The sequence below is a fragment of the Carya illinoinensis genome, chromosome 15 (assembly GCF_018687715.1).
Source record: "Carya illinoinensis cultivar Pawnee chromosome 15, C.illinoinensisPawnee_v1, whole genome shotgun sequence".
NCBI lineage: Eukaryota > Viridiplantae > Streptophyta > Magnoliopsida > Fagales > Juglandaceae > Carya > Carya illinoinensis.
The window spans coordinates 16,085,477-16,157,565 of record NC_056766.1 but is presented as its reverse complement, the minus strand read 5'-3'; the positions used below and the strand labels follow the sequence as shown (position 1 = coordinate 16,157,565).

Sequence of the window (72,089 nt, the reverse complement as noted above, 5' to 3'; positions counted from 1 at the left end):
TCATGCACCCATGCATGTTACACTCAGAATAGTTGCTGGAACTCCACGGCCCAGCCTTGCCATGGCACAACAGGGCATCCAATGGCCACCTAGTGACCCGCTGGCATCTTCTGCCTCCACTGGGGTGGTTGGGCAACACATGCATAGGAGTGTAGTGGCTGGAACTACCTACGAACCTTGCAAATGGCCTAGTAGTGTCTGGCGGGAAATGACCCACCAGCCGTCGATGAGCTATTAAGGCCACCGACATGCCGCCTCTTAGTGATAGAGAACGCGTGTGAGACCTTTCCCATCGGCTGTGGACTCCCTGGCCATGTATTTCCATGCATTGCTTGGCCAACATTGTCACCGCCTCCCTGACCATCTTGTGAGCTCCTCAGCCACTGGGCATATCCTCGCTTGCCTTTCCTCCTCGCCCACAAACTCCTAGCCCTTGGTGTGCCCCTTGGCACTAGACTCCTTGGCTGTGGTGTGCTCCTTGCCTATGGTGTGCTCCTTTACCATGCACACTCCTCGGTCATGAGCTTGTCCACCATGGACTCCTTGCCTAGCCACTACACGGCCATGGGCTCGTCGGCCATGGGTTCATAGCTAGCTGCTTGACCTAATGCGAGTTACCTCTGAGGCATGTTGCATGGCCTATGTAATGTGCTCCACCGGCCTCACTTGCTTGGTTGCTACATGCACGACCCCGAACACCCTACGTGTCAAGTGCATGCACCTCGACCACCTTGCATGTCACATGCACATCTCGGATAGTCGTCTTCCGGCCATACAAGCGGGCAACCTGCCCAGCAACCTGCATCCCGGTGACCTTGCATGTCACATGGACACCTTGGACAACCACCGTCTCGGCCAAGTGCAAACAGGCAACTGACACTAGATACTAGCAACTATGCTTGGCCAACATCAAAGTATCCCCATCGATCGATCTCATGCATCACGATGTCCACCATCTTTCCAAACATAGTGCTTCATAGTGCCAAATTGTGTCTCTCTTGAAAAAAAAAAGAATAAAAGAGAGACAGGAAGATAAAGGGAGGTAAAGGAGGAAGAGAAGTCGCAATCAGCAGATAATTTCAATGGAGCAAAAATTGCATGCAATGGCTAAAATGCACCGATTTGTCTCTCTTTAAACTTATGTGAATTTGATTTTTACTAATAAAATTGATGCTCATAGCTCGAAACATCAGCTACATAGCCCCACTTAGGTATTGCTTGGATGTCCTAGTGTATCTTAATCATAAATGAATTTGGTATTAATGTGCATGCGGGTAACCCGGACCTCCGTTACCACCAAAACATGGCCACTCACGGGCCCAGCCAAGATGCCTTAAACCATTGTCATGCTCTGATGGGACAATTTCAGATATGCAAACCTCACACTTGTGATTGAGAATTGTCTACGCTAACCAGTTTGACTTTCATAACTCAGTCAAGTGCCCTAGTTGTCTACACTGACTCTTGAACTTCCAGTGATAAGAAGACAAGGAGAGCCAAGTATCGTATCTCCACGGGCTTGCCTCATCCCTTCCCTTAGTCTACAAGGTCAACAAAAAGACCAGGGGAGCTAAGCATCATGTCTCTATAGGCTCATCTCATCCATTTCCTCAGTCTACAAGGTGGTTGAGAAGACCAAGAGAGCCAAGTATCGTGTCTCCATAGGCTTGCCTCATTCATTCCCTCCATCTATGAGGTCAACGAGAAGACTAGGGGAGCCAAGCATCGTGTGTCCACGGGCTCGCCTTATCCCTTCTCTTAGTATACGAGGTCGATGAGCAAATCAGGAGAGCCAAGCACCATGTCTCCACGGGCTCACCTCATCCATTCCCTCAATCTACTCGGTCAATGAGAAGATCAGGGGAGCCAAGTACCGTGTCTCCATAGGCTTGCCTCATTCTTTTCCTCAATCTACGAGAAGACTAGGGGAGCCAAGCAAAGTGTCTACATGGGCTTGCTTCATCCCTTCCATTAGTCTATGAATTCGACAAAAAGACCAGGGGAACTAAACACAGTGTGTCCAAGAGCTTGCCTCATCCATTTCCTCAGTTTACGAGGTCGACCAGAAGACCAGGCCAAGCACCGTGTGACCACGAGTTTACCTCATCTCTTTCCTTAGTCTACGAGGTCGATGAGAAGATTAGGAAAGCCAAGCATCGTGTCTCCATTAGCTTGTCTCATCCCTTTCCTCAATCTAAAAGGTCAACAAGAAGACTAAGGGAGCCAAGCCCTGTGTCTCCATGAGCTTGCCTCATCCATTCCCTCAATGACTCAGTCTACGAGGTTGATGAGAAGACCAGGGAAGCCAAGCACCGTGTCTCCATGGGCTTGTCTCATCCATTCCCTTAGTGTACAAGGTCGACGAGAAGAACCAAGGGACGGCATCTCCACCAGCGAATGCTTGGTGTGTGCACTTGTGCCATAATCTCCGCCAGCAAGTTTCCTTTGGGAACGTGCCTTCGGTGTTAACGTTCCCCCGAACTCCACAACTACCTTGCATGGGTTACCTTCAAGAACGAGTCGAATGTGCTCGACGATTGCCTAAGATGGATCCAGAGGATCAACGGGCTCCCTAAACACTTTGTGCGGTTTACCACATACAGACTCCAACAATAATAGCAAATTAGAAAAGTTAATAGCAGCACGCATTGGGAAGGAAAAATATCATCAACACCATTGAAAACAAAATGTTGGATGATGATAAATTTTTCGACAACAATGGGTAAGTCCAGTCTTACAAACTGCTCGACCTCCATCACGCCAAAGGGGTGGCGAATCCAGTCTTTCAGCTGCTTTGCTTACCACCATTTTCATAACAAGTAAACAGGCGGGAAAGGTCAGAACTACTCAGTCTCCTAGGAGTTCGAGTAGGCAGGCAAGTCACTTGATCGTCGGACCACCCTCGTGCACATCTTATGCAGTCGAGTATACTTCCTGCCAAGTGCGAGTTCCATGCTTGCATCTTACTCGATCAAGTATATCTCTTGCCACATAGAGCTTTGCACTCATGTCTTGTGTGATCGAGTATACCTCTTGCCACACCAAGTTCGCACTCACATCTTATGAAGTCAAGTATACCTCTTGCCACACTAACCTTCATGCTCAAGTCTTACGTGGTCGAGTACATCTCTTGCCACGTCTGAGCTTCGTGCTCGCATCTTACACATTCGAGTATATCTCCTGCCATACTGAGCTTAGGAACCCACTCCCGGGGTTTATTTCTGTATAGACCTCCATGTATCATTTCAACTACATCTTTTATATTTAAACATTCTCAAGGCATTTTTTGGCACAAATGACCCTTAAAAATTGCAAGCAACTGGAATAAGTAAAATATACCAAGCTCAGAAGAGTCCAGCCCAAGGGAGAGGTCTCATCACTAGAAGATAAAAGAAGAGAGATGAATGAGAGGCAAGGAGGGGACAAGGAAAATGGGGGTATTAGGAGAAAAGGACGGGAAGAAAAAAAGAAAAAATGTAGAGAAGAGAGGATGTCAGACAAGTAAAGGAAAGTGAGCTAATCCTCACCACTCACTAGGGGCATGCGAAAAGAGGGGGGAGATAAAATGAAACAGCTAGATGACTTTGAGGGGGACTTAGACTTCTTTAATCTCTTCTTCAACTTCCTCAACCTTTGAAAATGGGCTTCAGCGAGAATAACTTCTTCAGCAAATATATTCAAAATCGCTATTGTACAGTAAAAAATGAGAGACGATGAGGGACTATAGATAATCTGTGAATATTCCCTCCCCTAAAAATCCCGTGGACGTAGACTTTATGTTGAATCACGTAAATCTGTATTTCTCTCTATTTTACATTATCAATATTTATTTCTATTCACTGCCCTAGACGTACACACAGCCACACGGAATCATGTCAGAGGCTTAAGATTACACCAACTAAAACCCAGATCGTCATAGAGGGCCAGGAATAGCTCTTTCTCCTCTTCTAGCCTATTGTGTAATTTTTTGCATTAATAGTACAAATGGCGAAAAATATAGATGCTACTCACTCGATCATTGAACAGTGCGAACAATCCCACTTTTTTTTTTGTCTTCCTCTTTTTTTTCTTTTTTTATGGTTACCTAGATATCTAATCCACGAAGAGGCAAATTAGATTTGTTTTTAAAACATTAACAATTATATACTAAATACACAATATAAAATATAAATATAATACTAATTAGCAGTAAGTTTAAAGAGCAAGGGTAATAGATATACAAACTCAGTCTTTTAATGACATTCAACTTTACAACATATGTCCTCGTCTCAATATATCTTTTGAGTATTCTCAAATTCACTATTTAACTTTTTTAATGTGGAGATAGAACCTTATTTCACCTTTGAGCAATACTGCTTCAAATGATTCATGTAGACCACCTTCTACAATGCAATCACCTTATGAGTGATGATTAAGTTATTCCCTATGTAGAATTTAGCTATACTCACAAGGCTTATAAACATCATTTTAATGTTTATACAAGAACTAATAGTGGGTCGGTTATTAGAGCACACTCCTAAATGAGTTAAATAAATTAATACAACTCAAATTATATAACTCTCAAAATGAATAAGTATTAAGGCTCAATATTTTAAAAGAGGTATTGAGAGCTTTTGATGAATAAATGTTGTAAAGCTTATAGTTGTTGTGTAATTCTAAAGATCTTGGATGCGCTATTTATATATTTTCAAGTTTTGAAAAGATTCAAATGTGAAAAAGGAGCATTATTCATTTTTTTCAAAATTTTCAAACAAAAATTACTTCTTTTTGTAATTGTAAAAAATATCATTCACTTTTTAAGTTTTTCAAACAAAACCTTCTACTTTTTGCATATGTCAAAAAGAATATCATTCACTTCTCAGAATTTTAACATATTACACACATGTGAAAAGGATTATCAATCATCTTCAAGATTTTAAATTCTAAACTTTCAAATATATAATACACATGTGAAAAATGCAAATTTATTTTCATTAGGGTATTTTTTTTATAAATACACATGAGGGTATTTTGTAATAAATATTTCTTTAGCTTTATACCTTTTTTGAATTTGAAAGAGATGTACAAAAATACTCTTAGAGTTTACTTTGTAAACTTGTTCCTTCCATACTCATGCTTGATTTGTTGATGTCCTTGATCTTCAAATCTCTATTATGTGGACAACTTAAGACTCCTTTATGCTTGAACTAGTTTTTATCATCAAAATCTATAAGCAGTTATAGGCAAAGAATTAGTAAAACATTGATATAAGTAGTAATGCTAAGAATGTGCCGTAGTTTTTCAAACAATAGGTATAGATAAAGTTAACTCCAAGTGTGTGTATGTGTGTGTGTGTATATATATATATAACACTAGCTTATCATTCAAAGGACATTTAATCAAATCAAGTATTAAAAAATATTTCAGATATAAAAAATATAAATAGCATTAATGTTCTCTTCTAAACTTCTCGTCTTTTTAGCATTATAAGGAAAATTACAATGACCTATGCATAGAGAAAATAGGCCTTTGTAGACACTATAGAGAGCTGAATAATTGGAGCTGCTCTATTCCAGACAAGTGTTACAGAGTTATGAAGCTAGCTCTGTCGAGTTAGTACAAAAAGAGTTTCAAATCTATTTGATATTTTTGACAAACGAGATTTTGTAAATATTTGAAAGCTCTAAATTTATCCATAGGATTCTCATAGAAAACATTTTCTCACCTTTGTTCCTTGACCTAATTTTTGTTTATCCTCTTCTTCTTCTTTTTTTTTTTTTTTTTTTTTTTTTTTTTTTTTTTTTTTGTATCTGAGCATTTATGTTATAATAATATTTCTAATTTGAATCAAGAACCCTTTACTCTTCAACCATTTTTTTTCTCCACTGAGGCTATTAACACCATGATAGGAGTAAAAAAAACGTTTAAGTTATAGGACTGATTATAAGGTCATTATAGAATCACGGACTCTTAGTGCTCAATATGCTGCCTCTATTACAACCATGTCTCAGAGATTACAAGTGAGAGTCAGTAAGGTTGATTACCTTAACATTTAAATTTTTGAATTACATCTAATAATTGTTGATAAAGACAGAAAAAATAACAGGTTAAAATAGGAAAACATGATATTGAAAAAGTTGATAAACTAGTATGCTCTTGACCTTCAACCACGAGTGGAGGAGCTAAAACGAGAGAGATCTTGTGTGATTCCCCCAAATTCTGCTTGGGATTTGATGGAGCTTGAAACAGTGGGACATGCAAGATAAGATTACATACTCCTATTCATAATGGTTAAGAATGCAATGCTCCTAGCATGCTTATAATGATATAAAATAATTGCAGTGGATAATTCTTTTTAAGTAATACATAATGTACCAAAATGCTAATCCTAAAATAAAAGAATATTTGCATAAATATTCACATATCAAAAGTTACAACATTTGTCCAACAATTATGTAATCAAAATGATGTGATACTAGAAACATGTCTCAAAAGTTATATACATAATATAAAACTAAATTAAATACCAAGCCGCTCGTGCAACTTGGCTATCAGTCCCAACATGATATCCAAAAGCTAAAGGATCATCTTATCTCCATGAGCTCCCCGAGGCTCCTCTTCAGCCTATTTGATGCCGTCAAACTGGAGGTGTGCAAGTTCTCTAATCCCTAACACAATGTCTATCATTCGCAGGGAATAGTAGTTGGAATTACCAAAGTGAGATTTAAATATCTCAACAAGTAAGACTCTTAAGTTATGAACTTGCTTATGCATAACATGATTTAGAACATTATAACTTGACATGAACATGGCATAACTTAGAAACATAATAACTTGACATAGATATGGCATACTTGCTTGCATGAACATGAGACATCGATACATATACATGTTTGATTACTTTGAAAATTGATGCTCCACAGCTCCTCATAGACCGTGTGCTTCTACCAGTACTACATCACATCACAAATCCTTACACCAGCTGTAAATACGTCATTCATGAAGGCTTTATTCATAGGTAAATCCATAACTTGTACTTGTAGCATGTTTAGCACACACTTGTGTTTGGTGCTTGACTTTGCTCCGGGAACTAGTTATTTAAGCCACATTCAAAATCTGTTGACGGTAACAAGTATTTATGATAACATGGCATGAAATAAATAATTCAATTAAATAAGGATATGTTTTTGTGTTCGAACGTATATAAATTATGTTCAAATGATGATATAAAAATTATCACATTCAGACAGTTAGTGATTCGATCGAACGGTATAACCAAAAATAGTTTTTCATTATTTTAATTAGTATATAATTTTGTGAATATTTATGGATTATATTTTATAACTAATGTTGCATATATATATATATATATATATATATATTCTTTTTTAAATTTCAGGTTGATAATGTCTTATAGGGGATGTAAGTGTGGTAGACTTGGACAACCTTCCATTGAAACTATTCGAGAGAAGACTATTTTATTAGAGCGTCAGGTGAAGATTTCTGACTCTTATCTGGGAGGGTCATTCCTTGACATCAGTCTTCATCGATTGTGGTTGGGTACCAATCCTAGATCAGAAGGATGAAGTATGGGACTTCGTGTCTTATATTAACATCGTCTCCGAGTTCTATAAAGAGCGAGGTGGTGCCAGCCTAGATGAAGAAGGGGCATACACGATCTCTATTCGAAGAGCTTCAGTTATATTTGCAGCGGACAGACTTGTTGATTTTATTGGTATTCCTAAACTACACAATGCATATCCGAACGTGGTACCTAAAGAGTCTCTAGCTTTGGGTTATGGGAAGACGTATGAAGATGATGGATCAGTTTATATAGATGAACTCGATACCCTCGGTAATCATGAGGTGAGGGACTTGGTCGTTGGTCTAAATGCTCCTTTGTATGATGGGACAAAGTGCAACAAGTAGGCAGATCTATCTGCTCTCTTCAAGATCATGAACTTGATCATCGGCAACAATGTTGACACTTGGCAGTAGAAGACAGAGGTTGGTATGGATCGGGTGAAGTTTATCACATGCATTGCTTGTGGTGTTCCTATCGACCTAGTAGGTTATATATTCGATAAGAGGCTCAGGACATTATGATGGATATATTGCCATTCGGAATTTTGATCACTTGATTTCTGCTACATGTCGGTGTCCTACCAGATATTGTCAAGCATGTCCGGGAGCTGATGAGATCGATCAACAACTCCATCCTATCATAAAGGACGGGACACTCGAGACATCGTCTTCGTGGACCTATTCCAAACTCGGTGGATACTTAGAGGTGCACACCCGGCAGATCTTGGAGTATTGGCCAGTGAGACATCCACCCACACTGAGGCATCACACATAGCTACTCATGAGGAGATGACTAATATAGTGCCTGCCAAGATCAGGGAACAGACATAAGCGATGATTGATTGAGTGCGTACGGAGGTTCGTACTGCTATGTCTAAGTTACGTATAGAAATTAATGCTAGTATCTCTGACTTACGTATAGAGATTAATGCTAGCATCTTTGACTTACATATAAAGATTAATGTCATGTATGCGACTCATCTCACAATTAGTACTCAACCGATATAGCTAAAGACACACCTAGTTGTAGTCAAAGATGTGTGTAGAGAGTTAAGATCTTAATACTTTCTATTTTTTATTTACATTTTTTTTGTTTTTGGTATGGACAATATTTGGTGTTTTGTAAATTTGATTTAATTATGAGTTAAATCGTTTTTGTCTTTTCTAAATAAATTATTGATTTGTATTATTCATATTATTTAATTGATATCTTTTATATAAATTAAATATTTATCTATAATTATAAAAATTTTGTAACTATTTGAACAGAATACATCAAGTTTGAACGTTTCAATTCACCGTTTGAACACTTTATTTTATGTTTAAACATTGATTAACGTATTAGTTCGAATGATATAGTAGTATATTTGACGGTAAGTCAATGTCTTGCTAAATTTATTGACTTAACCTACCAATTTTCTGTTCGATCATATATAATATCTATTAAAATATTGTTTAACCTTGACGCACGAATGGTAAGTCAATGTCTTGCTAAATTCTAGTACTTAACATGCTAAATTGTCATTCGACCATATATAATTTCTGTTTGAATGTTTATTTTATTTTGTTTGAATGTTTTTTTATAGATGTTTGAACGGTTTATTAAGAACAAAATTTTTTATTCCTACATCTCATTTTTTTGGGATGATTTTCATTTCATCCCAAACAAAAATGTCCCAAAAACAAATTTTTATTATAGTTACATCCAATTCTACATGACACATGTCAGGCTTGATTGCCATCCGAGGGCTGCTGCAGGGTGAACTCCAAGTGGCGTTAAGGGAAAATAATCAAAGAATAAAATCATGGAAGCTCGGCAACGCTTAGCTCATTCTTGCCACCTATGTGACTTATAGACAAGCGCTTATACTCATCTGCCTCGTTCTCCACATACACCACACCAAGAGTGATGTGGCTTTTCTTTTTTTTTTTTTTTTTTTTTTTTTTTTCTTTTTATTTTAGTTAAACGTGCATTTAGAGAGATCCAAGCCAGCGGCCTCTTCACGTCCATCACCGTCTGGAATCGCCGAAGAGATCTAAGCCACGACCAACCCACCGCATTCTACACGTGAATCTTCACCTCCACGTTCAACTTCACAGGTTCCTTTTTTTTTTTTTTTCCTGTTTTATAATCTTTGAGCCATTTCCATTTTTCTTATTTGTTATGTCCTGAAATCTCTTTGTTATGCCCTGTTTTTGTGTTTTTCTTTCAACTCACACAGGTATTCAGCTTGCGTCCATGGTTGAAGACAAATGATGGTTATAGGATACCAAACTTATGTCGACTCCCTAAAAGACATAAAACTAAATCAAATATATCAAGGGTACCAAACTGAGGGGCACTGTGAGTATTCAATAACTGAGGGACATAATGTTTTCTTTGAGTCTTTTTTACAAACACTTGCTATTCATTTCTCAAAGTGGTGTTATCAACCCATATGCCTACATATTTCCATCGCCCAATTACAATCACCATAACAATGAGATTACAATCACTTGGTACTTTACACGCATTTGAAAAAATGAGTGTTACTCGCCTTTGTGAAGAACACTAGCAGGAAGCTCTCTCTCTTGATGTCGAGATCTGCTCTTTTCTGGGAATCGAGCTTAGTCTGTCGCGACTTTAGGGGTTGGGCTTCGTCCTACACGTGGTTCAAGGGGTCGAGTTACCGTCGTGGTAGTCAAGAGTCTTGAGAGGGGGATTTCTGAAGGGAGGTCAATTTATGAAGGTCCAAATTCAGGGAGGGAGAGGAGAGAGAGGGAGTGGTTGAGATTCAGGAGACGAGAGATGGAAATTTATTTTGGGGAGGGAGAGTCGAGATTTATGAGTTGGGCCGAAGTTGTTCTTGGACCGGTTTGCCACGTGAGTTTCGTGTGGTGTGTGATCAGATAGACCGGACTATAAATAGATTTTATCTATAGACAAATGGATGCTGAGGATTCAGGCGTGTCATGTCCTACTACTGCAGCATACCTTCTAGCTGTTAAAATGGTGTTACAATTGAAAGCATTTTTCAATGGCTAACTAAATGTTAATGTAAGTCTAAATTTTAGTTAGATGTGAGAAAAAATCTTCACATTGAACTTACCAATAGTCCAAAACTCAACACTTGAGTTACAGTAATTCTTGGGTGTTCTCCAAACTTAGAAAGTTATTGCTCACATGCCAAAAGATTATTTTATAAACTTCAACATTGTACTATTTTTTGATTAATTGCTTCTGTCAATTTCATTTTATCACTTGTCCAATATATATGTTTTATGCATCCACTTGACATGATCATTTTTTTTGGTTCATGTTATTAGTTAGTTTCATGAAATTGATTTTTTAAACAATAATAAAAGTACTACAAATCATTAATTAATATTTCTTTTAATAAGTAAAATAAATATTTTATTTATTAATTATTAATTAATATATGAAGCGTATTTGTAAATTATAAAAAAAATTGTTAAATATTATTAAAATATATAATATTATATTATTATTTTATCTTTAAAATGACTAATTTAATATAGATTTATTTAGCTAAAACTTGATTCTATAGCCAAAAAATGAGATTTTAGCTCAACTTTAGGCTTGAGAATGACTCGGTCGCCGATGCTTTTATGGATTCAACTGGCATGGCTAAGATGGCTTGGCACTTGACACATGGCACACTCTCATTGGGCCACTTGCTATCTAAAAATCACTAAAAAAAATTTATTACACCATAAATTTGTAAAAGTTCTAACAAGAATAATAGAGCATTTCTTTTCTCTCAAATTATGATACTAAATACCTCTCTTAAATCCAAAAGATCATAAGTAAACTTTGCTCATGAAATAAATTCCTAACTAGTTTAAATCATTGGATTTCCTATATTTCCATACTAGATCAACATATCTAATATTAAAGAAAATACTTTTAGTTTTGTTTTGTTTTATTTCCGATACTACAATTGGGTTTTGGAAAAAGAAAAAAGAAAAATTTGAATAAAATAAAGTTAAAAAATTGTTTGAATATAATTTTTTAATATATTTTTATTTTAAAATTTGAAAATTTTGTATATATATATTTTGTTTTGTTACTTTTGTATAGAAATTTAGAAAATTTGTAATAATTAGGTAATGATTAAATAAAAATTAAAAAATAATTTATATTTAAATGATATTTGAAAATAAAATTATGAGAAGTTTTGAAATGAAATCTCATCTCATTCTACTTTCCAAACATGGTCTATATCTTGGTATAATGCCAAGAAATATAATATTGATTTCTTGTAGCCATGTCCAATTTTTTCTTTTTTTTGAGAAATATTCTAATTATAAAAGAATTATAAAAAAATAATATTATAAAATTATATGATTTGATACGATTCATCAAATTATAAAATTATTTTTATTATAAAATAGATATTATGGATCATAATAAATCACGAGGATTAATTCTTTGTGCCTATAGCATTGATATTTTCTTTTAGTTATAGTTTGGATAATGAGATAAGATAATTTTAAATGAAAATTAAAAATTAAATAAAATTTTATTAAAATATTATTTTTTAATATTATTATTATTTTAAATTTTAAAAAAATTGATTTGCGGGAGTTTTTCTCTCCCTGTCTGTTTTATTTGAGTTGAAAAATTAATAATCGAAAGACCGAACAAGCCGGTAAACTTTGGCGCTTCAACAGCACACTACAAAAAATTTCAAAGCTTTTGCCGCCTAAAATTGGAAGGTATTTTAGCTGCTGAACTAAACCGAAGTTTGTTCTTCGTCGATTTCGGTTCGATATCACGGACAAAGATGGAGAGCGACGACGATTATCAGCTACTCTCACCCACGGAGGAAACCTCTCCTGCGGTTCGTAATAGAAAGCTGAAGCGCTTAAAGAAAGCAATTACGGATCCGGGCGATCCTACCCTCAATCCGTCGCAGGTGGGGGCCACTTCTTCGTCTCGGGTGGATTTTTCAAAATCCCAAGCCCCGGATTTGGGTGAATCCGATGGCCAGGATTTGAACGAGCCGTCCCGGTCTAGGACGGGATTCGAGGATTTTTATGGAGGAGAAAGGTTGGATCCTGGTGGTTTCGGTGGTTTGGGTGATGAAGAAGATGGCCCGGGGGCGAAGAGAGCTTTGGAGGGTACTCCGTCGCCTCCGGTTGATTTCTCCGGATCCGAGGCCCCGGGTTTTGATGGATCGAATGAACCGGAACTGAACGAGCCTTCACGGTGTAGGGTGGGATTGGAGGGTTTTGATGACGGCGATGGATTGAATACTGGTGGTTTTGATGGTTTCGGTGGTGACGAAGATGGTTCGGGGGCGAAGAGGTCCTTGGAGTTTGATACTGTTGCTGACGACTTTGATGAAAACGTTGAATATCGGAGCGCTAAGATGGGAGAGGATACTGGGGATCTGAGTCTGGAGAAACCGGAGAAGAAGCGACGCAGTTCACTTGAAACTGAAGAAAAGAAAGAAAGCAAGAAGAGAAGGAAGAGCGTCGAGACTGCCACAGCCAAGAGAATGACGCAGAAGGTAACATACTCTCTTCAAGAACTCCACTAGTGAAATACTTCTTTTCTTTTCTTATAGTTCATAGCTGTTTCTATTTTACAGGAAAGAAGAGATCATCTAAAGCAACTCCGTGCTGAGTCTCAGAGACTCTTGCGAGGTATAATATCCATTAATAGTTAATGCCCTTTGTTCTATTCAACTCATTTATGAAGTGTGATTATGTTTTTGATTAGTTCTACACTGCATCTTCATTCCTTTTAGAAACAAGAGATGTATCGTTTAAACCTGTACCGCTTGTTCAAAAACCAATATCTTCAGTTTTGGAGAAGATTCGTAAAAGAAAGATGGAAGTTTCAAAAAAGTGAGTAGTTTGATTTTGTTTTGCTTCTTTTCATGGACTTAGCCTTGGTGTATGTAGTTTTTAATATATTTATGTATTCTTTGAGTGTTGCAGATTTGCTGCTATAAACAGAACGTCTTTTATTAATGAGAATGAGGATGATTATGCAAGGGAGGTTGGGGTGGATTGTATTTCAGGCGGCCCCATTGATGACGAGAGAGGAAATGACGGGTTTGCAAACGTGCCAAGTGAAGAGGAAATTGAACTTCCTGCTAACATGAAGAGTAATTTGGATGTGTCAAATACAGATGCATCTAATGAAAATGTGGACGAATCTAATAATCTTAAAGATTGCTCCAGCCATGAAAGTAGACCTTCCCAAATGGTGAGTCAAAATACACAAGCAAATCCCTCATGAATTTGATTTTTGCAAAATAAAATGGCATAGGCGCATTAGTTTAAACAATAAGAATTTGTATTCAACTATTAAAGGGCGTATATTTCTTAACAAGTAGAACATTTTATGAATTCTTGAGTTTGGTTTATTAGGGTGTTTTTGGATATTGAATTGCAGTTCTGGATGAGAACTACTTATGCATAAACTTTTATTAGTAGAGACGAATGGGAAATTGTTGGATGTTTGTCAATAATGTTTGTGTGGTTTTATATTAAGGAATATACAATTTGGTACAATCTTGTAAGTATTATGGGCATTGGGATCATCTTAGATCTTGATAAAATAGACCAGTCAAAGATTCTGGCTCAAAATCAAGCAGCCAGGTCAGCATTCAATAGAAATCTTAGTTTTGTTAGCAGGCAGTCAATTAGTTTTGTTTTCCCGCCATTTTCCTCTTTCCCTGCTTTTGAATATAAAGATAGACTACACTGTAACTAATTTAATTCAGATGGGAATTAGTTTTCTGTTTCTTTACATGGCATCAAAGCCTAAAATCCAGTGTTTTCTCACGTACAATGCCCCTGAGTTTCTTACAAAATATTTTATGGCATCTAGAGGTATTATTCATCAATTTAGTTTTGTTCAAACACCTCAACAAAATTCTGTTGTTGAGAGAACCATCTTATCAACATCTTATTGTTTTTTGTTGATTATGTTTTACTTCCACATTACAACATAACTTAATCTAATTTTTTATTTATTTCAAAATTCTTATATCATTTCATCTTATCACATGATTCACATCTCCTTCCCAAATATAATTTAAATACAAAATTTTCAAACTAATCATTACAACTTTCTTGAACTTTCAAACAAAAATTATAAAACAATTTAACATTTTCAAATTCCTAAACAAAAGTAATATTATAAAATAATATTTTAACAATATTTTAACTTTATAATATTTTTTATTCAATTTTCTCTCTCCTTTCCCAAAACCCAAAAAATACTCAACCAAAATTATCTCACTACTATTCAAAAACTATCTTATTACTATTTACAAAATTCTCATCTCATCTCATTCCCTAAACGAGCCTTAAGGTTCGAAGGTGTGTATTTCCATGTTACCCTTTTGGTGTTAAAGGATATAAATTGTTTGATATTGATTCCAAAATCATTTTTTTAAGAGTACAGCTACATCCACAGAGGAATTACACAAAATAATTCCACAAATTGACATGGTTTCATCTGATCTATTAGATTTATTTTACAATAAAAGTAACTTTATAATCTGACGAATCACATTAAGCCACATTAGTTTGTGTGATCGTTTGTGTAATCACTTTATGGTTAGAGTATTTCTCTTTTTTTAAATGTCAAAATATCTCTTCTCTGCACTCCCTCGACAATTCTATTGTTTTACCTACACCACTTCGATGTTGTTTGTTGGGACACTTCTCAACATACTTCTCCATTGTCTATTTTCCCTTCAGCTGCAGTTCCTTTCTCATTTCCAGCTCAGATATTGTTGCTTTAAGAAAATCTGATTGCATTAGAATTTAGGAGGCAATATGATTATCTGTAGGAATAGTACTTTCAATTGGCATCATCTTTACCTTTTATCTGATCTAATGCAATCAATTCTGGTTCTTATCTTTAAATAAGCCACATGATATTTTTTTTCATTTTATCTTATGCCAATTGTCTTTTTTACATCAAGCATTTACTTTATCCTCTTCATCACATTTGAAGACTCAAATTTTCACCAACCCGTAAAATTTTCTCATTCAAGAGATGCTATGGCTGTTTAAATAAAGGCCCTTGTGGGTAACCATGCTTGGACACTTACTTCACTTCCATTAAACAAGCAACCTAGCGGTTGCAAGTAGATTTATGAGATTAAAGTCAGATGGCAGCATTGAGAGATATAAGGCTAGATTAGTAGCTAAGAATTATACTCAACAAGAAAGTTTTGATTACCATGACGCCTTTTCTCTTGTTTCAAATCTGGTCACAGTAAGAGTTTGACCTGCTATTGCAGCTGTAAAGAATTGGCATTAGTTTCAACTTGATGTAAACAATGCTTTCTTGAAGTAGACTATAATGAAGAGGTCTATATATCTCATCATTCTGGGTTTGGTAAAAAATGGGATTCTTGGGTTTGTAAACTTAAATAAATCTCTTTATGGTTTGAAACAAGTCCCATAAGAGTGGTTTTCTAAGTTCTCGTCCACTCTCCTTGACCATGGTTTTTAAGCAGGCCAGCTCAGATAATTCTTTTCACTCAGATTGTAAGTGTTGTTTTCATTGCACTACTTGTTTATGCTGATGATATGTCGATTTCTAGCAATGATTTGGATGTTGTCACTACTTTATAAGTCTAATTGGATAGAAAATTAAGCCCCAAGATCTGGGCCGCCTAAAATACTTTCTCGGTCTTGGAGTGGCTAGATGGAGCAAAGGTATTTCCTTATTTCAACATAAGTATGCTCTGGAAATTCTCTCTGATAGTGGATTTCTGGGCTGTTAACTAGTTAAATTTCTTACAGAAAATAGATTTAACTCCATAGAACCATCGCTCTTTTATTTGAAGATCGTACAGTTTATAGAATAGTCAGTGGTAGACTCATCGTGAGGGAAAAGATTCAAGTTCAAATATATAGAACTCTTCATGTCAGTTGTTCTCATCAACTTGCTGATATTTTGACCAAGGCTCTTGTACACTCCATCTTGAGGGGGCGGGTTGTGTTTGGCTACAAGAAATTTTTATCTCAAACATAAAATTCTTATCTCATCATTACAACTTTCTCAAATTTTCATATAAAATATAATAAACAATTTAACTTTTTCAAATCCCAATACAATAATAATATTAAAATATAATATTTTAATATTTAATCTTAAAACTTAAAATTCTCATCTAAAAAATCTCAGTGGCCAAGCAGAACCGAAGAGCTCATCTTAGATCCTGGTCAAATATATTAGTCAAAGACTCCAGCATTAAGCAAAGTTCAGTCAGCATTCAATTAAAAGCTTAATTTTTTTAGTAGTCAGTTTTGTTCTCCCCTCATTTGCTCTCTTTCCCTGTTTTTGTATATAAAGACAGAATACATTGTATCTAATATAGTAGAAATGAGAGTCAGTTTTCAGTTACTTCATAGTAGGGAATCAAGTAATGCCTGCTTTTTGTGTGATACTGAATGTGCAATTCTGCAGCATTTTGATTATCACCTGCAACCCTACAAGGGGACACCTGAACTAGGCCTTGTTATTTAATTAACATCAGAGTGAGTTTTTCAAATATTTTGCTAGGGATCAGACCAGGTTAGAAAAAAAAGGAAACAATTCTTGGGATGAATGTTGAAAACGGATTCCTTTTGCTGAAAACTGGCACCAATTAGTTGGAACGATTACTTTCTTGAGTTTTAGTATCATAGTCTATAACTATGTTCATGACGGTGCCTTTACTGATTAGTGCCTTATGATGGACTTGCTATATGATATATTGCCTTCACATTGTAGGGTGTGGATGATAACTCCAATCAAGCCTTTCAAATTCCCATTGATGATACTCAGGTACTTTTCTTTTTCTGTTTTTCAGAAGGCATCATTACTGACTACTGTATTGTGGATTGTATATAAAGAAACAATTACTTGTCCATTGTTATGTTGTAGGAGCTATTTTCTAATTCCCTAACAAATGACTCGAAGGATGAACTATCTAGTGAGACACCCAACAGTCCCATGGAAGTTTTGGCTCCATCCATTCTTGCAATGAATTTAAAGCTTGATTCCGCTCCTCCTGATAGTGTGTAAGAGTTTGAAGATTCTTCTTTCCTTAGCTGTTTCTTGAGGCACTATCAGTAATCTTTGTGACCTTAGTAATTATGCATCCACTACATCTCATGATCCATAATTGGGATATCTGTCTGCAAAGTAAGCTTTTACCATGTAAAAAAAAAAGGAAGCTTTTACCATGTTCTTGTATATGTATAACAATTGATTCCTGTTATCACCATGTTTGATTCATCTTCACTTTCTCTAAGAGTCAAGGCCTACCATACTGGGGTCTAACTTGTCTTCACCGTCTCTACGTTCTACGGTGTAAAATTGACTACTGTTTCACTTTTGTAGTTCTGATGAAGAGGAGGATAATGACAAGGAGAACATTGATCCCCATCCTCTTGGAGTGACTGACCTATCTTTATCTCCTCACGGAGATCCTGTTAAAGGTTTCATTGATGATGAAGCTGAGGAAGAAGATGACAGTGACAACGACCCATTACATTTCCAAGAAATTGAAGAGGAGGGAAATGATGAAGACTATGAGGAACTTAATGACATGATAGCAACCGGATATGAAGAAAAAACAATTGATAATGAAAAGCGTAATCAACTTCATCAGACGTGGCTTGAGCAACAGGATGCAGCTGGAACAGAAAATCTTTTGCAGAAACTGAAGTGTGGTTCAAAATTGAAAGAAACATCTTTGCTTGAAGCCGAGGAAGGTGAGGAGGCTGAAGGAGAAATGGAAGATTTTGGTGATGAAGCTGCGGAAGATGTACTACCAACAAATGTTGCACGAATAAATTTAAAAAAAGTAAAGCAAATGATTCCTCAAATGTTCACAGAGAAGGATGATGTGTACTTATCATCTGACGATGAGGACATGGACATGAGGCTATCTAAGCGGCGTCTCTTTGAGAAGTCTGTAAGTTTGTAGATGAAAGTTGGATATATGGTTTATTTTTCTATGCTTTGTCAGAAATGTTAGGCTAAGTCATCTAACTGTAGTGCTCTTCCATGGCCTTTGTGTGGATCTGATATTTGTCGTATTTGTTTTGAATATTGCATAGTTCAATTCTCAAGATGGTAGCTAAAGTTTATGATGCTAAACAGGTGGCACAAGCTAAACTATTGTCACCGGCGGAGGATGAGAGCTCCAGAGAAGTTTTTGGACGTATAAAGAAGCTGAATATTGTCCCTGAGACTAGGAAAATTGAGACACCTGGTAAGATCTTTATTTTACTCCTTGAGGTAAAAGAAATGATTTATAACGTATTTCATTGAATTTTTTACCAGTCTGCTGAATCTGTTTGTTATGCTATCATCTTAATGTAATTGCTATGTTTATTTTCTGCAGCCTTTTCTAATAAGCCACACATTGTAGTAAAGAACATATCTTCCAAGGTAAACTATTTTACTCCAACTGATTGTCTAGTTAGGTCAAAAAAGAGTATCCAAACGTTAGTTCCACTATTTTGAAGTGAAATTTCAAATAAAATTTTGTGCTAGATCTCTTGAGGTGCTAGATAGTCTGCATATTAGATCCTTTACATGATGGTGGTGGCTGATTATTGTCTCCCATCAATGTTTAAATGTGCACCCTCACTTGAATAATTCTTGACCATCTTCTGCAGACTGAATCCAGTCCCCATTTGCTCTTTTTTTCCATTTAATTTTTTTTGTACACATACACGTACTGATAGAAGATATTGGTGACGGGGAACAAAGTGGATTAACTATATCTGTGACATTATTAAATGTTGTGTAGTCTTCTTTCCTTGGTCGGGCTTCAACTCATACACTAGCCTCATCCCAAAAGCACGGATCAAGCACAGTTCGTTCTTTCATCTTTGGTCGAGATGACAGCAATAGCAGGGGTGCAAGCTCAATCTCAGAGGATTCTTCAGATATGGTAAGCTCTAAGAAGGCGCATATGGCTGGATTGTATATAATGTTTTATTTTTTATTTTTATTTTTAAATTCTTGCTATATCGGTTTTATAAGATGCCTGGACACAATCAGATAACGTTTTTCTGGAAGTTGATTAAGCATTCAGTCTCTTGGATGGTTTAGGGGCAATGAGAGCAACTACTTCTGATTTCTGAGTTGCTTCCAATTGAATAGTGATAACTGCAGCGTGCCTCTGCCACTCTTGATAGCGTTATGATTGTGCAATTGTAGTTGGCTATCACAGCATTAATTGCAGTTTCTTTATTGCGTTGGCATTTGATATCTAGACGCAAGAATGCTAACATGTGTATAATGTATATATGATGTACATATATCCTTCTGGGTACGAAACTCTAATTTGGTTGAACCCACATGCAGATTCAGACAGAAAATCGACCAACAAGGCCGGCTTCGGCTAAGTTCAGTAGCTCACAGGTTAAAACTAGTACTCAGAACACAAAATCTGTAGCTGAAATGAAGCCAGCTACTTCACTTTTTGAGATATTAAGGCGATCTTCTTCCCTGCAATCTGAACATTGCACTCGGGAAAATATGGTGGTTCAAACTGAGACTGTGTTTGCCGCATTCAAACTGGCAAAGAAGCCAATGAAAACAGAAGGAAGAGCCTGATGGGTATGTACATATATATTTATATGTTTCTGCACATCTGTTTGATGTTGCATGGTATAGATGAATGTTCTTCTGTCATACAATCATTTGTTTGGCTAATGAGAATTTCATTTTCTGGTGATGAACGCCAACTTAGATACCCTTAACTAACAATGATGTAAGGTGCTGAACGGCATCGAAATCTATAGGGAACTTTAAAGAGGATCTGATCCCATGGAATTCTGTTCTTTTGCTTATGTTAACGGCAACCAATTGTCAATTTCTGAGGTCAATGTAATTGAATTGTTTGTCCTTTTGATTAAATCGACGGTGGTGATTTTTTTTTTTTTTTTTTTTTTTTCCGTGTGTGCCCATTTAAAGAAATAAAAACGTGAACAAAACAGCATCAATTTTGTTCGTGAATCCAGTTAGCTGCCAAACTCCTTTTTTGTTTTGAAAAAATTTAATTGTAAGTATAACAGTATATTAATGTGTATCAATCTAATAGATTGGTCAAAAAGTAAATTTTATTAAAAATAATATTAATTTAAATTTTAAATATAAAATAATCAATATTGATATGCAGATCAGTATCTGATTTTATTTGTATATAATAAAATTTTTTTATTTTTTCAAATTTTATTTTGTTGAAATGTGCATCACTTTCACATTGGACGATCTAAAAACTTTAACGCACATTTGGGCAATGCGTTTGATTTGCTGTAATTTAATATAATTTTTTTTCTATTACTGAATGTAATAAATTAAATATTAAAGACATTTTTTGTCTACTATATTAATGTGATTGGTTAAAATAATTATTTTATATTAAAAAAAGTGACTCAGTCAATTATATTAATAGAATATATAAAAAGTATATAAAAATAACTGCATATAGAGTTTTTGATTTTAAATTACTTCAAATTTAAATTATCAACTCTATTGAATATTGATACTTTTAACATAAAAATGAATGACTGGTTTTAATATATATTGTAGATTTCAGTACTTTTTCTATTTTAACTATCTATTTTTCACAAAACATAGTACATTTTATTTTGGACTTGGTTTTAAAAGATCAAAATTACTACTTCAAAACGTGGTAAATTTTATTTTGATTTATCTTTAATCATATTTTTAACCTTTTTATTTTTTATTTTTTTAAAATTCAGATGTTCACAACAGACGAGTGAAATCTCATCATTTCTTCAAACTTTATATTCTTGGTTGATATAGTAGGGAGAGTAAGGGGTATTCAGAAACTATATCATCTTATCATTATAATTTTTTTACATTTTCATACAAAATATAATAAATAATTTAATTTTTTTAAATTTTAAAATAATAATAATATTAAAAATAATATTATAATAATATTTTATTTAATTTTAATTTTTCTCTAACAAATACTAATTTGCACTCTAATTTATGGAAAAAATGGGTTTTGAAATTGGCTTCCGAATGATGAGATTTAGGGATTTTTTTAAAAAAATAAATAAAATAAAACTGATCTTCAAGTGACATATAGAATATTGATAGCAACAGTGAGCTCAAAAACGGTAGAAACCGGTGCGTTTTGTTATTGGTAAAAGGGTAAGGTGGGACATGTCAAAAAGTCCAAACCATCCCTGTCAGTTGGTGAAAATGCCAAGTTTCTGCGAACACGCATACACGTGTCATAGTTTTATAGGTCTAAATGGACGGCAAGGTTAGTTTTCCTTCGATTTCACCGGATGATGTTTAGTGGGTTACCTTAAAAAGTAAAGTATTTTGGGCTGGAAAACTCGGGAACATCTTTGCCCTAACGCAGACCGTTCGGACAATGGTCAAAACCTCAAAGCTCAGCTCAGCTCTTGTCTCCCACAGATTCCTTGAATCTAACGTTTAGATTTCTGCCAAGTACTCTTAATTTCCAGATCCATTCCCCCAAACACACATCTGCAATCTCACGCGTGTGCGCAGCTCCTCCTCCTTCCAATGGCGAAAAATCCCCACAAAGGCAAGTGTTTCTATATGCTACTACTCTATTTGCTCTTCACTTTCGGTTCTGTTTCTAGGGTATTGGTTAGCTCTAACTCTGTCTCTATCGGAGATGAACACGAGCACGATAACGATCACGGTCACGGTCACGATCCGCACAGTGAAGCCCAAACAGAACTCAGTCGTAAGTTTGTTCAACAGCAAGTTTTGTTACATAAACTCGAGGAGTTAGTGAGAAACCTTAGTGAAATAGTTACTAGATTAGAATCAAAATTACCGGAGTCTTCTAAGGTGGCGAGTACTTCGGATGACAAGCACAATCATGTAAAGGATAAGATTCGTAAAATAGACCACGAGGCTGAAAGATTGGATAAAGATTTCGAGGATGAAGGCTTTGAGAGTAAAACTCGAGAGAGGGAGAGAGGGAGGGCTGTTTCAGTAACAAAGTATAGTCCCTTTTGGTCAGAGAGATTTCAGTTTGTTTCGGCCGTCAAATTGGATTCGAACGCAACTTGTATGAATGTGTTGCCGTTTCGGGATTTCGAGGGGCTCAGCAAGTATGTGGCGGTTGGGGATGACAGAGGGAGAATTTATGTGTTTTTGAGAAATGGGGATGTCCTGGTTGAGTTCTATACAATGTCCGAGACACCAATAACGGCCATACTTTCGTACATGTCGGTTAATAAGAATGAGAGTGTTGTGGTGACGGGACATCAAAATGGTGCGATCTTGATGCATCGGGTATGGGAGGGGTCAACTGGAGAAGAATGGAGTTCAGTTTTTATGGAAAATGCAGGTAAGTTTGTGTTTGCTGAAAGTGGGGAAGATTTGCCACCGATAAATATCTTGGAAGTGCATTATGTTGGGAGGATGAGGTACATTTTGACTGTTGATGGTAGTGGAAAAATTAGGGTTTTCACAGAAAATGGAACTCTTTATGGTTCAACTATGCCAACGAACAAGCCACTTACATTCTTGAAGCAACGGCTTTTGTTTCTGACAGAGAGTGGTGCAGGGTCGTTGGATTTGAGGAGCATGAAAGTTAAGGAGTCCGATTGTGAAGGATTGAACAATTCTTTAGCTCGAAATTATGTTTTTGATGCCACGGAGCGGTCTAAAGCATACGGGTTTACATCGGAGGGTGATTTAATTCATGTATTGCTTCTGGGGGATGTAATGAACTTCAAATGTAGGGTTAGATCCAAGAGGAAGTTTGACTCGGATGGGCCTCTTGCATTTCAGGCTATTAAGGGGTATTTGCTTGTTGTTAGCAAGGAGAGGGTCTTTGTGTACAATGTTTCCTCTCGGCATTATGCAAGGGTTGGTGCACCTCGGCCTGTTTTCTCTACTAGTCTGGATGAAGTCCGATCATCTTTTCTAACTTATCAGACAGTGGATGTGGATGCCGAAGGAAGAAGGGTGATACCCTTAGTAGCCAGTGACCGTGAAAAGCTTGTTGTTCTCGGCCTTGGAAGTGGGTATGTTGGAATTTATCACTCTAACCTTCCTTTATTTAAAGGGGAATATAATACAATGCTATGGACCAGCCCTGTATTGTTCTTCTTACTCTTCCTGTTTGGGGCTTGGCATTTTTTTGCTAAGAAAAAGGAAGCTCTTACTTCATGGGGTCCAGATGATCCCTTTAGCTCCACGTCAGCTACAACTGGAGCCCCTTTAGGAACTGGTTCTGGAGATAGATCTTTCGTGGACTCTTCTTCCAGAAGTGCTGATATGATGGATCTCAGAGGTGGTGGTCTCAGAGGTCCATCGAGAAGGTATGTCTCTCCCACACGATATCCTGGCGGAGCAAACAGTTCTTTTAGACCAGGTCCTGTAGATCATAACTCTAGACCAGCTTCTGTTGATGCTAATTTCAGAGCATCTTCAGAGTTAAAATTTAGGGGTTCAACTTTAGAATCTTCTGGTTTTCCAAAGAGAAGAGAGAGTTTGTTTATAAGTAATCAAGTTGGAGATGAGAGCAATTGACTTGTTGAATCAATTGCATGAACTTTTACCTTAAAAGTCTGAGAGTTCATTCAGTTTTTGTCCTCAAGATAGTATGTTTGGCTTTATGGAGCTATTTGAATTGGCAATCTCTGTAACTTGTAACTTTGTAATTTTAGTTGCTTGAGAAAATAATGAGGAAAGTTTAAGCATTTTTTAATCACTTAGTTTTTGTATATTATTGAAAGCTATAAAAAATAGATGTGTATGGGGGGACAGATAGAAACAGAGAAGATTCTTCTCAAGTTTTTTTTTTTTTTTTAATCACCAAATGGCAATAGGTGCATGAGTGCATCCATCTCCTAGTTTTATTGTTCATACTGTTTTTTTTACTGACTAACCCGAGTAAATGAGCAAGTTCTTTTACACCCTTGACTTATATATATATATATATAAATAATATGTATATATATATATATATATAGAGAGAGAGAGAGAGAGAGAGAGAGAGAGAGAGAGAGAGAGAGAGAGAGAGAGAGAGAGAGAGGCTCTACAGCCACACATGGGGTCCCAACAGTGCAAAAAGTTTTTTTTTTCATGTATTTTTTTAATGCCTTTAAATATTAAAAAAAAATCACATCATCATTAAAAAATACTTCTTTAATCACTATATTAAAAAAAAAAAAAAAAAAAAAACACAGTCGGGATCCCAATCGGGAAAATCCATGTGTGGCTTTAGCATTTCTATATATGAAAAAATATTCTTTTACACCCATGATTTACATGGATGTGGAAACTTCTAAGAACGGAATACAAGATGGAAATGTAATCCAACTCCTAGGGATTAATGTCCATATGATACTAAAATGGTTAACTTTGATTATGGAAATGAAAATTCACAGTTGAAGTGTGATTACTACACTAATCTTGGTGGGCACCACTTCCAACCCAAAATCCAAATCCACAATTCCCTCCTCGAGTTGTAATTTATATTTGTTCTTACAAATTTATAAATGATTTTGTTTCTCATTTTGGTTATAATTTTTATATTCTAAAATTAAAAAAAAAAAAAAAAAAAAGGAAAATAAGCATGTATAAACGGTTCGCATACAAACAATTAACAAGACCCACAACAAAAGGAATAAATGTTCAATTCGTTGCCTATTAAACTGGATCTCAGTAAAACAAGTGGTATAACGGTTATCACAGTTACAAGATAATCATAGGGCAAAACAATTATCACAATCTCAAAAAAAAAAAAAATAAATAAATAAAAAATAAATAAATTCATCGTTCAAAATCTGAAAGACGTCTTAAAATTCTTCTAAACTATGAAAACTTTCTACTAGCTCCATCTAAATTCTTGACTCTCGAGTGATGAATGTTAGGTACAAATTTCTAATTGACAAATCTTGTATAAATCATTTATAAAAAAATAAATCTCAGTAATAAAGAATAGATATGATAGTTGAATTCGTGAATGCACAAGTGTAGGATAATCAATTTGAAAAAATAAATAAATAAAAGATCCACATAAAAAGAAATGTATTTTTTAATAACGAACTCCTCTTTTTCAAGCGACTATACGACATTTGCAAATTCCATACCTGTAGCATACTCGAATAATTTTTTTACACTTTTTCAAAATGTGATCTACTTTTTTACAAAAACCTGAAACTTGTCTATTTTGAACTTATACAAATCAAAAAATACATCCGCAAATTTTTATATTTGAATATATAAGTTTTTAAAAAACCCAAAATTTTGACTTGCACAAGCATCTATTGATTTCTGAAAAACTAAAAAAGTTGCCCCTTTTTCAAAACTAAAAGGTGTATTTTTAATCCCTTAATATTTGTAATTTTTATATCCTTCCTAGTTATCTTCAATCAATTTTTTCGTCCATAAAAAATACATGAACAGGAAATATGATATGATTTTATTTTATTCAAATTTAAAACTTTAACATGACCAACTATCAAGTTTCATAAAATAAAATTGCTTCACAATAATAATAATAATCAACAAAGCGCATCTAATATATACATATACACACAGATATACAAATGTACACACAAAATCATCATTGAATAAATCCAGCCCCCAGCCACAACACCCCCCCGCCCCGGGGCGCTCCCCCAAAAGTTAAAATTCTTCTTCCGCCACAATCTTCAACTGTTGTGACCCTCGGCTCTCGATCCCCTCCCCGTAAATTGCTACTGTAAAACAATTTCTCATACATACAGGTTGAAGCAGGTTGAGTGGAATGATGATCTCCTGTAATTGAAGGGACATGACAGGGGAGGCCACAAGGACACAACCCATTACCAAAAGAGCAGGAATAACCCATTAACTTCGTTCTAGACAGAAACTCCATATAGTATTACATATAGTATTACATAATAAGTAAACTTCACCCAACTTGAACTAATAATGAACAGCCATCTTTTAAAGCAGATATGCTAGTCAAAAAGGGAAAAAGAAAACTTCCGGTCATTGGAAATATTGATCAGACGGGGATTGCCAAGCCTTTTTTTGCCATACTATCCAAGACATCATTGAGAGCCTGACACAGGCCTACAATCTGCAATCAATGGAAAGAACAAAACTAAGAGCTGCTGAAAGGGAAACTTATGAGAGCTACTTATCAGCCAATATTGTATTTCTGGACCTATAGCTGCTTTATGCTGCCACACCATTGTATAATTTTCACTTTCATTCGGAGGCTTATGAATTCAGGGGAGGGTTAAGGGGTTGCTTACATGTTGAAATAATTTGAGCAGGCAACTTCTAAAATTGAGGTCTGTGTGCATCTTTGTTGCATTACATATTTAGTGATTTTTAGGTCAACTAGTGAGATATATTCAACCAAAGCAGGGGAATCACCTGTTGATCCCACTGTTGCAGCTCTTCAGTGTCATCTTCAAAATGTATGACAGCTTCCACCTGATAAAAAAACTTTTCAGATAGATGCCATCCAACAAGAAATTTAACAAATTTGAATTTAGCCCATGGAACAAATTGGGGAAAAAATGGTATCCTCAAAACTGATGTGACTTGAGTTCAGTAAAATATTCTAGTCCAATTCCGGGTGATTCATTTGAAAAAAAAAAAAAAACTGGTTTGCTGTAAGAACAAGATGGAAAAGGGCCAAAAATAATTCTAGTCCAATTCTACTATTTTCAATTCTTTGGTATAAACATGTTTGCAATCAAACATCCCTATAATTGAAGCACTTAATAGCTGTAAAGATAATTTCTTCCCTCTGAAGCCAGAAGCAATTATTCTACCTGATCAATCGATCCCCTCATCCTATCTTCATAAATCATTCTTGATGCTATCTTCTCAGCCTGCAAGTAAATATTTTGGCTTTCAAGAAAAATGGACCACAATGCACTGTTCAAAGTGTATACAATCAGAGAGAGACAGAGAGAGAGATTATAAAAGGAGTGTTGATATATACATGGGGAGGTTACATGGAATGCGCAGGGACAGGGCAAATTTTTTGCACTGTTCATGCACAGTTGTGTACAAAACATTTCCCTTATAAAGGCACGTATCTAACACCATCGGATTTCAGTGTAATCCTGGAAGCTCTAGAGGAGTAACATTGGAATGTCCCAAAGTAAATAAAATATATCAATGACACAAATGCTCTAAACAAGCAGCACCAGAATAAAGCTCAACTACAAGGGTTTTTAAGAGGCCAAGATACGGTTCTGTTAACTGTATGTAATTTTTTCAATAAGTAAATTCATTTTATTAAAGCACAAAGGAACACAACCCTAGTATACAAGATGTATACAGAGATAACCCCTTTAATGATTACAAGAACAGCAAAAACCCAAAAATTCAAAACAATGAGAGATACTATATGCCTCTATCCATCTATAAAGTGATTTGACCAACATATTCTTTAGCTTTACCGTTCACTATGTCCACTACATACCAGAAACAAGGAATTTGAAAACAGTAACAAAACAGCCTTCATGTTGGTAAACAGGAACGTACCTTGTGAGGAGCAATGCCCAGCAAGGTGCCTAATTCATCAAAACTATGCCAGAAACATGAAAAAGAAAAATTTTATTTAATTGTCTGCAACAACACAGGTAAAGAAAAACTAATAGCAATATTTTTGACCTTATATTCGTGTAAAGTTTGCTTGCACTCAAAAGATTATGCTCAATCATAGCACGATCCAATACAGTAAAATTGTCTGGCAGAAGTGCTTTCTGCGGAAACAAATTATAGAAGACAAATGCATTATGGCTTATGACCATCGTAAATGCTTCAAATGTGACTTGAATAATAAAAAAAGAAAAAAGCAAAATTGGCCATAACTTGATGTGCTTTTAATTCCTCAGCAAAGGCGTCAATTTCAGGCTTTCTCAAAATTCTCTCCAGATACACCTAGTATAAACAGCCTCCAAATTAAATTTGACATCATAATGTTAAATAAGAAATCATGAGAAAAAGGGCAAACATCATGCAATATTCTATAAGTGGGGTGAGTGTAAGGGGGTACCTTTTGCAGTATAGGATAAATTTTCAATTTTGAACACCGTTCATCCTGAACATATCCCAGGATACCAATTAAATAGTGGAAAAGATTTGACAAAATGCAACTAATGCTCATCAATAGGGGGTGTTTACTTTGTACAAAGTTGCAAGAACACGAGAACGTTGAGGACCTGCAGCTGCCAAAATCGTACATGTCACAGCAGCAGAAAGAGCTTGCTCCAATGCTTCCTCATCAATCTCCCTGAATAGAGAACAATAAACCTTTTATGAGCTACAATTCCAGTGCCAAAGAGCAAAAAGGAGTGGGGGAGAGAAAGTACTCCACTGGTCCAAAGACAATCATATATAAGATTTGATTCGAATGTTTTATTCCAGACCAAACCTGTTTAAGAAGTGATCCATATGTAGTAGTATCATATTCTACTTAAAGAAAACTTGATTCTTTCCCCAATCACTCTACAGGGCTTAACCATGCCTTTGCTATCCGAAATTTTTCTCCTTTTGAAGGTATAGTTGGGAGCAGAATGACTTTCACTAATTCAAACAGTTTTTAGTTTTATAAGTAGAAAAAAAAAATTGAGCTAATTGAAGAAGTACCCCTAAATACAAGTAATTGTATCTTAAGATAAGCATCTGAAATATTAAAGTAGAAATTTGCACACAAGTTCAATGCAATAGCAATTATATTAAAAAAATCAATGCAATAGGACCAAGATAATTAAGCAAATGCATATTCAACATTAGCAATATTACTCAACTCTTTTTTTGATCAGTACTCAACTCTTCTTCTTAACATGAAGCTAACCCATGATTTAACATTGTTAACTTATGACCAACATCAGTACTATTGTCAATGCCACAAAATGCATGATTTAACATTGTTAAAATCAGATATATAACATTTGAATTGTGATTAAGTTTGGTCAGTCGTGAAGCTTAACTCATTGAAAAGTGATAATCCTTAGTGTACAAAGGATAAAGAAGAGTTTGACAGGATTATAATACATAGGTAAAATCCAAAAACACGTACTCATCTCCTATTTTCCGCTTTTCAATTTGGGATATGCTATAATATCGCAATGCTGCTTCCAAGAACTTCCTCTTCAAATCTAGAATCCTCGCATGACAGACCTGAAAATGAATAAAAGAAAAAGAAATAAATTTAGCAGAATGCTAAAGAATGCAGCCTTTAACATAATTACCTTCACTGATATACAAATAAAGTCAAACCTTATGCTGCCAATTCAAAACTTCATGTTGACTATTGCTAACCAAAAATGAAGCCTTATTAATAAAAGCTTCCGCATTGACAGCATCATCGTCCTGTGACATAAGCACGCAACAATAGTCAACGACAGTAAGACTCAAATTCCTTATTCAAGCAATCCAACCATGAACAAAGTGCATCACTGGAAGGTAGATGCTGCATAAGAAATGAAAGTCAACAACTGAACAACATCAGCAAGTTCGAGACAAGATTAACCAACCTAAATGCTGATCTAGTACTGACATGAAATTGTGCAGGGGAAATTTCATCCATACCTGGATTTAAGAGGCCACCCATATTGGCATATTTTTTAATAAGTAACTATGCATATAGAGATTTAATCGGTCTATCTTGTGAAAGGGCCATATGTCAACTACTTGTTAAATACACCAATGCCTCTACTCCATACTGATATTTACCAAGATTTCCATATGAGACATCAGTTTAGATTGAATATGAATGGAAGAACAAGCACCCACAAACTTAATTCTAGCGTCTTTCAGCCAGTTATATTATATACAGCTATTTTTGTTTAAGATGAATACCAAAGTAACAGTTATCAATGCTATTCCACCCGACTCCAAGCACCAAGTATGTGAACTCTCTCCTTGGAGCTTCTAAGACACACACACCCACCTCTTAACCCACAACACACACATTTGAAGATCCATTTTTGCAACATTCTTCTCACACTTCAACCCGAATCTCATCTGAGTAGCTCAACTACTTTGCTTTCCGGTCAAGTAATAACTTAAGATTTGAGAGAGACTCATGAGGGTAATGCTCATCTGACACGTTCATTCTAGGCAAAATCATCTTGAATGAATTCCATGTTGAGATCAAGAAGAAAGCTTTGCCAAGTTGTGGAGGAGTTAGCCGCAGTGAGGTTGAGTGAGATAGTGGTTGCCGACAATGAGGTTGAGTAAGATAGAAAGAGAGGAGAAACGGAGTTGAAGTTAGGAGAATGCTGGATCCCGTTTAATGAAGGCCGGGATTTGGGGACGAGGGGTTTGGATTTTGGGAGAGATCGGAATTTAAGGCAGGGAAATGAGATCTAATTTTGATTCTTGCACATTTTGTATATTTTTAATAAAAAATGATCTAGCATCTGCCATGTCAGTTGGAGTGTGGTGTGTAGTTAAAAAGAGGCTTCAGTATAGAAGAGCTCCACACACACACACACCCCTCTCTTAACACACCTACCAACAGCATTGTCAATAGAAAAAACTTCCAGTGAAGCCAATGTGTAAAATTCATTTCAGTATTACCAATTAGTAAAATCTTCTTGATCTAATGATAATGCTGGCAGAATAAAGTTAATACCTCAAGATAAAGACGAGCAATTTGGACACATTTTGACAACCTGAATGTATCATCAATCACTCTGAAGAGGCATCCAAAGCAAAAGGAAGAAATGTTACCAAGACGATTATGTGCAGAAAAGACACCATATATACCCGCCTTGAGCACACTTAGAAAACCAAAAACATATTTTTTTTTTTCCGAAAAAAATTATAAATTAACAATTAACAAAGGATCATACTCTCAGACCTCATTCCAGAATCTAGATCAATGCCACTGAGCATCTGAGCTGCTTTAGACCATTGCTCCTCGGATTCATATAACTCAGCAAGTTTCTCCCTGATAACTAACACCTGTACCTCATACAGACAGATAGCATCAAAACGAACTCAATTCCCAAATAGACTGGAACAGCGTAGCTTGTAGACGATCATGAATGATATTTATACTTTCCAATCACGATACAATAAACTAAGCAGCCAGGGAAACCAGCACAGGACACCACGAGGGAAAGCAAGCACATAAGAGAAACACATTTCAAATAATATTTTTGTACAGGTAACACATTCCAAATAATAAAAAAGAAGTATGGAAGGATTACACGGGCACGTGTATTAAACCCTCAGGAAAAGCTAAGGCAACGCACATAAGGGTCCTTCTATTTTAACATCTGAGAATATGTAATCAACCACTTGGCACCCACATAACCATAAGACCACGAATACAAATTGTAAGATAGTAATCATATTTTCTTCTCGCAAAAGATATTTCCTCACTCATCAAATAAAGGACTTTTTTTAATTTTCTGAAAGTGCTGTATAAGAGTTTCCAGGGCCAAAATTCAAGAATTCTTCCATGGCATAAGGCGAAACGAACCTGTTCTTCGAACGAAACGACCCGTGGCTGAATCTGTGCAAGGGTATAATGCGCAATCTCCTTTTGGGCCTCAGGCTCCAATTTCCCCAATTCCTGTGCAAAACTCTGCAAAAGCTGCCGCGATACGACCAATGGAACGTCGTCGGATAAAACTGTAATACAATAGTGCTTTAGTGCTTGAAATAAAAATAAATTATACAAAAACAAAAAATTTCGATCGAGAAAGAAAGTTAGCTGTGATCGATGAATTTCTTGGCCTGAACAACGTCATTGGAGGAAATCACAGTGGCCAGAATGTGTTTGTACTGCTCGATCTTCCGCCTCTGGTCTGTGATAGCAGAGGCGCTGGCGAAGGCACTCTCCATGGAAGTTCGAGTTCTTCTTCTAGGTTCAGTCTGATTATTCTTTCTCCGTTCAAGGACGGAACCCTAAACCCTGAAATTCCTTGAATGAAATCCTTGGCAGTTAGCTCCACTGCTGCTGCGCAAGTCCCAGAGGCTCTTGCGGATAACCTGCAGCGTCACCTCACAGCGAAACGACGATACACGTCATGCCAACCCTTAACTCGGCCGGTACTTGAGAATCAGAAAGGTAAAAATCGGTCCGATCCGGTTTTCCCTGGGCAGGGCCGGGCAGAACATTTATAAGAACTGGACCGGATCGGTCTTTTCTTTTTCAAATAAATTAATAAAAAGATTTATTAAAATTAAAAAAATATTAATGTAGATTAAGTAACTATCTCATTAAAATACTTTATATGCTCAATAATAATAAATTAGATAAAAATTATATAATTAATTTATATAATTATTATATAAAAATAATATATTAAATTATTAAAAATATTTTTAAAAATTATAGAAGAGTTTGATCCATTCGATCTGATTCTATTTAAAATTTATAGATCTCGAGACCAGATCGAATGATTTCGGTCCACAATTTATTGAACCAAGACCGATCGGTCTACAACTCGATTCGGTTCAGTCCAAAATTTATAGCCCTTGAGACTGGACCGAACGACCTTGGTCTGGACCGAATGGTCGGTGCTTGTGGATTTTTTGGATCCAGACTGACTGGCTTACACAATATACCCATAAATGAAATGAGATAAAAATTAAAAGTTAAATAAAATAATATTATAATATAATTTTTTATTTTAAGATTTGAAAAAATTAAATTATTTATTTTATTTAATGTAAAAGTTTTAAAAAATTGTAATGATTTATGAGCATCTCACCTTAATAACCAAACCGGGCCTTAATTACCTTGTTTCTCCCCCTTTTATCTTCATGTTCTAAAGCTGACAACTAGAAAATTTTTCCTATAAATAAAGAGAGAGATATAAAGAAAAATATTTTAATTATAAAAAATGTTATAAAATTAAATTTACGAATTAACATAATTTGATATGATATTTTAAAATATAAAATTATTGTTATTATAAAATAAATTTAATATATTATATGAAAATACATCAATTTATGAATTTAAATTTTTTTGTAGTCTTTTTATTGCAACACCATAGTTGTTGATATGAAGAAATGGAACATCAATTTATATATATATATATATATATATATATAAACGATGCGTTTCATAGATATTGCGTCCAACACAACCTCATGAAACGGTGCATTTCAATGGAAAAAAAAAAAGCCTACGCCGATTACAGAACCCCAATCCCCCTGATGAATCTTGCGACCCTTTCAATATAAACACAGCTGCTAGTACAACCCGTCTTCTTCAACGTCGAAAACGCTGATTGCTGCAAAAGTAAGCACAGGGAAAACAGAGCTTCCAAAGGTCGCCCTTTGTAACCACTACAGCCTCCACCCATTTTTCTGCTCCCTTTTAACTGCTACGGGCTCTGCAACTTACTCTACCTATATCTCCTCTTAAGGTTGTACACATATGCATAAGTTCTCTCAATATATTTCTACATCTCTATGCATCCAAGCGTGAATTATTTTCGCTTTCATTCTCGCTCGTCATGTTTGTTATTCGCCGAGTATGTACTGGTTTCCAGTTCCTTTTTGTCTAACTTTCACTTCACTTTTTAGATTAGTTTTTCATATTTTTTGGTTTCTAAGATATTCACTTTTGTAGCCGAATTTGGCTTAAACATGCAATCGTTTGAATCAGATGGGAAAAAGTCACCCAAATGGGACAAAAATATTGTGAATTTGAAACCGGCTTTACTTCGTATATGTTTGTTGCTCAAGTTGTGGATGATTTAAATAGATTTCAGACTAAAACAGGATGTGTGCCACAAGTAAACATTCAGATAGTTAGAAATATTATGCACTTGAAAACATTTAGATTTAAATCTTTTTATGTTTATCTTATGCTACCATAGAATTTCATTCAAGTTGTGTCAATTTGAATATTGCATTTTACTCAAAACACCTGATTTTATAAGCTATAAGCTGTCTTTTTCCTTTCTGTGGTGGTCAAAGGATGTTAGTTATTTGCTATTAGCGTACCGATTTACAATGGCTTAATCTTACTTAATGTCTGATCTTGGCCTATGTCACAATCATTTTCCCAGCTTTTTGAAATCATTTCTTTTCCAGTACTAGTGATATTTCTACCCTGAAATTGTTTGCAAGTCCATCATTGCTAATTTTGTTAACCCGTGTGGGCACCTCTTCCACCTCAAGTGTATTGACCCATGGCTGCGTCTGCACGCCACCTGTCTGGTTTGTAGAACATCTCCAATGCCAACACCTGTCTCGACACCTCTGGCCGAGGTGGTTCCATTGGCAAGCAGGAGGGATTGATGGCTGGACTGAGATCAGGACATTCGAAAATTTCTCTCTTTTTCTGACATTTGTATACACTGGAGAGGAATGGATACCAAGAACCTGACTACATTAACAAGGTGGCCGCTTATTAAATCCAAACAAAATCTGCAGATTACTCACCTCAAAGATACGGATCTTTTTACTGTAAGAATTGCATCACATACTCTCACCTTCTCTTCTTCTTCTTCTTCTTTCTATCTATTTATTTGTTTATTTTAAGCATGTGTTTTTTAATGTATGCACTTATGTATAAGCACGTGAGCTTGATTTACTTTTGTGGGTTGGGCGTGATTTGTGTTCCAGGGCAAGAAGGATGCGATCTCATGTTAGTTTTTATCAATTTTAGCTCTCTTAATTATATACTCACTTCCATAAATCTCCATAATCATTTGAACTTTTTGAAAGATATTTGGCAATGGATTCTTGAAGTTATCGTGGGATGGTGATTGAAAGGGAGGAAGCTGCTTGGTGTTCCATTTTACTTTTTATTTTTTCACTATTAAAATTACACCCATTTGCAATTTTTGAGCCCACTAATCAATAAATTTCAAATTTGGGAAGTGTTTTTGGGATGTGGTAATTGTACGAGGATATTGATTGTAGGAGCCGGTGAAAACGGACCCGTAGAAGCTTATTCAGTTTATTTGTCGAATGAATTGAAATGTAACACCCCATTCCTGTAGGATACCTGGTAAAGAGATTCATATCCTGAAATACCTCATTTATTGAAAACATTAACTAAACTGAATATAACTGTTTTTTAAACAAAAAAATGAAAACGTAAAGTAAAAACATAAACTTAACCTACGAGTAACTTTTTATCCAAAAATTGTAAAAGAAAACCAAGTCCTTGCACTGATCTACTCCTGGTCCTCCAGCTTTACGTCCTCACAATCATTATCTGTGATAGTTAAACATAGGAGAAAACAAAGAAACAAACAAAAAATGAGCGAATACTCAGTAAATAGCACATTATACCGTAAAATATAACTTAGCTTAGACTTAATTTTTTTTGAAAGACTCTTTAGACAAACATATATAATTCACAGATTTTCATAGCATGTCTATTCATCATCAACATGAGCGGAAACATACATAATCATGACAAACATATAACGTGAATGCATAAATTACTTGCTTATCTTGTTTTTCACTTATTATATGGTGAACCACGCTTGAGTCTGTGACACCCTATAATTTGTCATAACATGGGGTGAAACACGCTTGAGTCCGTGTTTCACTTAACATAAGGTGAACTGCGCTTGAGTCCGTGACACCGCATAACATAACTTGTGGTGAACATGCTTAGGTCCGTGTCACCCTTAACATAACTTGTGATGAACACTCTTAGATCCGTGTCATCCTTAACATAACTTGTGATGAACATGCTTAGGTCTGTGTCATCGTTAACATATCTTGTGATGAACACACTTAGGTCAGTGTCATCCTTAATATAACTTGTGATGAACACGCTTAAGTCCGTGTCATCCTTAACATAACTTAGAGTGAAACATGTTTAGGTCCGCGTTTCACATAACTTATGGTGAACCATGCTTAGGTCCCGTGGCACTGTCTTAACATAGCTTGTGGTGAACACGCTTAGGTCCGTGTCACCCTTAAACATCTTATCTTTCTTAATGCGTAAGAACTTATTGAATATCATGGCATATACTGGTAGATGGCATAAGGTGGCATATTCTTGTACATGGCATATTCTTATACATGGTATAATATGATCTGAACATAAACATTCCATGGCATACATGATTTGAGTTCTATATGGACTTTGCATAATATACTTGATCTAAATACTTCATGACATTACATAGCATATATGATTTAATCACTACATGAACATGGCATACATAATCTTAAAATCTATCTTAAAACTTATCTCAAAATAATAGTAATAATAATAATAGTAATAGTAATAATAATAATAATAATAATAAAATTACTCTTTTGGTGTCTGGATGTTACATGAAATGATCTCATTAGTGTTGTATAAGGCATGTAAATTGTAATTATTCCGAAGATTTCTTGGAGTGGAGTTGAATGGACGGGTGGCTGCTGGCAGGATCAGAAAGAAAAAGGCAGTCCTAGGATACATGGTGGTTTACCTTTTATTTCCATTGACTAGTTGTTTTGAGTTTTACTGGTTGTAATATCTCTGCCATCTTTAAGATATCCAGGTGCAAAATTTGTTCGCATCTGCTGAATTGAAGGCATTTATTAAAGCTGCAGAGTCTATTGGATTTGTCCACCAAGGGAGTCTTGGTCCAGCAAAAAGTGAGGCTTATAGAGATAATGATCAAATCTCTGTGAATGATCCTGTTCTTGCAGAAACCATATGGATGTCTGGACTACACACTGTTTTCTGACATTAACATTTGAGGAAAGGTTGCTATTGGCTTGAATTCAAATATTAGGTTCTACAGGTTGGTTGAAATATTTATATATGACCATATAAAAATACATAGCTAACTAGTTTATAAGGAGAATCTTATTGTCAGGGTTCATAATTTATTTCAATCTATGAAGACAGTGGGGTGTATGAAGGACTGTTATGGATGCTGAACAGACGATTTATATCACTTACACTTTTTGTTTATTATTCTTCTTCTATGGAAAAGGACTATCCAAAGGCCCAAAATCCTGTTGCCCCATGCACCTTGAAACTTCAGTTTATTGTGTATGCTTTGGTCTTTCAGGTACGAGGTTGGTCAGCGCTTCGGACGACATATTGATGAAAGTGTTGATCTTGGAGAGGGAAAATGCACCCATTATACCTTGTTAATATATTTAAGTGGTGGCTTTAAACTTAAAGCAAAAAATGACTCGAGTAGCACCAAGGATTCTTCTTCAGAGCCTATAGTTGGAGGAGAGACTGTCTTCTATCGTTCAAGGAACGAGGTTGTGGCTGAGGTAAGTTCCTTTTTGGTCCTTAAATTTCTTGGTCACTGAGAACTTACTTATCCCTTTCATTAGTTTTTCAGCTGAAGTTTGTGAATTTTTGTTGCCCATTAATGTAAGTTGAACTTTGAAGGTGGCTCCTACTGAAGCGATGGCTCTCCTACACATTCATGGGGATAAGTGTATGTTGCATGAAGTGCATAATGTAAGGGTGTTAAGTATGTTGTTCGCTCGGATGTAGCCTTTGCCTGATGAGTGTGGTCTCTTAGATTTAGCAGGCTTGGTAAGTTTCTCAGTTGATGGCTATATGTCATTGCTTAGCTTTCTGTTATGCGCCCATTTCTTTTATCCTTGTATTGGCACACAAATTTTGTTTTTGGTTGACTGATGCCATAATCCCTGATAAGTTGCAAAAACCAAAAAAGGAAAAAAAAAAAAAAAAAAAAGGAAAAAGTAAAAAAGAAAAAAAAGAAAAAAAAGTTTTCCTTACCTAAACCACTTGTTACATTTGATTTTATAATGGTCTTAAAAACGACTCTCTTGTCAACTTTATAGTTACAAGCGTCTTGAGCATCAATATAGACTCTGGAGGCTGTTCCCTTATTTTGATTTTAGAGAGAAGCAAAGCATTTGGGACTGCCTTTTCTGATAAGTGAAGACAAATTCCATCCTATCCCCCTCCATGCCACAAGAAGAAAAAACAACACAGGTCACAGGGAGTGCAAGAAGAATAGTTGAGCTTTAAAACTATCTAGGAAGACAGAGAGTCAGGAATGCAGTCTTTCAGACAAAATTTTGGCTGGAATTTAAATTGAAGGTTGAGAATGAAAGAAAACAATGAGTTGCTTCCTCAAGTAGCTTCTCTTTTCCCCATTTCTCGTAAATAAAATATATACAATGTTTATATTGTGTGTACTTGGAGATCTTTGAAGATATATACTCTACTGTGAGGCTGAAGCTGACTTAGAATTTGGTAAACTTTGTACAGAATCTACAGATTCTTATGTTGTGGCCTTTAGCATTTAAAACTTGTGGTTCTAGAGTTCTTTTTTTAATGGTAGGATGGCTGTTTGGATGTGTAGATCGTTTATGAGTTAAATTGGTTGAAAATTTGAGGGCCATCTGGCTGATCTTTCAAAATGTTGGATGCTGATGCCTGCTTCAGAAGATAAAAATTTGATCATAGGTTTTGATGGGTTGGTGATGGCAAAAGTTTAGGGGAAACTTTATTTTTTGGATAGGTTTTTAAAGGTGCAAGAGAAAAGGGTAGGCTTTAGGGAGAACGTGAGAGAAGCAAACCTAAGGGATTGCTGAAGCACCGGCAAACTAAGGGAAAACTTAAGCACACTAGGAGTCCAACTTATAAAAAAAAAAAAAAAAAAAAAAAACCGTACTAGGAGTTCAGGGGAATAGGACTAAGTCACAGTTTAGAAAGTCAAATACGACCCTAATGCATGAACTTATTCACACCTGTAAAGCTTTCACATACTCCTTGGAAACTCTATGCTGGATATTATCACTAAAAGTATAAAGTTAATGCAAGATTAGTACGAATTTTTATTTTTCCCCTGCTCATAAAAATGCAAACGACTCCCAGTTTTGCATCTGCACATAATTTTAGATTTTTATAAATTTAATGCAAGATTTGTATGAAAGGTATAATAGCTGCTCTTTCACTTTTGGGTTCATCTTGGGATTATATCCGGTATTTTTGTACATTTTCGAGGTTTGTTGGTATCGTTGCAAATGAAGGCAAATATGACAATAAAGATGATCACTATATGTGTGGAACCATTTTCTTGGGCAACTTGTTCAAATGATAGGCACAATATGGTTTTATTCTCTCTTTTGATATATAACTTTTCATTATAACAGCTCTTTTATCGTGGTTTCCCCAAAATGAACTTTATTGTATTGCATCATCATCGCTCTAATATTAAAATCATGTTTCTCAGGTGTGGATGCCAAGTTTCTACTGTTGAATTGGCCAACACAGCAAGCTGAAGCTATTAGTGAATATCTGTATGGCTCTTTTAAATCTATGAAGATGGCTCCCAAAGAAATATCTTTATCTGTTGTCCGTTCTGTTTGCTGGCAAATAGTAGCAATGTGAATTCTCCATATGCTCTGCTCGTACATTTCCCATTATTCCTATGCAAAATGAGCATTTTCATAGATCTATCTGTCTCAGGTATATCAAGACCTCCATTACAAATTTATAGTTCTTTGATATTAGGCATTGCTAATATGCTCAGATTCGAAGCAGGTGTTCTCCCAATACAGGTTGTGTATTTGTGTGCAAATCCATGCACATTTGGTCAGGCATTTGGTTGAGAAGGATTCGTAGACCTCTTATGAAGATGGGCGTGATGTAAATGATATGAACAAGATCATGCTTTCTCGGAAATGTCTTTTAGACTTCGTACATAGGTGCAACAATGTGAGGTCCTTCATGCAAATCCATGCACAATTATTAACATCCGGTTTCATTTGTGATCAGTTGGTTGTTAACAGAGTTGCAGAGTTCTTCGGAAAATTTGCAGATTTTGGTGAATATGGTTGTGATCTTTTAAAGCAAATTGATTGGAGCATAAGTTCATTCCCATTTAATTTGATGATATCAGGCTATGCTGGCAGTGACACCCCGAGGGCGGCAGTTCTGGTCTATAGACGGATGATGAGAAATGGATTTATGCCTGACATGTACACTTTTCCTGTGGTTCTGAAATCTTGTGCTAAGTTTTTGGGGATTGGGGAGGGTAGACAGGTTCATGGGGTGGTTGTAAAAATGGGGGTTTTGAGCGATCTAGTTGTGCAAAACTCGCTTGTCCATTTCTACGGTGGCTTTGGTGATTTTCGTGTTGCCAGTATGGTGTTTGATGACATGCATGTGAGAGATGTGGTGTCTTGGAGTTGCTTGATATCTGGGTATGTGAGGGCAGGGTTATTTGATGAGGCCATAGCTTTATTTTTGCGGATGGATGTGAAACCAAATATAGCAACGTTGGTCAGCATGCTTGTGGCTTGTGGCCGAATGAGGCATTTGAGCTTGGGGAAGGAAATTCATGGATTGATAGTTAGATGTGTAAGGGTGGATTTGGTGGTAGGCAATGCCATCATGGATATGTACGTCAAGTGTGAGTGTTTGTGTGAGGCAAAGCAGATCTTTGATGAGCTCCCCGAGATAGATATTGTATCATGGACTACTATGATTAGTGGCTTGGTGCAATGTAAACGTCCCAAAGAATCATTACAAAGGTTTCACAAAATGCTTGCATTGGGCATTGAACCTGATAGGCTTATCTTGACTAGTGTGCTGTCAGCTTGTGCCAGTCTCGGGGCTCTTGATTATGGCAGATGGATCGATGGGTATATTGATTTTAGAGACATCAAATGGGATACTCATATTGGAACAACTATGATCGACATGTATGCAAAGTGTGGCTGTGTAGAGATGGCATTATGGACTTTCAATGAGATGCCTTTTAAAAATGTCTATACGTGGAATGCCTTGCTTGGTGGTTTAGCAATGCATGGACATGGCCGTGAGGCGCTCAAACATTTTGAAGAAATGATTAAATCTGGTATGAGGCCAAATGAGGTGACATTTCTAGCCATTTTGACTGCTTGTTGCCATTCTGGCTTGGTTGATGAAGGTCGCAGGTGCTTTCATCAAATGATAAGTCAACAACATAATCTTTCTCCAAGGTTAGAACACTATGGATGCATGGTTGATATGCTCTGCAGGGCTCAACTCCTGGATGAAGCTCGGGAGCTGATAAAAACTATGCCCATGCCACCTGATGTGCTGATATGGGGAGCTCTTCTTAGTGGTTGCAAGGCCAGTGGGGCTGTTGAACTCTCTCAAGAAATATTAGACAGCCTCCTGGAACTGGAGTCTCAAGATAGTGGGGTATACGTGCTTCTTTCCAACATACATGCTACTGATCAAAGATGGCCTGAAGTATCGAGAATACGGAGGTTGATGAAGGAGAAGGGTATAAAAAAAGCCCCTGGATCAAGTGTTATAGAGGTGGATGGTAAGGTTCATGAATTCTTTGCTGGAGAGGCTAGCCACCCTCAAAATGAGGATCTTCATTATTTTTTAAATATCCTTTCAAGTAATCTCTATCTTGAAGGGCATTTTTCAGACCCATTCTAGGATAAGGTGAGTATACTTTTATTGCAAAGTTGAAGAGTCCCTTTTTTGTTTCATTTTTTGATGGAACATCCTGACAACTTCTGCCATTTTCATGTTCTCAGAAATAGTACTTTGGTGTTCCATTAAGGGACTTGTTTGATACTGCAGCCGTCATCTGATAATTTTGATAATCAATTTGACAGGCATGTATAAAAGAGCAATAGATTCGAGCACGACTTTTAATGCAAACTTTGTGTACTTTATTTAACCTCATTAATCTCTGTTTGGGCGTGTGAGAAGAAATTTGACCTCCAAGACATACATAGGAAGCCTAATGATGCATTCACATTATTGTGAGTCCTAAGTAAAAAGAGAGAAGTGTACTATTATTAAGATATATGCGGAACTATAAATATGGATGCCAATTTTATTCAGTCCTCTGTATATGTTGTGGAAATATGAATGACAATGTAATTAATTCTTGGGATAGATTGTAGCCTGATTGGTTCCAGATGCATCGTTAGCTATGGTTTAACTTTTCAAACAAGAGCCCTTTTTCTCCCTTGTAGTCATTTCATGAAAACGGATTTAGCCATTATGCTGAAGGAGCAGAATCAATATTGTAATCAATTTCTTCCAAGTTTTGCTAAACTTTGCTTTAGTATCTGATAATACAACATCTGAAACAATCAAAATGATCTAAATGTCCTCCATGCAATCTTTTTTATTATAAGTATGCCCTCCAAGCAATCTTGTATGGAAAAGGTCTTCTACTTGAGTCATTATCAGTGTATGAGTTTCCTATCCCATTTTTGGTAAGGGTTAGAATCTGAAAGTGTTGGATTCTGATCATGCAGGTTGAAGTACTAGGTGAAAACTAAATGTTCTTGTAAGTATTAAATCAATTTGTTAATAAGAGATCTGGTGCATACTTGGTCAGCTGAAAAGATATACCATGATTTCCAGAGGCAACTTCCATGCCCATAAAATACAAGAAAGGTACTCGATGGAAGTTCTTGGCCAGAAGTATCTTATCACCTGAAAATCTTCTTCTCATCTCCCATGGTCATAAAGTCATTCCACATACAGGAACAATGGTGGTGATATTATCTATTTGATTGGATATAGCAATGCATCTCTGGAAGACCAAGCAGTGAAAGTAAACTGTATCTGCATTGAGCTAAATTTGTGGAGATTGTTACGATCATCGAAAACATTACATCATTTTTCAAACAATATCCCCAAGTTCTGTACTTAAGGTTGTACCAACATCTTATTGTAGAAGGACCTTGGAGCAACCTGCGCAACTTGAGACAGAACGACCTGTGACTAAGTTTAGTGGCTAAATTCGTTCAGATAGAATTAAGTATTTCATGCTCTCAACCCCTTAGGGGTTGGCTCAAGTGGTAAAGGCCTTGGACTGGTATCTCCTCTTAGGTCTAAAGTTCAAATCCCTTGAGTGCAAACAATTTCTAGGGGCCATTGGACTGAGGAATTTCCTCCTTGAATAACCCGACATGTACTTACAGATAACTCATTGCCGAGGGCCTATGCATCCATGGAATTAGCTGGGACACTGTTCCAGACACCCAGTACCAATAAAAAATAGGTATTTCAAGCTTAGGCTTTTAGGTCGAAGACTCGAAGTCATTCAGCAGTAACTATGAGTTTGGTATATTAATCTTATTTTTGGCAAAGTATGACTGCAAGGTAGCTTTCTGGTAGTGGTTTTTGCCATCCCTGGGCTGGAACTCTTGCTGGGTAATTGGCCATTGCTGATTGAATGGAATGTTATGGTTCAACTTCCATTCCAATAAAATTATGAAGGGTCATGACTATTCAACTAACTTCCATTCCAATAAACGACATTGTCTCCCTTCAACATTAAACGTCCCCGTTTGGAGATGCTACTTCTACTGCACTCCAACACTTCGACACAATCACTTCAGCGGCTTCCTTCAACACTTCCACATTTCAGCCTCTGCTCATCTTGAACTCAACCCAGTTAGGGTTCCTAACATTCTTCCCTCCTTAGAGCACCTTGCCCACAAGGTGCCGTTATTCTTCAACACTTTCTTTGTAGTTGAGGCAAGTTTCTTGTCTAAATTTTCTTGAATATTGAAAATTAATCTTGAAATATAGTAGATTAATTGTAGAGTGTAATGTAGATGATTGGAATGGTGAGAAGGTAGGCTGAAAATGGAAGAAATAGTCATAAGATTCTTAATGACATTGGTACAGAGGAAATTCGAGGTTTCCCACTCCTCCCAGAAGGCAATACAAACAAAACAGAATATTTTTTCTCCCACTCATTACACTTATTTTTCCACCAATTCCATCCCCATGAATCATTCTGATTATTCCCCCATCCATTATCTTCCGTGGCCTCATTACTCTGACCATAATTATGTTCCCAAGGATTAGTGTTGTTATCCACGACGTGGTTCAATTCCCATATCCGGAATGCTCAGCCAAGTCAGTGGTTTCTCTTGAGTCCTCTTCAGCTTCTCCCAATCCAGTGTAAGAAAATGACGAGCAGCGAATCACCCAGAACCACGGCCTCCTCATATCCATCTTCATTGAAAAGAGCCATGGGTTTCTGTACCAAGTCCAAAAACAATTCCGTATCTATGCTGGGGTTCCATTCTACTTCTTCACTATAAATATTCGGATCAGGCAATGATATGTCACAGGGAAGGCTATTAATGATATTACACTTCTTGGTTTCCACGAGTCTTTTCCATGGAACTGAGCCAATTAATGAGCATAATTTCTTTTCCCATGGAGGCAAAGATGACTGCCAAGTATCCCTAAAATTTTCAGCAAGGATAATTTCCACCAGAACAATTTTAAAGACCGTGTCGTGCATCTCTGCAGACGATTGGATATGGTATTAGGCAGGGGAAGCTGTATTACTTGGACCTGGTGTCAACGAGTTCAAGTGAGTTACGACAAGCCTTGACAGTGGATGGCTCTGAGGGTGAGAAAAAGAAATCTGAAATCTGGCTATGGCATTGGCGTCTGGGGCATGCTTCCTTTGGTTATCTGAAAAAATTACTTCCTAGTTTATTTGCTAAATTTGATATTTCTAGTTTCCGGTGTGATGTTTGTGAACTGGCAAAGAGTCATCGTGCTTCATTTCAGTTATGTTTGAATAAAAGTCCACTCCCTTTTATGGTTATACTTCTGATGTCTGTGGTCCATCCAAAGTTACTACTTTGAGTGGATCACGTTGATTTGTTACTTTTATTGATGACTGTACCAGGATGACCTGGTTGTACTTGATGACATCCAAAGGTGAAGTGTATTTGTTATTTCAGAAGTTTCATAAAATGGTTGATACTCAGTATAATGCACAGATTCAGGTTCTATGCAGTGACAATGGTGGAGAATATAAGAATTCTGAACTTCAGCAGTATTTGGAAACACACAGAATTATTCATCAAACTACTTGTTCCAATACACCCCAGCAGAACGGGGTTGCAGAGCGAAAAAATCGACACTTGTTGGAGGTTGTTCATGCATCACTAATAGAAGCTCATATGCCATTATCCTATTGGGGAGAAGCACTTAACTCTGCAGCATATTTAATCAATTGGGTGCCCTCCAGCTCTATTGACTTCCGGACATCATTCCAAGCTCTTAGTGATGCAGTTGTAGCACCAACAGTCCCAAATTGGCCTCCTCATATCTTTGGGTGTGTAGCATTTGTGCACCTTCATAAACATCACTGCAACAAGTTGACTCCTCTAGTGCTGCGATGTGTTTTTCTCGGATATGCTAATCATCAAAAGGGGTATAGATGCTATCATCCTCCAACTCAACAAATGTTTATCACAATGGATGTTGTTTTCCATGTGGACTCAATGTATTTTTCCTCTGAGCCTGAACTTCAGGGAGAGTACCAGAAGGAAATTCAGACTCTAGATTATGATGTTCTAAACTATAATTATCACCCTTCTGAGGAAAGCGAATCCCCTGAATCTGGTAACCAGGATGTGGGCAACTTGGATCTAAGTGGTATAACCTTGGATTCCAGTGGTGACAACTCACAAGCTGGACCAGTCAATCATGAAGATTAGAACGTTATTTATTGCAGGGAATGGGTGCTTGGAAATCAAGAAGATTTGATCAAGGATATTACTGCTGAGTAGCAACCAGAGAATGGTGATAAGTTACTTTCTTGTGAACACTTTTGAAATCTAATTTGTTAGATACAATGTTTTTCCTAAATATTCTTGTTCATTAAAAAAATCCCAGAAAGAGTTGGTTCATTTGTATGGTGAACCATCTTCTCTTCCTAACTCTTAAGGTTGCTATGGTATGACATAATATTGGAGAAAAAGTGCTTGGGATTTCTGAACTATACAATTGAACTTTAAAGGTACACCAGAAGTTACTAAATTCTGCAGATACTGAGAAAAACTCCCATGATTAGACTAGGAAACATGAATGGTGCTTCTGCATGATGTCAGCCGTTCAACTTAATGTGAAATGATTTGGAAGGTATTTTGCCAAGAGCAAATATGAACTTTAGAGCACGATCATCTATGACCCTTCAATGTTGTTTTGTTGCGAGCATGGCTTGAGAACAAGAAGACATGACCTAAATGAAAGAGAAAAATTGACAGTTTAATTTGCCAAAGAAAATAGATTTGGTTTTTCCAGAACTTGATATTTTCTTTAGCTTTATCAGTGACAGACAGAGACTCAACTTCAAACCTATATTTACAGTATCCACTCTTAGGTAAACTAGAAAGCATGGCATGTTCGAGGTATGTTGCCTTTATCACACACTTGACATAAAAGGTTACCTACCACTTTCACTGACAAAAGACCATAATGCAGGACTTTTCCTTTGTCTTGGGCGGGAAAGATTTGAAGCATCATTGAAGGATGTACATGATATTTAGGAGTTATATAATACTTGAAGCATGCTCTTGCCTTTTTTCCCCATCAGTGTCTGTAATTTTTTTTATCAATATAATCTAGCAAGAACTTGTCCTTCTTTGGATCTTACCTTATACTTTGCTCTAAATTCACCTATTGCATCGTCTGCCTCAATGATGGCATTTTTTTTATCTCATCTGTATTCCGATCGAAGGTTAAACTTTCATAAAGCAGGCATTGCTTTCACATAAGAAATGGGCTCAGGCTGCGATACGATAACTAAAACGATTCAGGGGACCTTGTAAGGGTGATATACAGGCAATCAGATCAGTTCGATCTATTTCTTCATCTTCCCATGAATTGTATGCTTGTAAAAAAAGGGGCAGGATTTTCTCAACTCCAATCGACTAGGCTAATTATGTTGATTCTTTTACCATATCTGGAAATACCAATACTCATTGATTCCTTATTAACACCATTTCGAATACATATGGCACATTCTTTGAGTGCCAAGTTTAAGTTTGCGTTTTCCAACCTCAGCAGTTCCATTGTATACATACTAAATTAGCCTGACAAACTCAAGAACCTTTCTGCAAGTAGGTAATCACATGCAAGCAGGGTTTAGTTACAGCAACTGTACTTGTGCATCTGAAAATGATGGCATATTCTGAGTTTCATTGCATGCTGCAGTTTATTGTCTGGCATGGCACTGTCTCGTTATCTGTATTGAGTTCCCTTTGTATGTGATCTGTTCAGTGTGGTTACTGGCATTGGTGCTCTTTCAAAGTGTCATAATTTGAGTTCAGACTGGAATTGTAGCCATGGATAAATCCTGTTTTTGAATGACCGGAAAGGCTTAATACAAGTTTGAACGAAAGAGCTGGTCAATGGATTTTGTCAGCACTAAACTCAGAATTGAATGTTGCTAAATGTATTAGGGAATACTCAATACAGGTCATGGAATGATTTTGTGTATTGACTTTTTATAGGATGTCAAATTGTCTTCAAATTTGTGCCAAGAAAATGTAGAAAAGCAAACCCATTTGACCTTGGAAAGGCCTTTCACACCAATTTATAAGCAATTTATATACTCAATACTTTTCTTCAGGAGTATCTCTGTTCTTTTCTGCAAGGGATCCAGATTTGCTCCTTTTATTTTTACTATTACTGTTAAAGAGAACAACTCAGTAAAGCTTGACTCTCTCTCTCTACAAATGAACGAATTATATTAAATCATACAGTGAGTATAAAGGATGTTTGAATGTAAGATTACTTTCTTTCTTTTTTAACAATATTTACATCGAGATTAAAAGAAAAATTGAGAAACTTTTGAAAAAACTATGGCCTTAAAAATCTATGGTTTTCAAAGATGAAAGCTGACTCAATGGCAAGGTAACTCTTTATAGTCATTGGCACATGCATTAACATATATGAAGGAAACATCAAAACCCCAAAATCTTCTTTTCTTTATATCATCATAGCAAGGATGACTCTTAAAGGCACCCTTTCTCTGTAAAGAAAGAAAAAAAAAAAGAAAGGTGGGGGGAAGTGGGGATTTACCTATCAAGATTCTAGGTGGACCTCATTGCAGCAACTTAATCAAACTGGTGATGATTACTCTCGTGTCCTGTCCGTGTTTTTGTGGCCTTTTTTGACATTGTGCAGCACTAAGCCCATCTTCCAGCTGTATATTTGTGTACTTTGACATCTCAATCAGTGAGCGGAAAATGATTTACAAATTGTATTTTTTTATAATACTTAATATATAAAGTAAGACTACATATGTATAGGATATCGTAAATATTACGTAATTATTATAAAAATCTTATATTTATTTATTTTTTTTTAAATTAAGTAACGTTTATGTTTTAAATAAGTATTTTTATGTGAGCCATTTTTTTAATCTGTCTTTGAATTGAGCTAATTAGTTTCAAATGCAATTCAGATAGTGAGATAAGATAAAATAATTTTAAATAAAAGTTAAAAATTAAATTAAATATTATAATAATATTATGTTTTAATATCATTATTATTTTAAAATTAAAAAAAATTAAATTATTTTATATATTTTATATAAAAATTTAAAAAAATTAAAATAATAAAATAAAATAGAAATACTTTTACTGTTCAAACAAAACAGAACTTTATAACTTAACGTGTTTTAAACTTTTCACATGTTAGTGATAGGTGAGCACTAACAAATATTTAAATATTGATCTATCAATTTTGTAGATCCTTTACCACCCAACACCCCCTCACCTCCCTCCCCCTTCTCTCTCATGCTTTTGTTTCAATCAATGTGATTCAAAAGTTCATCCACCAATTATCTGAAAAACGAAGATTATATATCCCATCCTATCCATAGGTTTTGACTTTTGATCATTTATAAAACAAAATTAGAGTAAAATAAAATCTCTAATCTTTTTTTTTTTTTTTTAAATAAGATAATGCTAGGGATTCCGTTAAAACATCCCGCTTAATTTTTTTACAGAAAGATTAAGAAAATTATGTTTAATTATATTGTAAATTTTATTCATTTTCTCAAAATATTTAAAAGTGTTAAAAAAATGATATGAAAAAAAATAAAAAAAATACTTTTAAATATGTTTTTCAAATATTTTTTTAACACTTTTAAATATTTTAAAAAATTGAATAAAATTCACAATATAATTAAACATAATTTTCTTAATCTTTCTGTAAAAAAAATTTCAAAAAAATTAAAAATTGAGCGGGACAAATGAACAAGATCTCCCAGCGGGATTCCTATCATTTTCCTTTAAAATATATAATGGTTTTAGGTTTTCAAGTTTTATTAAGTGAAAAGTCTTCGTAATTCACTAGGAGCCGTGTAAATGTAATTGAAGTTTAGATAGTAAATTTAGATAAAAGTTGAATAAAATATTATTTTTTAATATTATTATTATTATTAAATTTTAAAAATATTGATTTGTTTATTATATTTTTTATAAAAATTTAAAAAAATTATAATGATAAAATAGAGTAAGTTGAGATCAACTCTGAATTCAAACAGTTTCGTAATAAAAGTGGCACAAGAATCACAACTTTGAAAAAACACCCACATTACCCTACAAGTTTAGCCTAACATTACCTTTTATCTCGTGTAGGTAGATTTGGATGGTGAGATAAGAATTTTTAATTTGAAATGAAAGTTGAAAGTTAAATAAAATATTATTTTTTAATATTATTATTATTTTAAAATTTAAAAAAGTTGAATTGAGATTTGAAAAAATTAAATTGTTTATTATATTTTATATAGAAATTTTAAAAAATTATAATAATGAGATAAAATGAGAATCTTTTCAAACACTCTAAAAAAACAAAAAATACAAAGCCTTGTCCCAAACCAACATGAGCGTTGCTCATTTTGCAAAGCTCCATCACAATTCACAAGTTTCACTGTCACATGTCAAATTTATCATATTCATGAATAAAAGGGAGATTCCATTTTCATGGTATGAAAATATTAGACCTCACCCGTCTTATTCACAACCAACAGTGTGCTACTATGATTATTTAGAAAAACTAATTTCTTAACTATATTTAGCTTATAAGGTTACGTTTAGATGTCGAGATGGTTTTCAATAATCGGTAAATAGTAATAAAAATTAATAAATATCTTATGACTAGTAATAAATTTTCATTTGAAAACCAAATCCAAATACTAAAATTAGATAGTGGAATAAAAAATTAAAGTTAACAGAGAGAGATGGTAACCTTCAAGAACATGATCTTCGGGTCCAATAGAGGAATCAATGTAGATGTCACAGACAACTCATGGATTTCACCAATCCAAGCTCTCATACCAGACAGATACGAACAAGGTAAAAAGAAAAAGGCTCATCACCAGTACAAGAAGACCCCCGAGGCCTTGTATTCTACAAAACATGTCGTGGTTATTGGGAAAAATACATGAATGAAACAGTGCCCTTTTTCCAATCCCAAAAATGACGTCGTTTCAATAAAGAAGTCTGCCACATCAATTGCCATATGTGCTGTTTGTGCGCTGACTACTTCTACCAATTGCAGCTAATATTTTTTATGAAAATATTAGACCTCACCCATCTTATTCACAATCAACAGTTTGCTACTATGATTACTTAGAAAAACCAATTTCTTAACGATATTTAGTTTATAAAGTTATATTTGGCTGTCGAGATGGTTTCTAATAATAGGTGAATAGTAATAAAAAAAAATATATATCTTATGAATAGTAATAAATTTTCATTTCAAACTCCTTCACTTACCAAACACAGCCTAAGATTTATGAGAAATAATATATGTGAATCAATTTTGATGATTAGATAGTGATTGAAAAAGAATATAAAAAATAATAATTTTATATGTAAATTGATGGATCTAATAGTTTGGGTACCAAAAAAGGCAATGGTTTGTGGTCCAAAATATTATTTTCCTTTCATATACGCATGGAGGAAGGATAGAAAAATAATAAAAATAATAATTATAATCGTGATTGTGTAAGTATTGCATAATTAATTTAAAAAAATAAAATAAATATGTGATCTATATAAAAAAAAATTAATTTATTTAATAATAGGTCATACGCTTTTTCAAAATAACTATACAATATTTATATATTTTATAATTATATATAGCATTATTCGAAAAAAAAATCACATTTTGTTTGAATTAATTTCAAAAACCATTCGGTACATTTGGTTTGAGCCTTTTTTTTTTTTTCCCCTTCTTTTTTTCTTTTTTAAAAAAAAAAAAAACAAAAAACAAAATGCTATAATTTGTATAGCAAATAACATTTTCCTGGAAAAAAAAAAAAAAAAAGGACTTTAGATTTATAAGCAGATTACCTGACTACCTGCACAATGTACAGCAGCACATGCACCTTGTAATGGTCAATGACAATAAATTACATTGCAAATAAATAAATCAAAGAAATGTTTTAATTATAAAAAAAATAAGTTTGTAACTTCACTTAATTTAATATAATATATTAAATTATAAAATTATTTTTATTATAAAATATATATAATATATCATATAAAATCATATTAATTTGTATATATATTTTTATAAAGAAAAATTCTATTCACCATATTGTTCGAGTTGAGAGAAAAAAAAAGATGAAAAACACTTAATGGTATAAAGAATTAGCAACAGGCGCTACAAATTGCAACTTATCCAGCATGTGGGCAAGCAAACACCTGGCTAGTAAGTCCCAGAGCGAGGTAGAGATAAGTACATCATTTCACTAAAGATAAGCCCTAACAGGCTATCGAGAGAAGATGAGAATGAGGAGCCGCAGAGGTCAATGACTTTGATAAGATAAAGAGTCACTCGCCAAAAGATCTAACCTGAATTATGCTCCTGGTAGACATTCACTATTATCATATTTTCATTATACTATATAAGATATGATATATTTATCACTATTTAATAATTTTTTATTATTAAATAATAATAAATATGTTATATCTTACATAATAAGATAAAAGTGAAAAGAAAGTATGGTGTAAAGATGTGGGACATTTATACATGTGACGCACAACCATCCCATTTTTAATGATCATTTTATAAAATCTTATTTATAGCTATCACAATTAAATTATGTTAGTACTAAATAATGGTCAGATTATTAGAAGGGTAATGATAGACCAATAACCTATTTATAATTTATAAATAACTTCAAATATAATAATATTTTTTTATTATATTAAAAGATATCAAATCATAAAAAAATTAAAATAATATTAATTTATTACATAATAGTATACAAGTTATTAATCAAAGCTTATCATTTTTCTTATTAGAAAATACTGAAAATAACACTTAGAAAATAATTGTACGATCATAATTTTTTTCGTCCAAATATCATTTTCAAGCAATATACGCCAAAACGCATCCGAGGCGTCAACGTCAGCAGCGGGACCAATCCAGTCGATGAAAGTCAGCTTGCTTCAGATTGATAGGGACTTTCGATCTATCTAGTCTTTATTTTATTTTACTTTTATAAATTTTTACAGTAAATAATTATTTTTTTTAAGTTTAAAAACATAATATTATTAAAAAATAATATTTTTATAATATTTAATTAAAATTTTAATTTTCATCTCAACTCATATTATTTTAACTCACTATCCAAATCTCTTTTTAGAAGCTGAAATACCCGTATTTATTTTTTCTTCGCAAAATAAAAGCGTGAGCAACCAACATAACAACTCTTATTGAGCGTAAGCCATGATCATAAGACCCTCTTCTCGTTACAGAATATTTGATTTGAGTCATAACCATTGCCTAAGAATGAGTTAAAGTGACCAGTTGGTCTAAATATCATCTCATGATAAAAAAGTTAGGTTTTATTACTGTAAGTGATTTTAACTTATATTTTGACTTAAACTCTTAATCTTATAATCATGAAAAACCAATCCGTATAAATTGAGTTATTATTTTAGTGGGGCGTGCTAAAGATACCGCTAGAGGCTCTCGCTAGATTTAAAAATATATTTTAAAAAATAAAAAATTCATAATAATATTAAATAATTTTTTTAATCACTTAAAAAAAAAATACCTCCCAACGGAATCCCCGAAAGCATTATTCTTAGGAAAGTATAGTTATAAATATAATTATGTACTAATCTATATATTAATATAATGTGATTAGTTAAAAAGTAAATTTTATTAAAAATAATATTAATTTAAATTTTAAATATAAATAAATTAATATTAATACATAAATTAATACGCGACTATATTTTTACGTAACAAAAGTCTTATTCTTATTTTAGCGGTGAATATCCGTATCCATCGTTATCGTGCTTTAGCTAGCCTTTCCAAAAATTAAAATTAAAATAATAATAATAATAATAAAAAATACTTTCTGCGTAGCTGTCCATATCCAAAGGTAGGGTTCTGTAAAGAGTTCACCTTTTACCTTTTTCAAGCAAGAAATTATTACGGTGTGATGTGTTGTGTCACAATCCAAATTAGCCTCACAATTATGTATCGAAAACTTACTTTTTATTATTATATCTATGTGCACTATTCCTTTTGGGAAATCATTAGCATACTCATGAAACTCATTTACTGTATTATTAATCAAAAGATGCTTTATGTTTTGGATCAATTTCATGTTTTATTTGTGTTGAATTTGCAAGTTGTGCAAAACTTATTAGATTAGGTATTTGTAAAGCCGTATTTAGATTATATAAGAGACAATTCTATCCACCTTAGCATTAGAAATCATCAATATATATTGATAGGAAAATATTATAACCACAAATGAATTATATAAAAGTAAATTTATAAACTGATATAGTTTGATATGATATATTATAATGTAAAGTTGTTTTTATTATAAAATAGATCTAACAGATTCTAAGATTTATTTTGTGTAATCTTTTTATGTCTGTAGCAGACAATATTAAAAAAGAAACAATTGGTACAAATGATAGGTACACTTTTTCGATGTAATGAGTTCTATCTAGTGAATGCAAAAATTGCATTGCACTACTAATTGGGTTACTTTTGTATAACAAAGGGTGTATTCTAAGGGGTCAAACCAGAGCTTGAATTGAGTTTTGGTGTATTCTAAGGGGTCAAACCAGAGCTTGAATTGAGTTTTGTTTGCTTGATATTGTATTTTACTAGAGAACCAAAATCTTGATGATGGTTGATTAATTTTAGGAAGTTTGTCCTGATCAATCTGTCTAGAAATTTTTTAACAAAGTCAAGAACCAAAATTGAAATCGAGAAAATTCTCATCGAAATCTTGAACCATGAATACCAACATCTTGCCAAAATGTGAATGAGAAAATGAATAACAAATAAAACATATAAATTCAATAAAAATAGTGTAAGGGGATTTTCCCTTCTCGTATAGTGAGCCCATAAGGAACCTTGTGGGGAAATGGGGAAAAAGCCCAATCAGGTCCAACAACCCTCCTCTAAAAAGAGTCACTAGACCTACTGAGTACTCACCCATGAGCAAAACCAACCCGTGAAGCAACCCTCATGTGGGAAAGACAGATGGTAGGGGCAAATGGGACTCATTGCCCTAACAGTCCCCAATGATACCTAATCCTCGGGAACCTATATAAGCAGGTGGGTGAGAGATGTGGGGACCCTCAATCTCTTGACAGTAGGTATGGAGATGCTTGATAATGAACATCGGCATGATAAGGTGAGTCAGAGAGCCATGCTGCATTAATGGCGCTGCTCCACAAACACTATGCCCCATTCATGGGGCCACCCAAGGAGCCACGCCGCATTAAAGAATTTTGACTAAGTAAACAATTAAAGTGACATAAACTCTCTGAGACAATGTATGAGTTGTCCTTACCTAAAAACCTAGTATAAAAGGTTAACTCTCAGGTACAAAGAACTCTATGATTTTTCTAAGCTCGTACATAAACTACTAAGAAGATAAACTGACTTAAACAATGAAAATTTTCTGACCTCCACCAATGCTCTTCACTCTCTGTGTATTTTTATGTGTAGGTACGAAAACCAATACCCAAGTTGTTGGAATCTGGTCTAAAAGTATACGAAATAAGACATTAACAAATAGAAAAAAATTACTAATTGATAAAGAGAAAAGGCCATAGTTCTTGTTGATCAAGAGGAGATGATCTATCCATCAAATCACATTTAGAAGTTGAGAAAATGAGAAAGTCATAGATGTGGTGTTGTAAGAAGGGAATAAGAGATGAGAAAAAAGAAACTAAAAGAGAGTGGTTTGGACACTGAGTTGAGATGAAATTATTTGAGGTGAAAGTTGAATAATATATTATTATAATATTATTTTTTAATATTATTATTATTTTAGAATTTAAAAAGTTGAATTGTTTATTATATTTTGTGTGAAAATTTTAAAAAATTATAATGATTAGATGAAATGAATACGAATACCTTTTGTATCCAAACCAGGCAACTATTGCGTTTGGATTAGAGTGAAGTTTAACATAATTGTTTGGTAGGAACCAATTAAAGTCAAAGTTAAAATAAGCCCCCACTTGATACTTAGGGCTCGTTTGTATATTAAGAATATATCTGAATATCTGTAAATAGTAATAAAATAATGAATAGTTTATAAATAATAATAAAATAGTTTGAAAATATTTAAGAATAATTGTGTTTCCAAACGTGCTTTTAGAATATCCCAGTACATCTATAAATAGTAGTTAAAAATCAACTCCAACACCATTTTTAAGTTAGAAAATGAATTTTCTACATTTAAAAATCTACATCAAGAAATAATAGAAGTTTCATCCTAACTTTTAAAAAAGATGTGTTTGGATCTTCAAAAACGAACCATGCAACCCTGAAACACCAGGTCAGCTCAACCATACATAAATACAAGATCAAAATCATCTAATTTGTTTTATTATTGGAATTTAGTTGAAATGAGTCTCATATTATTTGTAATTTGGTACCCAAAGTTGAAGTTTCATTCGATCGGTGAAATGCAATGCTCCTTAATTTGTTGCCACAAGAGTGGGAAAGAATAAAAATAACTTATTTATTTAATTCTTACAAATCTTCACTTCCAATGGATTTTGCGCATGTATTGTGGTGTTTCACTTTTCTTTTCTTTAGCGTATTTGAGATATTTGAGTAATGTTATATATAAATTTAAAGTTTACATGTATGTGCAAATATTTTGAAAAGAGTAACATCGAGTAAGATTTTTCATGAAGACCATACTCAAAAGGTTTTCATTGAATCTGTATATCTTGTGCTTATACAAATCATTTCTCAAGCTATAGGGACATAGAATTAGAAAATTATTTGTGGGCAAACCTCGCATTGGTCATTGAGAAAAAATGAGACTCATATTAAAGAACGAACTTACTTGAAATGGATTATACTTTTTCCAAAGCGGTGGTGTAAAACTGAGATTTACACCCTTCGATGAAACACAACCACATCAATAATTTGATTTTGTTATCGTGGATGCAATTGCAATGGAGCAAATAGTATGTGTATGAAAATGTTGAAGTCGATAGCTCAAGCTCTCTCCCTCATTACTCACTCTCACTCTCTCTCTCTCTCAAGTCCAGCCCGTCGATCATTGAGAGAGAGAGAGATTCGGGAATTGGGGAGAGAGAGAAATCAATGAAGAATTAGGATTGAGGGGAGAGAGATTGACGAAAAATTGGAGTTTATGAGAGAGAGATGAGGGAGAGAGCGATTAAGGGGAAAATAACATTGGTATTATTTGGCATCTGCGTCTACAGTAAGCTTATGAAATTGCCGACATGTCTCTCTCTCATTGGACGGTGTAAATCTTAATTTTACACCACGTTTAGGTTTAAAGTTTCTTTTTTTCGTAAGGTGGATAGTCTACACGCATATATTATTAATAGAAAATAATATTATATATGAAAATATTAGACTTCACCCATCTTATTTACAACCAACAGTATGCTACTATGATTACTTAGAAAAACTGATTTCTTAACGATATTTAGTTTATAAGGCTACGTTTGGATGTCAGATGGTTTCTAATAATCGGTGAATAATAATAAAGAAAATAATAAATATCTTATGAATAGTAATAAATTTTCATTTCAAACTCCTTCATTTACCAAACACAGCTTAAGATTTATGAGAAATAATATATGTGAAGCAATTTTGATGATTAGATAGTGATGGAGAAAGAATATAAAAAATAATAATTTTATATGTAAATTGATGGATCTAATAGTTTGGGTAGCAATGGTTTGTGGTCCAAAATATTCTTTTCCTTTCATACACGCATGGAGGAAGGATAGGAAAATAATAAAAATGATAATTATAATCGTAATTGTGTAAGTACTGCATAATTAATTTAAAAATAAATAAATAACTATGTGATCTATATGAAAAATAATAATTTCTTTAATAATAGGTCATACTCTTTTTCAGAATGATTATACAATACTTATATATTTCATGATTATATGTAGTATTACTCGACAAAATATATATATATCACATTTTGTTTGAAATAATTTCATAAACCGTTTGGTACATTTTTCAACTCCTTAGAACATTGGTAATGAGTTATTTATCTTCATTTTTATATTTGAATTTAAAGAATATGTCCTTAAAATGGTCTGTATTGGTTTATTCATATGTATAATTATAAATAATTATGTACAGTTCTTATTCAAAGATTAAGACTTCATTTTTTTTCTTCAAACTATATTTTTATTATTTTTTCTTTTTCCTCCCAGCTTTCTTTTTTCTCTTCTCTCTCTTTATTATTTTATTATTTAATCAAAAAATATATAATCTAACGTAGAAAATTTTTTTCATATTCAAAAATAATATTTAAAAGATATAATTTTATATATAAAGATAAAGAATCTATTATTAATGCTCTTAATAGCTAGCATTTTCGAGAGCTTGCGCTGAGTTTGGTTTGAGAATTTTTTTTCTCTTTTTCTTTTTTTTTTCTTTTAAAAAAAACAAAATGCGATAATTTGTAAAGCAAATTAAATTTCCTTGAAATATAAAAATAAAAAAGGACTTTGGAGTTATAAGTAGATTACCAGACTACCCGCACAATGTACAGCAGCACATGCACCTCTGTAATGACAATCAATTACATGGAAACTAAATAAATCATAGAAATGTTTTAATTATAAAAAAAAAAATAAGTTTATAACTTCACTTAATTTAATATAATATATTAAATTATAAAATTATTTTTATTATAAAACATATATAATATATCATATAAAATTATATTAATTTGTAGATATATTTTTATAAAAAAAAAATTCTATTCATCATATTGTTCGAGTTGAGAGAAAAAAAAAAGAGATGAAAAACACTCAGTGGTCTAAAGAATTAGCAACAGGTGCTACAAATTGCAACTTATCCAGCATGTGGGCAAGCAAACACCTGGCTAGTAAGTCCCAGAGCGAGGTAGAGATAAGTACATCATTTCACTAAAGATAAGCCCTAACAGGCTATCAAGAGAAGATGAGAATGAGAAGCCGCAGAGGTCAATGACTTTGACAACATAAAGAGTCACTCGCCAAAAGATCTAACTTGAATCATGCTCCCGGTAGAGTGTAGACATTCACTGCTATCATATTTTCATTACGTTATATAAGATATGATATATTTATTATTATTTAATAATTTTTTATTATTAAATAATAATAAATATGTTATATCTTACCTAATATGATAAAAGTGAAAAGAAAATATGGTGTAAAGATGTGGGACATTTATACGTGTGACGCACAACCATCCAATTTTTAATGATCATTTTATAAAATCTTATTTATAGTTATCACAATTAAATTATGTTAGTACTAAATAATGGTCAGATTATTAGAAGGGTAATGATAGACCAACAACTTATTCATAATTTATAAATAACTTCAAATATAATAATTTTTTTATTATATTAAAAGATATCAAATCATAAAAAAATTAAAATAATATTAATTTATTACATAATAGTATACAAGTTATTAATCAAAGCCTATCATTTTTCTTATTAGAAAATGCTCAAAATAACACTTAGAAAATAATTGTACGATCATAATTTTTTTCTTCCAAATATCATTTTCAAGCAATAACGCCAAAACGCATCCGAGGCGTCAACGTCAGCAGCGGGACCAATCCAGTCGATGAAAGTCAGCTTGCTTCAGATTGATAGGGACTTTCGATCTATCTAGTCTTTATTTCATTTTACTTTTATAAATTTTTACAGTAAATAATTTTTTTTTTAAGTTTAATATTTTTATAATATTTAATTAAAATTTTAATTTTTATCTCAACTTATATTATTTTAACTCACTGTCCAAATCTCTTTTTAGAAACTGAAATATCCGTATTTATTTTTTCTTTACAAAATAAGAGCGTTAGCAACCAATATAACAATTCTTATTGAGCGTAAGCAATGATCATAGGATCCTCTTCTGAATCATAGCCATTGCCTAAGAATGAGTTAAAGTGACTAGCTAGTCTAAATAGGGCTTTGTTACATACAGTCAGCAAATACAGTCGGCGTGCAGTCGGCTATACAGAATGAATAAAAAAAATTATAATTTTTTTTTATATTCAGGGAGACCTACATGAATAAAAAAAGTTATAAAAATAATTTTTTTTATATAGGTTCCGTATTAATTTACTTTTTTACAACCGACTGTATGTACCGACTGCAAAAAATATTTCTCGTCTAAATATCATCTCATGATACAAAAGTCAAATTTTATCACTGTAAGTGATTTTAATTTATATTTGACTTAAAGTCTTAACCCTATAATCATAAAATACCAATTCGTATAAATTGAGTTATTATTTTAGGGGTGTGCTAGAGACATCGTTGGAGACTCTTGTTAGACTTAAGAAAATATTTTAAAAAATAAAAAATTTATAATAATATTAAATAATTTTTTCTTAATCACTTAAAAAAAATACCTCCCAACGGAATCCCCCACGAAAGATGTAGCATTATTCTTATGGAAAATGATAGGGCCACCGCTGGTGGCTCCCGCTGGGGCCATCGCTGGTCCTATTTTTTTTTTAATTTTTTTTTCTTAATGATTAAGTAATTTTTTTATAATATTATTATAATTTTTTTATATTTTTTTAAAATGTTTAAAAGTATTAAAAAATAATTTAAAAAAAAAAACAAAAAGACAAAAAATTTTTTGAGTGACTCCGGGAGCCACCAACGGTGCTGTAGCACCGTCCTATTCTTATTTTAGCGGGGAATATCCGCATCCATCGTTATCGTGCTTTTGCTAGCCCTTGCAAAAATTAAAATAAAAATAAAAATAATAATAATAATAATAAAATACTTTCTGCGTAGCTGTCAATATCCAAAGGTAGGGTTCTGCAAAGAGTTTACCTTTTACCTTTTTCAAGCAAGAAATTATTACAGTGTGATGTGTTGTGTCACAGTCCAAATTAGTCTCACAATTATGCATCGGAAAACTTACTTTTTATTATCATATCTATGTGCACTATTCCTTTTGGGAAATCATTAGTGTACTCATGAAACTCATTTACTGTATTATTAATCAAAAGATGCTTTATGTTTTGGATCAATTTCATGTTTTATTTTTGTTGAATTTGCAAGTTGTGCAAAAATTATTATATTAGGTATTTGTAAAGCCGTATTTAGATTATATAAGAGACAATTCTATCCACCTTAGCATTAGAAATCATCAATATATATTGATAGGAAAATATTATAACTACAAATAAATTATATAAAAGCAAATTTATAAACTGATATAGTTTGATGTGATATATTAAAATGTAAAGTTGTTTTTATTATAAAGTAGATCTAACAGATTCTAAGATTTATTTTATGTAATTTTTTTGTATTTGTAACAGTTCTCTATTTTTTTTCATTTTTTAAAAAATATTTTATATGTATGCTATTCTAAAAGAAAAAACAAAAAATAAAACACACAATATTAAAAAAGAAGCAATTGGTACAAGTGATAGGTACACTTTTTGGATGTAATGAGTTCTATCTAGTGAATGCACAAATTGCATTGCACTACTAATTGGGTTACTTTTGTATAACAAAGGGTGTATTCTAAGGGGTCAAACCAGAGCTTGAATTGAGTTTTGGTGTATTCTAAGGGGTCAAACCAGAGCTTGAATTAAGTTTTGTTTGCTTGATATTGTATTTACTAGAGAACCAAAATCTTGATGATGGTTGATTAATTTTAGGAAGTTTGTCCTGATCAATCTTTCTAGAAATTTTTTAACAAAGTCAAGAACCAAAATTGAAATCGAGAAAATTCTCATTGAAATCTTGAACCATGAATACCAACATCATGCCAAAATGTGAATGAGAAAATGAATAACAAATAAAACATATAAATTCAATAAAAATAGTATAAGGGGATTTTCCCTTCTCGTATAGTGAGCCCACAAGGAACCTTGTGGGGGAAATGGGAAAAAGCTCAATTAGGTCCAACAACCTTCCTCTAACTCCTCTAAAAGGAGTCACTAGACCTACACTGAGTACTCGGCCCATGAGCAAAACCAACCCGTGAAGCAACCCTCATGTGGAAAAGATAGACGGTAGGGGCAAATGGGACTCACTGCCCTGACAGTCCCCAATGATACCTAATCCTTGGGAACCTATACAAGCAGGTGGGTGAGAGATGTGGGGGATCCTCAATCTCCTGACAGTAGGCATGGAGATGCTTGATAATGAACATCGGCATGATAAAGTGAGTCAGAGAGCCATGCCGCATTAATGACGCTGCTCCATAGACACTACGCCCCATTCATGGCCACCCAAGGAGCCACGCCGCATTAAAGAATTTTGACTAAGTAAACAATTAAAGTGACATAAACTCCCTGAGACAATGTATGAGTTGTCCTTACCTAAAAACCTAGTATAAAGGTTAACTCTCCGGTACAAAGAACTCTATGATTTTTCTAAGCTTGTACATAAACTACTAAGGAGATATACTGACTTAAACATCAAAAACTTTCTGGCCTCCACCAAGGTTCCTCACTCTCTGTGTTTTTTTATGTGTAGGTACGAAAACCAATACCCAAGTTGTTGGAATCTGGCCTACAAGTATACGAAACACGACATTAACAAATAGAAAAAAAATTACTAATTGATAAAGAGAAAAGGCCATAGTTCTTGTTGATCAAGAGGAGATGATCTATCCATCAAATCACATTTAGAAGTTGAGAAAATGAGAAAGTCATAGATGTGGTGTTGTAAGAAGGGAATAAGAGATGAGAAAAAAGAAACTAAAGAGGGTGGTTTGGACACTGAGTTGAGATGAAATTATTTGAGGTGAAAGTTGAATAATATATTATTATAATATTATTTTTAATATTATTATTATTTTAGAATTTGAAAAGTTGAATTGTTTATTATATTTTGTGTAAAAATTTTAAAAAATTATAATGATTAGATAAAATGAGTAGGAATACCTTTTGTATCCAAACCAGGCAACTATTGCGTTTGGATTAGAGTGAAGTTTAACATAATTGTTTGGTAGGAACCAATTAAAGTCAAAGTTAAAATAAGCCACCACTTGATACTTAGGGCTCGTTTGTATATTAAGAATATATCTGAATATCTGTAAATAATAATAAAATAATGAATAATTTATAAATAATAGTAAAATAGTTTGAAAACATCTAAGAACAATTGTGTTTCCTAACGTGCTCTTAGAATATCCCAGTACATCTATAAATAGTAGTTAAAAATCAACTCCAACACCATTTTTAAGTTAGAAAATGAATTTTCTACATTTAAAAATCTACATCAAGAAATAATAGAAGCTGCATCCTAACTTTTAAAAAAGATGTGTTTGGATCTTCAAAAATGAACCATGCAACCCTGAAAAACCAAGCCAGCTCAACCATACATAAATACAAGATCAAAATCATCTAATTTGTTTCATTATTGGAATTTAGTTGAAATGAGTTTCATATTATTTGTAATTTGGTACCCAAAGTTGAAGTTTCATTCGATCGGTGAAATGCAAGGCTAGTGGGAAATAATAAAAATAACTTATTTATTTAATTCTTACAAATCTTCACTTCCAATGGATTTTGCGCATGTATTGTGGTGTTTCACTTTTCTTTTCTTTAGCGTATTTGAGATATTTGAGTAATGTTATATATAAATTTAAAGTTTACATGTATGTGCAAATATTTTGAAAAGAGTAACATCGAGTAAGATTTTTCATGAAGACCATACTCAAAAGGTTTTCATTGAATCTGTATATCTTGTGCTTATACAAATCATTTCTGAAGCTATAGGGACATAGAATTAGAAAATTATTTGTGGGCAAGCCTCGCACTGGTCATTGAGAAAAAATGTGACTCATATTAAAGAACTTACTTACTTGAAATGGATTATACTTTTTCCAAAGAGAGCATCTTTGAGCTGGTGGAGTAAAACTGAGATTCACACCCTTCGATGAAACACAACCACATCAATAATTTGATTTTGTTATCGTGGATGCAATTGCAATGGAGCAAATAGTATGTGTATGAAAATGTTGAAGTCGACAACTCAAGCTCTCTCCCTCATTACTCACTCTCACTCTCTCTCTCTCAAGTCCAGCCCATCGATCATTGAGAGAGAGAGATTCAGGAATTGGTGAGAGAGAAATCAATGAAGAATTAGGGTTGAGGGGAGAGAGATTGACGAAAAATTGGGATTTATGAGAGAGAGATGAGGGAAAAATAACATTGGTATTATTTGGCATCTGCATCTACAGTAAGCTTATGAAATTGCCGACATGTCTCTCTCTCATTGGACGGTGTAAATCTTAATTTTACACCACGTTTAGGTTTAAAGTTTCTTTTTTTTCGTAGAGCGGATAGTCTACATGCATATAGTATTAATAGAAAAATAATATTATATATGATTTTAGAGTGCAAGTTTTGCATATTTTATTTAGAAAAATAGATAAATAAAAAAAAAATTATTTTTTAACCAAGCTATTATTTTTAAAGTAGAAGGTGCAAAACTTGTATTTGAGTACGTGGAGCAAGATTACAATGAACATAAGTGTCATTCTGGTCCGGGTTAAATGCGTATCCGAGGTGGTAACGTTTTTCAAGTAATGGAAGAGGTTATGTACCCAAAAAAGAAAGAAACAAATTCCCTTTTTCGCTGTTTATGGAAAGCAATTAAAAATAAAAATAAATATAAATGGCTTTCGCTAGACGACAAGCACCGCCTAGTCCGACTTCATCCGACAAAGGCCATCGAACCGCTTATTCCAACACGTGTACGATCAGATCATGCTACCAGTCCAGAAGATTAGACTCGGGACTCGGGTTTATCTCCAACTCTAGTTAAAATGGTACATCTTCCTAAACTGAACCATGGTTAATAAATAAGCTTATGCTGGTTTTTAATTAGTTTTCCTCACTGTTCGTTCAAATCTTCCTTCTGTATGTATCGATAGATATAGATAGATAGATAGGTGTAAACTGTGAAGCGGCCGCCGATTGGGACCTCTGTGCTCTGCTCTACGACTCGCCGATCTGTTTGACTCGGTTTCTTATTAGGTTCTAGCTCCATCGAACAACCTAGTACTACTCTGCACGGACCATAGTTTTTTATTCAGAATTTTCTCGCAAGAGTTTCTGCTAAACAATCAGAGTTTTTTGGTCGTTTCGGACACCAGTTTTTTCGTTCGGTGCTGTGATCTGCCATGATCTTTAAATAGCGGAGTAAGTTTTTGAGAGAGCGTTTGTAACCAGAGGGTAAAAGGGTTCTTCATTTCTCTTGAGAGACGAGCTTTGAATCGAAAGTTTGACTATCTCTTTGAGGTCCGGTATTGAAAACCCTACAACGAGGAGAGTATAGCCATCTCTGTGTGTTTGATTCGTTGTAGAAGAATGGTGGAGTTGGAGAATTCCTCACCGACAGTCTCTACAGCTTCTCGAGAAGTGTCTGGTTATGAACAAACGACGCCCTTGCCAGCAGCGCCACCACTTAAGAAAAAGCGAAACCTACCTGGAATGCCCGGTAAGATTTCAAAACCCAAAAACTTCAAAAATGATTTTTTTTTTTCCTTTGTCGTGATCTTCGGAAGGTACCGGCTATTAACGTTAAGAGAAGTACCGATCACTTTTCACATCTTTGCTGCAGATCCAGAGGCTGAGGTGATTGCTTTATCCCCAAAGACTCTTCTGGCGACGAATCGATTTGTGTGTGAGATCTGCAACAAAGGGTTTCAGCGCGACCAGAACCTTCAACTTCACCGACGAGGCCATAACCTGCCATGGAAGCTCAAGCAGAGAACAAGCAAAGAGGTTCGGAAGCGGGTCTACGTGTGTCCAGAACCTTCCTGCGTTCACCACAGCCCGGGGAGAGCACTCGGAGACCTCACTGGCATAAAAAAGCACTTCTGTAGAAAGCACGGTGAGAAAAAATGGAAGTGCGAGAGGTGCTCGAAGAAGTACGCCGTTCAGTCCGATTGGAAGGCGCACATGAAGACCTGCGGTACCAGAGAGTATAAATGCGACTGCGGGACCATTTTCTCTAGGTTGTCGATCCTTTTCATTCGTTTCCCCGTCGGTCCACGAGAAAAATTTTCTGTTTTTCTTTTCTCTCTCTCGGAGACGGCGTTTGCTGACTTCCATTTGTTTGGTTTTGCTATGAATTAGGAGGGATAGTTTTATCACGCACAGAGCTTTCTGTGATGCATTGGCGGAGGAGAGTGCGAGGACCCACACCCAAGAGATTCCTAGCTCAGGGCCAAATATGAATGCTAGTGTTGTGGCTTCGTCGCCGCCACCGCCGCCGCCTCTTACTCCGACTACGACTGTGGCGTCTCCAGCTTTGTCTATTCAGAGTTCAGGTAGTTATAATAAACATACTGGTCTATATATACGCATCGTTCTCGCTGCCCAAAAGTTTGAAGATTTTTTATATTAATTGCCGGCTGCATCGGGTTTGAAACCGCTGATGTTTTTAGATTTTGCTCTTCTTTCTTTTTCGGTAGTAGAAAAATGTGTTTTTTATGCCTCTGATCAAAGTCTTGTCTGTTTATTTAAGTTAAATGCAGTAACTTCGATATCAGGCTAAACTAATGTAGATGGTGTGGAGAGATTTCTGAGAGAACAAAAGATAACTAGTGTAGCTTGTTGACTGTTAAGTCAAGGTTTAATTAATGGGTTGTTCGCGCGCGCACGTTTGGCGAGGGAGCTCAAAGATCGAAATCAGCAATGAGGTGCTTGAAAGAAAGAAAGGACGCCATAATTGCTTCTGCATTCAGTTCTTATAATAAGCCTGTTAATTAACTTGGTGTTGCCAGTTGGGGAGCTTGAACAAAATATAAAGCGAAAGAATACTTGGAAAAGTGTCTTCTTTTTCGTTTTTAATTTCTCATTTCCTCTTTTCGTACTGCATCATGAATCTTTTTATTATTGCCTTTTGATCCACTATATGGCGTGTGGTCGTTTTTATTTTTCTTTCGTGTGGTCGTTTTTATTTTTCTTTTCCTCTACTTTTCTTTTTGGCGATTTCTGATCTTTCTTTCTTCATCTCAGAACTGTCAGAAAACCCAATTGGAGTGTCTCCTGTGACCGCAACAGCGGCGTACCTAAACACCACGGCAGCCACGACCACCAGATCATCTTCCAGCTCCGGCGCCGGCGTAATTGCAAGTATATTTGCACCTTCAACCGTCACTACAATAACCCAGCAGCCTTCCTCATTCTCCAATGTTATCTGCGCCTTTTCCCGCTCAGATTGCCCCAGTACTGCTAACCCTATTGAACCCACGTCCCTTTCTCTCTCCACATCCCTCTATCTCTCCAACAATGGCTCCTCATCCATATTCGCGACTCCCAACCAAGACTATCGCCACTATGCTCCTTGCCCGCAGCCCGCGATGTCTGCAACGGCATTACTACAAAAGGCGGCTCAAATGGGCGCTGCGGCATCGAACGCATCGTTACTTCGGGGTTTTGGGTTGACAACATCATCTTCTTCCGGTCAAGATGGCAGCGCTGCGGGGTGGAATGGCCATGTGAAGACGGAGTGCAGCTCTCCATCGATGACAGACGGACTTGGGCTTAGACTCCCCTCTGGCGGCGGGAGTTCTGGTTTGACAGATCATGTGATGATGGGCGGCGGCGGCAGCTCATCTTCGCCGTTTGGGAGCCAGCCAATGACGCGGGATCTTCTGGGGCTGGGCAGAGATGGGGGTGGCACCTCCACTGGAGGTCTTTCTGCTCTGCTCACTTCCTTTGGCAGTGGCTTTGATGTTGCAGTTTCAGCTGCAGCTGCATCATTACACAACACCCAAAACAACAATTCCTGAACTCTTGACACATACTTCGAGACAGAACTAGTGTGTCTGTAAAAGTGAGAAACCGGTGTTGAATTAATATGTATATATATCACAAAAATATTCTGGTAACGGAGTCGCATGCAGTCAGGCAAAGTTAAGCTGGGTCATTGCTCTGCAGGAGTGCACCGGCCGGCTTTGTTTTGCAGTTGCAGCTCCGTTCCCCGGATATTTTTGTGATGGATCGGTTAGTCACCTGTAATTTCTGCTTAAAATAATATAGTTTAGTTAAGTTTTTGAGAACAATTTTATATAAAAAATATTCTGTATTTTCAATAAAATCTGGAAGAAGTGAATGAGAGAACGCATAGAGATTTGTTGTCGGGGGTAATTTTTTTAGTCAAAGATACGTACGTTGGTAGCACAGTTGAAATTAAATGCATGTCGTGGAAGATACGATACAATGCTATATAATTCCGTGCTGTTTTTATTAATTGTCATAATAATTAAAAGTCTTATTGCAATTATATATCATATTTTTATTTTATTTATATTTTATTATATATAATGTAGTTCATTTATTATAATTTAATAATATAAAAATATGTAATAAATAATTATTTTAAATAGATTATATTTTATTTAATAAGATGTAAATGAAACGGTAATATAATGAATCTTTTAAAGTCTTATTATATATTTAAATATAATTAATGTTTTTTAATTTATTAATTAGAAGAGTTTTGGTATATTAATGCTTGCGATGACAGGACTAAAATCCTGTCGGCCTGTCCGGATACCTAAGTCATTCTCTTATTAATTTTTCTTTTCATCTGGAAGTGGGTTCCATGATTATAAAGACGGCCAGTAGTTCGTTCACAAACTCGGAAAAGAACGCTCTCTGCGAAGTTAGGAGTACTGATGCCGGCTAGGCTTATAATTGTTCTTAGGCCCGTTTGAAATGGATATAAGCAATGTTTTATTTTATTATTATAATTTTTATATAAAATATAATAAATAATTAAAATTTTTAAAATTTAAAATTCTATTTAATTTTTAATTTTTACCTCAATTTACTGTCAAACGGTACATTAATGGCATAATTTTTCCAGGCAATTCACGTGGGCACATGCAAGTTGTGTTCAGTCTCCTTTATATAGACTTTGACGTTTCGAAAACGCTAACAGAGGAAGTAAAGCATAAGGTTTATTTATTATTATTATTATTATTATTATTATTATTTATTTTATTATATATATATATATAGATATATTTGGGAATGAAGTTTTCAAATTCCATACCTCTATTTTGGAGGCTGAGTATATTGTATTATGAACTTATTAAGTAGAACTCACTCTTGAAAATGATGTCAGATCGTAATAACCACCACGCTTTGCAACTGACGTTCATGGTGGTCCCGGTGCTAACACGGGTTGGTTGTGGTCTAGGTCTTTCCTAACCTCGGACAAACATTGCTTTAGAACCGTCGCAACTATCACAACATGGCTTTAGAATTGTGGAGTGACTTTAATATCATTTGTTATGAATCCACTAGGTAGGACTCAATTTTGATAACTGGCTTACAAAAAAAGGATGCCTAGGGGCTTATAAACTACCAACCAATCCCATATTTAGAAATATAAGATCGTAACATAATGCCAATTAGGTCACTTGCCTTTGACAATAAAGCATAAGTGCTTGTCATCTTGGAAGATGAGCAAAAGTGCACCAATGTTGCAAAGCGTAATGTGACGGTGGCCAAATTGTCGAAGACAACAAAAATTACTTGATCAACATGTGACAGTGTCGAGATAAAATGAGATAAAAGTTGAAAGTTTAATAAAATTTTATTAGAATATTATTTTTTAATATTATTATTATTTTGAGATTTGAAACAGTTGAATTGTTTATTATATTTTGTATAGTAATGATGAGATGAAATGAAATATTTTTACTATCCAAATGAAATTTTCAGTATCTCAGATAAACTGTAAATAGTAATGAATAGTTTTTAAATAATAGCATAATAATATCTAAAAATAATTGTATTTCCAAACATAATTCAGTGGCGCCACTTTACGACACGGTGATTCACATGCCATTTTCTTTTAAATTCTTACCCTTTGGTACTTAATTCATGAATTTATAAAAATTGGATTTTTTTGAATAGTTTGTACTCTTTTATTTTTTATTTTTACCTGTTAACATAGTCCAGCAGTTGCAGTATAGTCTAAATGGAAACGGCAGTTGAACAGAGGTATGAGGCCCCTGATGGAGACTGACCCAAATTGCATTTAAAGTGCTGAGTAGGCAGCTGCCCCTCTTGACCCTTGTTTTAATTGTGAACTGACTTGTGGGTTCCATAGTTTAATTGTGGGTGGGCTTTTGGCCCGATGATGGTTGCTGCCCGGCTGCAGGGCCTGCAGCCTGCTGCTATGTGCTTTCTTTATCTTATTTGACTATTTATTTATAAATAAAACTTTCTCTACAGCTATTTTTATATTATTTTTTTATATATTTTATTAATATGATTAATATATTTTTTCTATTTATAGTAGTCAAATATGATTGTTTAATAGGGTGCAAAGTGCCATTTTTCCAAAAAAAAAAAAAAAAATTGAACCTTAACAAAATTTTCAAAAGTAAATTTACAAATTGACGTGATTTGATATAGTATATTAGATTGTAAAGTTATTTTTATTATAAAATATATTTAATGTACCACATCAAGTTACGTCAATTTGTAGGATCTTTTTGTAATTGTATCGCTTTTGAAAAAAATTCAAATCTCATCCCCTATGAATTTTATATTCATTTATGCAAAACCAGCCAAAATTATACTAAAAAATTCCATCCCTTAGAAAAAAGAAAAAAAGAAAAAAAAAGCGCATACCAACCATGTGATTAAAATGGAAACAAGAATCTGCATTTTATCGCTGGCAAACTTATGTTTTATTCAGGATAAATTATTATATGTTAGAAACTTGTCACAATAGAAGACATTTTCAAAAAGATAAAACCAGAAATTTCTCAGTATTTCAGCCCTAAAATCATCACCCAAAATCAGAAAATCCTTCCATCTGAAAAAAAGAAGTTCACGATTTCACTTACCGTCTTACAGAAGATAAGTTAAGCAATGATTATTGATTCAACTTTTGTGTTTTCTAATCTTGGCCTGGTGTAAAATTAGTTCATGAGTTTTGCATGACTATCTTTTTTTTTTTTTTAAAGAAAAGGGAGGCGGGGGTGACCAACGTAGCCATAGCTACTCTCTAGGTGTGACCATGGCAGTCCTTCCTCAGTGTGAAATGTCCGATTTGATCCATACCTACTGTTCCAAGGGTGAGCTTGTCACCACAGTGCCACAAAGTATTCAGCTGATCCAAAATCCATCATATGGCCCAAAGGTCAGGTTTAATTACTACTATAAGTGGTTTCAACTTACGTACTGATTCGAATTTCTGATATTAAAGTTATGAAATATCAACTCATACCAATTAGTTGTGACTATCTTTTTACTCATTTGGATATCTGGTTTTATCATTTTACTCATAAAAAAATATTCCGTAAATTTTTCATGATATATGTTAATAAAAAAATTGGCATGGTGTGTCCTATGGCCAAAAATGACATAAATATAAATTTATTTACAATTTTTTTAAAAATAATATAAAAACTTAAAATCATTTAGAAAACTCTAAAAATATTAAAATCATGATAAATAAAGTTTTTTGTGGTGCCCTAGACAACATTCTCGGCGGGGGTATGTGATGTAATTAAGAGTGCCAACTGGTCGGCAACACCCAGAACTTCCATAATAAGCTTGCATTCTCGAGTTGAGCACATGCCAAAAGAAAAGAAAAATATCTTGTAGCGGAATAAGCAAAGGGATTAGTTAGAGATACTAAATCTATCATGGATTTGTACCAATATATCCCTCGTTAATAATATCTATATGTCATTGTCACTTATTCCCAAATAATATATTATACACTGTCATCAGTTTATCATTTATATCAAAATACAACAAACTATACATAATTTGTCATCTAACTAAAATATACATCTCAATGCTTACAATTGACTACTAATCGGAGACATGCCTATATGTCTACACCACGGATGGGGCTGGTCATTCTTCGTCGAGAAATTCCTCCTATGCTAAATCTTCATGAAGATCTATGGCTTTGGTAAATGAAAGCACGTGTGACCAACCCAATGGAACTTCTAAGAAATCTCAGTCGTTAAAACCAATGACAAAATTATTCATGAGAGACAATGGTAATGAATAAGTTTGCATTATTTCATATAAATAAATCTGTTAACGCATATATTTATGCATGGTGAGGAATCACCTTCTAAGCAGAAACACATATATTCACAGTCATGATGACGAATCATTCTCAAAATAAATATCAAGTATATAAGCATGACGTGAAACCACCATCTGAGCAAATCTCTCATATTTATAGTCATTATGAAGGTGAGAAACCACCAGCTTCTTATTAATTCACATCAACATTTTCAAATTTCATCATATAAATACTTATAGAAAATCACT

At 34.5% G+C, this 72,089-nt stretch overlaps 5 protein-coding genes and 1 pseudogene across 13 annotated transcripts; 5 read left to right on the top strand and 1 right to left on the bottom strand.

The window, feature by feature from the left end:
• The first annotated feature begins 12,269 nt into the window (after nt 1–12,269).
• Nucleotides 12,270–20,486, top strand: LOC122295368 (otolith matrix protein OMM-64). The gene is made up of 11 exons (XM_043104374.1): nt 12,270–13,079; nt 13,161–13,215; nt 13,320–13,419; nt 13,513–13,783; nt 17,318–17,371; nt 17,471–17,607; nt 17,930–18,506; nt 18,695–18,806; nt 18,939–18,985; nt 19,350–19,493; nt 19,910–20,486. The coding sequence occupies exons 1-11, from the start codon at nt 12,351–12,353 to the stop codon at nt 20,159–20,161; spliced, it is 2,478 nt and encodes an 825-aa protein (XP_042960308.1). The 5' UTR covers nt 12,270–12,350; the 3' UTR covers nt 20,162–20,486.
• Nucleotides 20,487–21,899: 1,413 nt separating this feature from the next.
• On the top strand, nt 21,900–24,287 carry LOC122297118 (uncharacterized membrane protein At1g75140). The gene has a single exon (XM_043107023.1). It carries the CDS (start codon nt 22,118–22,120, stop codon nt 24,104–24,106), a length of 1,989 nt encoding a protein of 662 aa, XP_042962957.1. The 5' UTR covers nt 21,900–22,117; the 3' UTR covers nt 24,107–24,287.
• Nucleotides 24,288–26,321: 2,034 nt separating this feature from the next.
• LOC122297590 (COP9 signalosome complex subunit 4-like) lies at nt 26,322–32,595 on the bottom strand. Its single transcript, XM_043107700.1, has 14 exons — nt 32,266–32,595; nt 32,031–32,182; nt 31,404–31,507; nt 31,176–31,236; nt 29,816–29,908; nt 29,616–29,716; nt 28,718–28,826; nt 28,590–28,634; nt 28,406–28,474; nt 28,205–28,296; nt 28,076–28,118; nt 27,355–27,414; nt 26,951–27,010; nt 26,322–26,648 (listed from the first exon to the last, which is right to left on the bottom strand). The coding sequence occupies exons 1-14, from the start codon at nt 32,393–32,395 to the stop codon at nt 26,574–26,576; spliced, it is 1,194 nt and encodes a 397-aa protein (XP_042963634.1). The 5' UTR covers nt 32,396–32,595; the 3' UTR covers nt 26,322–26,573.
• Nucleotides 32,596–34,845: 2,250 nt separating this feature from the next.
• LOC122295968 lies at nt 34,846–37,999 on the top strand (annotated as a pseudogene).
• LOC122295967 (pentatricopeptide repeat-containing protein At4g38010-like) lies at nt 37,617–47,031 on the top strand. Of its 9 annotated transcripts, none has more exons than XM_043105261.1 (4): nt 37,617–37,759; nt 37,881–38,030; nt 39,703–41,915; nt 47,013–47,031. In XM_043105261.1, the coding sequence occupies exon 3, from the start codon at nt 40,128–40,130 to the stop codon at nt 41,907–41,909; it is 1,782 nt and encodes a 593-aa protein (XP_042961195.1). In that variant the 5' UTR covers nt 37,617–37,759; nt 37,881–38,030; nt 39,703–40,127; the 3' UTR covers nt 41,910–41,915; nt 47,013–47,031. The 9 variants fall into 9 exon arrangements, with proteins under 9 accessions (XP_042961195.1, XP_042961193.1, XP_042961194.1 ...); XM_043105259.1 differs by lacking the exon at nt 47,013–47,031 and adding an exon at nt 45,254–46,162; XM_043105260.1 differs by lacking the exon at nt 47,013–47,031 and adding an exon at nt 45,248–46,162.
• A 17,630-nt stretch (nt 47,032–64,661) lies between these two features.
• Nucleotides 64,662–67,834, top strand: LOC122296531 (zinc finger protein GAI-ASSOCIATED FACTOR 1-like). Its single transcript, XM_043106307.1, has 4 exons — nt 64,662–65,259; nt 65,383–65,779; nt 65,901–66,094; nt 66,786–67,834. Exons 1-4 carry the CDS (start codon nt 65,130–65,132, stop codon nt 67,559–67,561), a joined length of 1,497 nt encoding a protein of 498 aa, XP_042962241.1. The 5' UTR covers nt 64,662–65,129; the 3' UTR covers nt 67,562–67,834.
• Nucleotides 67,835–72,089: the final 4,255 nt, after the last annotated feature.

What these genes read in the sequence shown, in the direction of transcription:
- LOC122295368 (XM_043104374.1), top strand. Translation starts at nt 12,351, where the DNA reads ATGGAGAGCGACGACGATTATCAGCTACTCTCACCCACGGAGGAAACC. An exon ending in AAGATGGAAGTTTCAAAAAA is followed by an intron (nt 13,420 to 13,512) that starts GTGAGTAGTTTG and finishes TGAGTGTTGCAG; the next exon opens with ATTTGCTGCTATAAACAGAA. An exon ending in TTCCCATTGATGATACTCAG is followed by an intron (nt 17,372 to 17,470) that starts GTACTTTTCTTT and finishes GTTATGTTGTAG; the next exon opens with GAGCTATTTTCTAATTCCCT.
- LOC122297118 (XM_043107023.1), top strand. Translation starts at nt 22,118, where the DNA reads ATGGCGAAAAATCCCCACAAAGGCAAGTGTTTCTATATGCTACTACTC.
- LOC122297590 (XM_043107700.1), bottom strand. Translation starts at nt 32,395, where the DNA reads ATGGAGAGTGCCTTCGCCAGCGCCTCTGCTATCACAGACCAGAGGCGG. An exon ending in AGGAATTAAAAGCACATCAA is followed by an intron (nt 28,297 to 28,405) that starts GTTATGGCCAAT and finishes TTGTTTCCGCAG; the next exon opens with AAAGCACTTCTGCCAGACAA. An exon ending in AAACTTTACACGAATATAAG is followed by an intron (nt 28,119 to 28,204) that starts GTCAAAAATATT and finishes TTTCTGGCATAG; the next exon opens with TTTTGATGAATTAGGCACCT.
- LOC122295967 (XM_043105261.1), top strand. Translation starts at nt 40,128, where the DNA reads ATGAACAAGATCATGCTTTCTCGGAAATGTCTTTTAGACTTCGTACAT.
- LOC122296531 (XM_043106307.1), top strand. Translation starts at nt 65,130, where the DNA reads ATGGTGGAGTTGGAGAATTCCTCACCGACAGTCTCTACAGCTTCTCGA. An exon ending in AAACCTACCTGGAATGCCCG is followed by an intron (nt 65,260 to 65,382) that starts GTAAGATTTCAA and finishes TCTTTGCTGCAG; the next exon opens with ATCCAGAGGCTGAGGTGATT. An exon ending in TGCGGGACCATTTTCTCTAG is followed by an intron (nt 65,780 to 65,900) that starts GTTGTCGATCCT and finishes GCTATGAATTAG; the next exon opens with GAGGGATAGTTTTATCACGC.